Genomic DNA, 69819 nt, shown 5'->3' with positions numbered 1-69819 from the left:
GAGGACTAAATGGTCTGCTTCATTTCACACGTGTCAAAAACACATCTATAGACGCAAGTCCCATGATAATAAAGATAGCGGTGGCGATGGTGGTGGTGGTGGTGGTAGTGATGATGGCGGTGGTTGAGGTGGCGGTGGTGATGGTGGCAGTTATGATGGTGGCAGTGGTGGTGATGGTGGTGATGGTGATGGTGGTGGTGAAAGTCTACTGACAACTAAGCCTCAGAAATGAATAAAACAGACCTGCCCTCAAGGAGCTCACAGTCTAGAAGGAGAGGCTGTAACACAACAACCATAAATAAAGCAATGAATTATTATGCATTTGCGGGAACAATGAGCCATCTGGGTGTTCAGAGAAGGGTGAGATTATCTCTATCTGAATCAGGGGTTCTGGACAAGGGAGAGGACATTTGAACTGGGACTCGAGAGATTTGTAGAAGTTCACCAAGCACAGAAAAGGCAGACCAGCATCACATGCTCCAAAGTCTGGCTCGTTCTGAACCAAGTGCCCCCTATAAGAAACACAACTTGAGGGTTCCTGTCGTGGCTCAGCGGTAACAAACCCAACTAGGATCTATGAGGATGCAGATTCAATCCCTGGCCTTACTCAGTGGGTTAAGGATCTGGTGTTTCTGTGGCTGAGGTGTAGGCTGGTGGTTATAGCTCCAATTCAACCCTTAGCCTGGGATCTTCCATATGCAGCGGATTCAGCCCTAAAAAGCAAAAAAAAAGAAAGAAAGAAAAAAGAAAAGAAAAAGAAAGGAAGGAAGGAAAGGGAAAAAAGAAACACAACTGGTAGGAAATCTGATCAGAGCCTAGAGAGCCCTCTTGCCCCTCAGAGCAGCTGGGAGGTAGGTGGGCAGGTGGGTCAAAGGCACACTCAGCCAAATCTAAGCTGCCCCAAGTGCTGAAGCAGCAGCAACCCTCACAGGGTGGCTGTCTTGGGCAGAAGGCTCTGCAATTGGCCCTAGCCACTGGGCTGGATTTCCAGGCTTCTTCTCTCTCCTTCTGCTATCTTCTCAAACCTAAGTTCTGTGAGATTGTGTCTCCTCACTCACGGCCGTGACCTCCTCCCTCCCTGGGCCCCAAGCTCAGCATTAGGCAGAGAGTGTGTCTGCCTGAGCCTTGGGAAAACCACAACCCTGCTCCCCTATAGTTACCCTGCTCCCCTATAGTTACCCTGCTCCCCTCTACCTCCATCCAGGGGCCTTCCTTGGACGAGGGAGCCTGGGTACACAGGGGAGGGAAGAAGGAACCAGCAGCTGGATGCCTGCACACAGAAGTCTCCAGGACCTAGAAAATTGGAGATGCTAGGAAGAGAGTTTGCTGCCCCTCCACAAACAGCTCTCCTCTCCCCAAGGTGATGCCTGCACTTCCTTTGTGATGGAACCAAAAGGAAGGAAAGAAGCTGCAGATGGTACCTGCAGTGGGTAGAGTGTGGGCTCTGGACTCAGCCCTGAGCTGTTCCCTGCTCTGTCTCTGCCTGGCTGTGTGGCCTTGGGCACAATTTCATCTTTCTGGGTCTCAGCTTGTCATTGGTAAATTTCAATCACTGGACCAATATACATCAACCACCTATTCTATTCCAGGCCGTTCAGGACACAAGAATATTTTGGCAAATAAGACAGAACAAGTCTGTCCGACCAAGTCAGACCAAAGCTTTATGATGCTTACATTCAAATTGCGGAAACAAACAATCCAAAAATAAACAATTAAATAGGTAATGTAACATTGCATGAGAAAACATGCTCTGCCCAAGACATTAGAGGGGAACTGGGAGGCATCTGTGTTAGCCAGGGTCGTCAGAAAGGCCACCCTGAGGAGCAGAAGCTAGAGAAAAAATCTGGCTCAAATGAGGGAGTGAGCTTGTGAAGAAGAGGGGAAATCACTCCTGGCAGAGGGAATGGCAAGTGCAAAGGCCCTGAGGTAGATGAGCTTAAAAAGTTTTTGTTTGTTTGTTTGTTTGGACCAAGGCATGTGGAAGGTCCTGGGCCAGGGATGGAATCTGTGCCACAGCACTGATCTTTAACCACTAGGCCACAAGGGAACTCCACGAGTTTAACAAGTTTAAGGGGTTACAGGGTTCTCCTGTAACTGGTGTGTCTAGTATGGCTGGAACAAGAGAAAAAGGGAGAGGATGGAAGGAGGGAAGATCTACAAGGAAGTAAGAGATCATGCAGGGCCTTGAAAGTCCTGCTAAGGCTTTTAACCTATATGAGATGGGGGAAAAAAATTTTTTTCTGTCTTTTTAGGGCCACACCCACAGCATATGAAGGTTCCCAGGCTAGGGGTCCAATTGGAGCTGTAGCCACCGGCCTACACCACAGCCACAGCAACACAGGATCCGAGCTGCATCTGTGACCTACACCACAGCTTACTGCAATGCTAGATCCTTAATCCACTGAGCAAAGCCAGGGAGCGAACCTGTGTCTTCATGGATGCTAGCTGGGTTTGTAACTGCTGAGCCATGATGGCAACTCCAAGAGATGGGAACATTTAAAGGGTTATGAGCAGAGGAGAGACATGATCCAGTGAAGATTTTAAAGAATCCCTCTGGCTGCCGTGGAATAATGCACTGGGCAGCCACATTGTCCAATGAACATATGATGGAAGCCACATATATAATTAAGAAATTTCTAATAGCCACATCAAAAAGTAAAGAAACAGGTGAAAGTAATTTTAATAATACATTTTATCTCATCCAATATATTATCACCTCAATATGACATCTACATAGAAAAATTGAGATGTTTTATATACTTTTCTCATACCAAGTCTTCAAAATCCAGTGTGCATTTTATACTTGTCTCTCATCTCAGTTTGGATGAGTCACAATTTAGTATTTTTCTTCTTTTCTTTTTTTAGGACCACACCCTCGGCATATGGAAGTTCCCAGGCTGGGGGTTGAATTGGAGCTGCAGCCACAGGCCTACGCCACAACCACAGCAACACCAGATCTGAGTCGCATCTGCAACCTACACCACAGCTCACGGCAATGCCAGATCCCCAACCCACTGAGCAAGGTCAGAGATTGAACCCAAATCCTCATGGATACTAGTTAGATTCGTTTCCACTAAGCCACAAAGGGAACTCCCACTAGCTGGGTTCTTAACCCATTGAGCTACAAGGGGAACTCCAGATGAGCTGAATTTTAATCACCCACTAGCTGTATGTGGTTAAGGTACTGGACAGCCCAGCTCTAGAGGCTCAGGAGTGGAAAGAGGACCAACCAGGTAAGAGGCAATTGCCAGGTAAGGGAACAACAAGGAATTAGAGGTCGGTGGGGGTGAGGATGAGGAAGAAAATAAGGATGTGGGGGAGGGGAGCTGAGCTGAGCCCAGGAGGTGCCCAACAGCTGGACTTAGTGTCATAGGTGAGATTCCCTGGAAATGCTCTGAGACTGTGAGACTGGCAACCCTTGGGACACCAGCAAAAGAAGGAAGCAGCCTCAGACAGAGGGAGAAACTGAAGTCCAGGGCGGTACCAGCCAGTCTCACAGGAGCTCGAGGCTGGGACCGCCCTTTGGAAGCATCCCAAGTTGCAGCAAAGGAACTTGGCCTTAGCACACCTCCACCAACCCACCAACCATTGGATTCAGGCTGCTCCTCCCCATCCAGGGAAAAGGCCTAATTTGGGGGAAGGGGCCCCCCTTCCACCAAGGGCAAGTCTCAGAGATGGATTCAGCTGGAAGCCATCAGCAGCCACACGCCTGCAGTCAGGCAGCTGGGGGACAGGAGAAACAGGACCACGAGGGAGGCCTCCTGAGTCGGACTACTCCTGCCTCCCCAAAGAACAGCAGAAGCATCCAGCACAGGCGAGCCATAGGCGAGCCACATCCGGCCGTAGGTCCAGAGCGCTGAGCACCGCTGGGGTGACGGCAGTCACCGGAGGGACTCAGGCCCAGCCGGGGGCTGTCTCCAAAGCCCTCACCGGCCCCCACCCTCTGGGACCCATCTCGGCCAGTCCTTGGACTCCAGTTCCAGCTTCGCGGCTCCCCCTCCCCCCACTGCTCCCCACCACGGGGCCCATCCCCACCCCCATCCTTCCTTGGGAGGGCTCCAATCCCATCGGAGCCAGGCTATTGTGAGGCTTGAATGAGCTTAAGCAAGTGGAAAAGTTTTGTTCGCGGTGGGGTGCTATCCACCTCGGAGGGGGCTGTTAAGACGCTCCACACTCCCTGCCTCTGGACGAGTCCGTCCCCTGCGCCCAGGGCTCTCTCCTCCCGCCCTGGACTTCCTCCCCCAAACCTCCTCTTCTCAGCCCTCTGCGTCTTCCTTCTCTGGCTCGCTCGATTCTGAGTCTCAGTCTCTCTCTCTCTCTAGCTGAACCCCCATCTCTAACCCCCTCTGCCTTCCCGTGGTGCCTCTTTGTCTTGATTTGGGTCTTTGTCTCTGGCCCCTCCCCCTGCAGTTTCACCTCCAACCAGGGCAGCTCAGAGCCCCCCGCAGGTCTGGCCTGGGCAGGAGGGAGGGCAGCGGGGAGGGCCGGGGGTCGGGGGGGGGGGGGCCGCCTGACCTCTCTGGGGCCCCCCACCAGCTCGGCTCAACGCTCGCCTACCCACCCCTCTGCACCCCCAGGAGGTTCCTCCTCTTGCCAGAACAGCAGCCGCCCCTGACCCGGTTACTGCCTGGAGTCCCAGCCCGCTTGTTTACGACGGCGGCAGCGTGGAAAGGTTCCGCAGCCACACAACCGTACCCGCTCCAAAAGCTCGCTGGCGAGGGGCCAGTAGCCCCTGCAGCAGTGCAGGCAGGCTGCCAGGCAGGCGGCGAGTCCCTGCCCCTGGAGCGGCACGGCATCCTCCAGCATGGGTCAGAGGGAGGGTCACAGGCCCGAGCCCAGCAGGGGTGGGAGCAGCACGCAAGATTCCCCAGGACCCTGGCCCCCCAAGGTGCCCAAGCCAGGCAGCTGCTGACAACCCCACAGCCCTTCTTTGGTGCTATAGGAATGTTCTCAAGGAACTTCTCTAAGAACCAGGTGGAAATACATAAACAGAAGGGTCACAAAAGTGTAAACATCGCCCTGCTCTCCAACATACGCACTCAGCAAACATAATTGAACTCGTAGCTCTGTATTAGGCAGCAGTTGGATGATGGATGGATGGATGGATGGATGGATGGATGGATGGACTGGGGGATGGATAGATGGAGGAATGGATGGATAGGTAGACAGATGGACAGGTGGATGAGAAGACAGACAGAATATGATTTCCAGGTTAGCACAGCCCATCAGTACAAGATCTTCCTCTTCCTTTAACCCACCAAGAAAACTTCCTTTTTATTTTTTTGTTTGTTCGTTTGTTTTGTTTGGCCATGTCCATGGAATGTGGAAGTTCCCAGGCTAGGAATCGAACTTGTGCCAGAGCAGCAACCCAAGCCCCATCAATGACAATGCCAGGTACTTAACGCGCTGAGCCACAAGGGAACTCCCAGAAAAACTTCTTTACCTGGTTTCTTTATTCACCAAAGCCAGTTCCTGAATTGAGCAACTTTTCTATTTTCTCTTCTCTGTACCTTTTCCTGCAGGAGAGGGTGAGAAGCCCAGGTCACAGGCACAGCTGGGTGGTCAGGAATTGAGAAGGAAGGTCACCATCTTAAGGAAAGCACAGAGGGAGCCAGGCCAGCTGAACACCACCCCTGCTTCCTCCATCAACGTTAGTGAAGCACAGAGAGTGCTGCAGGACAGTCCCATCAGAAACCAAGTATGACTTCTTTCCTCCCTGCCATGAGCCTCAGCTCCGAGCTGCAACTTGGCTCCCTGAGCAGAGCCCAGAAGACCTGGCTTAGCTATGCAGGGAGCTGCTGGGGGGCCAGGGGCGAAGCAATGGAGGGGACACAAAGAAGATGTGACTGGGAGCCCCAGAAAGAGGACGTTCTGAGGCAGGCCTGGTTGAACGGGATTAACGTGGGCACCCCACCCTTTACTGGGTGGCTCCCAGGAGGCTCAGGGCTTGATCCTGGGCAGGGCCCAGTCAGCACATGAAAGACTCTGGAGCCGTGATGTTCTCAGGACCATCCTGCCTCACCCATTGTGGGGACCCTGCTCTTTCTGAGTGGCAGACACTGGGTGCCCAAGGGGACTGGGAGATGGGAAGATGCTGAAGGAATCAAAGGAAACCCAACCACCTCTTCCTAGGATTCCTCGTGCTATTGTAAAAATGAAATGAAGGAGTTCCCGTCATGGCGCAGTGGTTAACGAATCCGACTAGGAACCATGAGGTTGCGGGTTCGATCCCTGCCCTTGCTCAGTGGGTTAACGATCCGGCGTTGCCGTGAGCTGTGGTGTAGGTTGCAGACGCGGCTCGGATCCCGCGTTGCTGTGGCTCTGGCGTAGGCCGGTGGCTACAGCTCCGATTTGACCCCTAGCCTGGGAACCTCCATATGCCACGGGAGCGGCCCAAGAAATAGCAACAACAACAACAACAACAAAAGACAAAAAAAAATGAAATGAAATAATATATTAAACTTCTCGGCAATACGGTAAGCACCCAATAAGTGTGACCCATCAGCACCTAGGACAGTGCCTGGCACAAAGTGGGCACTAAATATTTCTTGAATTCATGTACGAATAAATGAATGAATCCTGCTCCCGGTTAGCTCCTCTACCTCAATCACTGGAAGATATAAGTCCATATTGTCTTCGTAGCTACTGAGGAAGATGTACACATTAAGCCCACTCCAACCCCAGGGACTTTGCACTGCCCAGGACTAATTTCCCTTATATCCTCACATCACAGTTCCCTCTCTCACTTGGCTCATCTCTGCCACTGGAATGAGAAAGGGCCCTGACCACTGCCTGCTGATAGAACTCCCAAAGTTGTCTCTTCTTCCCTAGTCCAGGACCCTCACCAAGTATGTACACACACACACACACACACACACACACACATGTCCAGGCAATTCTAACTAGACATTTTAAAGTCCCCACCCTACTCAAGGTTGGGACTCCAGCTGATGGGGGCTCTGGGCTGGCAGATGGCCCCTCCCATGTGCTGACTGCCATCAGTGTCCATGCATGATAAGGGCTCACCCCACCCACAGAGGAGGTCATGATCTGTCCCCAACCACCCACCTCCCAACCAGCCTCGGAAAGAACCATGGAACCACAGTACAATGTAAAGAGCAAAGTCCACTGGCCCATAATTTAAGAAGCCTAGGACTTAACTTAAGAAAAAAAAGTTTTGTTACACTGGGGGGGGGGGCTGCACTTTCAGCATATGGAGGTTCCCAAGCCAGGGGTCACATCAGAGCTATAGCCACTGGCCTGCATCACAGCCACAGGAACACAGGATCCAAGCCATGTCTGCGACTTACACCACAGCTTGTGACAAGGCCAGATCCTTAACCCACTGAGCCAGGCCAGGGATCGAACCCACATCCTCATGGATACTAGTCAGGTTTGTTACCATTGAGCCACAACATGAACTCCAAGAAAGAAAGAAAAAAAAAAAAACTTTTATTGAGCACTTACTGTGTGCAGCTCTTGTGCTATGTTCCCTACACACTTGAGCCCATCTAACCCTCATAAAAATTAAGCAAGGGAAGTGTGATCCTCATTTTATACCTGGCTGAGGCAGAATAAACTAAGTGCTCAGGTTATAGAATTAGACAGAACTGGGTTCGAATCTGAGCTCCTCCACTCAGTGTGTGACCTTGGGCAAGTCACTGCAGCTCTCCGAGTCTCTGCTTCCTCCTCTGTAATGAGGAGATAAGACAGCCACTGCCTTTGATCCTGCTGCTGATCAAAGGAGATGATGGATAAAAGTGCCGCGTAGAGCCAGGCATGCAGCCTTCAATCAAGGTCGGGGCCCTGCCCTTCCTGCTTTATCTCACCGGCTCCCCTGCCAAGGTTTGCAGGCTGGGACTGGTCTTCCATTTGGTGCCAGGCACAGGGCTGGGCACAGCCAGCACACACGGAATATTCCTGCTAACTGGCAGATTTTCCCCAGGTCCTGACTGTAGAGGGCACTTCCTCTCCCAGAGCATCCAAGCAGGGGATCCCTGCTCTGGGCAGCACCAGGGGCAACGCCTCTGGAGGGCAGCCCCTTCCTGCCTCTGAGCTTCTGCCTTGTTTCAATTTTCCTTTTTTTGTCTTTTTAGGGCCACGCCGGAGGCATATAGAAGTTTCTCAGCTAGAAGTGAATAGGAGCTACAGCTGCCAGCCTATACCACTGCCACAGCAATGCCAGATCCAAGCCACATCTGTGACCCTAACCCACCGAGCAAGGCCAGGGATCATATCCACATCCTTGTGGATACTAGTCGGGTTCTTAACTCATTGAGCTACAATGGGAACTCTGAGCTTCTGCCTTCTTTTAGAATCCCTCACTAGGTTAGACCATGTGTCATAATTTTTTTTTTTTTTTGTCTTTTTAGGGCCATGTTTGTAGCGTATGGAGATTCCCAGGCTAGGGGTTGAGTCAGCGCTGCAGCCACTGGTCTACATCACAGCCACAACAACGCAGGATCCAAGCCTTGTCTTCAACCTACACCACAGCTTACGGCAACACTGGATCCTTAACCCACTGAGCAAGGCCAGGGATTGAACCCACACATCCTCGTGGATATTAGCTGGTTTCATTAACCACTGAACCACGACAGCAGTATCCTAATCTGAACTCCAGGCCCTGTCCTTGGACTCCTTGGGTCTGAGTTCCTACCTAGAAAGCCTAACTGCCATCCTGGCTTGTCTAGGATCATGGCCACCTAGAGGCCCACCAGTCACCCACCCCAGTGCCTAGAGCTCTGACCCTGCCCCAGGCCCTTATCTGCACCCTGCCTTATACTGACAAATAGCCCCTACTCACACCAGCTGCCCAAATCACCCATTCCAGAATCCCAAGCTCCGGTCTGCCCACTCAGCCCTCCAGCCACCATCCACCTCTCCATAGCTGTCACTTTCACCCCACCCAAAAGCCAGCCCCCATGCAGCACATTCAGAGTCCGCAGCCAGTTCACACCAACCATGCCCTCTGCCGGGCCTGAAGCCTGGCAGAAAAATCACCGAGGCACTTTGACATTAATCAAGACACTCCTAAATAAATATGTGTAAATCATATGCAAACCAAGGTAGAAATTTACATCTTTCACTGCTGAGTCAGCATCTCCAGGCACGGGGTTGGGAGAAGGGAGGCCTCCTGCCAATCAGGAGGTTTGGGACAAGAGCCCTCCCATCTAGGCATCCACTGAAGGATCCTAGATGTACCACCTGGATTCTCCAACTTCCAAGTTGGAAGCATCAACCACCATTTATTAATTGCCTACTACACGCCAGGCATTCTGCATTCTATAGGCATTGAACAAGATAGCATGCCAAGTGCTTAGAACGGTACCTGGCACCTGGCAAGCACCCAATACATGTGGGCTATGGTTATCTTTTTTTTTTTTTTTTCTTTTTAGGGCCACACCTACAGCGTATCAAAGTTACCAGGCAAGGGGTGGAATCGGAGCTACAGCTGCGGGCCACAGCCACTGCAACTCAGCATTCCAGCCACGTCTGTGAGCTACATCACAGCTTATGGCAACGCCAGATACTTAACCCACTGAGCAAGGCCAGGGATCAAACCTGCATCCTCTTGGATACTAGTCAGGTTCGTAACCCGCTGAGCCACAACGGGACCTCCGGGCTATTGTTAATATTTCTCGGTTCCTTCGTTTTCAAAGTGAGAATAAGAGCTGCACCTAATTCATCATGTTTTGGTGAGGATGCCCTGTGTAAACCCAGGTAGAAGCTCTGAGCACAATTCCAGCACAAAGTAAGCCCTCGGTAAATCTTAGCAATTTTATTAAAAAGTATGTGCCCATGCAAACAAGTTCTGGAAAGATATTGCTGATAGGATTAGTTAAGAGAGGGGAGGGAGGCAGAGAGATGAACAGAGGATCTCCACTTTCTGTTTCATATATTTGAGGCAAAGTGTTCTGACAAAGGAGCTTACCTGGCTTTTATCATCAGCAAAAACAATAAAGCTATTTCTATTGGCTGGGAGAAAAGCCACCAAGGCAGAGGCCCTGGCCTGGGAGCATCCACTTCTCAGCCACCTCCTCACCATACTGCCAGCCCCCTACTCAGCCTCTCTCCCCAGACACTCTCCTCCGAACCTGGCCAGGGAAAGCAGTTTGCTCTGGACACGGTGTTTTAGGGGGTTTTTTGGATTCTTTTTTTCTTTTCTTTTCTTTTTTGGCTACCCTGCCGCATAGGCATAGGGAGTTCCCAGGCCAGGGATCAGATCATAGCCACAGGTGCGACCTAAGCTGCAGCTGCAGCAACACTGAATCCTAACCCATCATGCTGGGCCGGGGATCAAACCTGCGACCCAGCTCACCCAAGATGCTGCTGACCCCATTGTGCCACAGCAGGAACTCCACGGACACGGCGTTTACATTAACAAACCTTACCTGACTTTCCCTCTCTGGCAGGACCAGGAAGCCCAGGAACTCTGCAAATTCTCCAACAAGCTAAGCCAGGTGTCCACTCTCCCACCTGCCCTTGGGGTGGGGCCTGGACCCAAGTAAAGGTCCTCTTTCTTAGATGTGGTCCCATCCCTGGAGCCCACAGAGAGGACACGCGGTCTGGATTCGCAGCTGCTCCCTGACCTTCGGTGCTCTTCCCTGCTCCTGTCAGCAGCATATGTCTCCAATCTTTGGAATCTATATGTTTTCACCCTGGTCGCCCATGGAGAACATTGGGCAAGACCAGGCTCCAAAAGGCCCTTGTCCAGGCTGCTCTGGGCCCATCACCCGGCACTCGTTCGCTTCAACCACCCAGGTACCAACACGAAGCTACGCCACCTTCTCTGAAGCCCACTCCTTCTGAGTCTGAAAGCCAGTGTCTATTTTCTCCTGAGATGGAAAGCCAGTATCCCATCCCACCCCACTCTATTTAAAGAAGAAGGAAGTGAGATGACAGTGGCACAAACATGTGATCATCTGATAGGCCCTTCTTAGTGATACCACCGTAAACCGGAAATTGGGTCGGGTGCTGGGGGAGACAGAGATGAATCAGAGCCAGCTGCCCCCAAGAGCTCACAGTCCCGTGGGAGAGACAGCCTGGCAAAGGGTAAGGACAATGCAGCCCACAAATGTTAACACAGAGGTGGCCTTCACAATACGGTGTGGAAGCAGAGCAGAGGACATGGCTTAGTCTAGAGAGGGAGTGAAATGACTTCCGGGAGCATGTGGCCCTTGAACTAGGACTTGAAGGGTGTGATGGGAGGATGCTGATGGTGGGGGAGGGCGGAAGGGGAGAGAAAGGCATTCCAAGGAGAGGGAGCTGACTGCACAAGGTGAGGCATCATTAGCACCCAGTGTGTTTGTGGAAAGAAGCTAAGAAGCTCTGTGCTGCTGGTTCAAAGGGTTGGCAGGGGCGGGACCAGAGGGGACTTTGGGCCTGATAATGTACATACCTGGGAGCAATGGAAGGCTCCTCAGGAGGCAAGTGACATGTCCAAGTTGTGTCTTGGGGGAGAGCTCTGATTTGATTCGACAACAGTACTGGAAGAAGGAAGAACTGACCTAGACCAGTCACTAGATTTTATAACCTACCCACCCCTCTTATTTTTTTTATAATTTTATGGCCATGCCCACAGCATATGGAAGTTCCCAGGCCAGGGACCGAGTCTGAGCCACAGCTGGGACCCACACCACAGCTGCAGCAATACTGGATCCTTTATCCACCGGGCCGGACTGGGGATTGAACCCACACCTCCGCAGCAACCCGAGCTGCTGCAGTCAGATTCTTAACCCACTGCGCCACGGCAGGAACTCCTTCCCCTTACTGTTTTAACTTCAGTTTCCTGGAGCCACTGGGGTCTGGCTTTGGCTGTCCCCGGAGGTGCCCAGAGCAAGCAGGCCAATGCCTACAAATGGAGGTAAACCGAGGCACTCTACCCAAGAGCCCTTCCCCGGGTAGAAATGAGAGCAAGGACATGAATCTGGCAAATGCTCTGTTCTCAGCCACAAACCAAAGTTGAAACTCGAGGGTGATTTTATCTGCAATGACAAGTCCACCCCCAGGCTCAGACAGGTATTGTTCCGGGCTCAGCAGACATCCCCAAGTCAGACAGATGTCCAGGGCTCAAACAGACATTGCCCCCAGGCCAGGAAGATGTTGCACCAGACCCAGACAGATGCTGTGCCAGGTTCAGACACATGTCCTGGGCCCAGACAAAAGCTGTCCCGGGGCCAGATAATGTTCTGGGCTCAGCCAGGTGTCCCAGCTTCAAACAGATGTTGTCTCCAGCCCAGGCAGATGCTACCCTAAGCTCAGACAGATGTCTGCCACCAGAGATACATAAAGATGCTAAGAGGTCCCTGGGAAAAATGTAATTCCTAAATCCTCCTTTGCCACTTCTGCCCTTCGCCTGCTACTCTCAAGAAAGCTGAGGAAGGCCAGCACTGAACCCAGCTAACTCTCTCCAGACCCTCCTAACTTAGAACAGCCAAAAAGCTCTATCGTTCTGAATTTCCCCCTCTCTGCAGGCTAGACGATTACGTGGAGGGGGGGATGGCATATACTGTGGGGCAAGGGATGAGGCAAATGAACAGGGATACGGAGCATCTGTGCCATCTGTGGCCTGGTAGATAGTGGTACCCCAGGCTACCTGGGCCGACTCTGTGTAAAGAAAGGGGACTGGGGGCAGGGGTCAGAGGAGGGAGTGGGCTGATGTTAAGACCAGGCCCTCTTAGTCTTACCTCCAACCCCACACTCTGGGACGAGAGGAGAGAAGTCCTAGGACCGCATCCTCATCCTCAGCTACCCTGGCCAACACCCTAGGAATGTCACTACTGGATCATTTGAAAATAATTACTGCTCCAAAGCTGGGCTGTATTAAGCTAGGGGAAAAGACAGGAATTAGGAGGCTGGCCCAGTGTGGACATGAAGTGGGAGACAGTCCCATTCATCAGCTTGGTCCCCGCTGGAAGAATGACCTTCCTTCCTCAAGAGCCCTCTTAGGGGCACCCCAGACCAGGAGGGAAAAAGAGCTTCCCCATCGTGGCCACACAGCTCCCATCAGTTGCTAGAGTTGTGTGTATTGCAGTTTTGCAGACGTTGGGGTTCAGAACCACGGGTGCCGGATTTTCCCAGTCCAGGGGTGGAAGACGCAGCCACTAGACCTGGGGTGGAAGAGTGAGAGGCATTACGGGGACATTTGCCAGGAGGGCCTAGCTCTAGACTCAGTCTCTTCCAGAGGGGAGTTCCCAGAGGCAGCAGCTCATGAATATGTAGATTCACCATGAGCCACGCCCCCCTACCTCCCAACAGTGAGGTTGGAACCTCCCTTCAGCTCTACCTACTCCCCATCAAGAGCTTCCCAGAGGCTGAGGAAGGTGCGGTGGGGTCTTTAAAACCACTCTCAAAGGGAAGCACTGTCTAAGACAATGACAAACACTAATGCACATATATCAATACGAACCAAGCACAAACACCAACACAAGCACAGATATACTTATGGATATCTAGAAAATACAAACGCAAATCTATGCAAGCATGTTAACGGTCACTCACATAGACAAGCACACCAAGCCCCCAACCCACTACTGTAAACCCTATAATGCATGCAAACACAAGGGAACGCCCGGTCTTCCTTCCACTCCACCCAAGCTATTCACCTCTACCCCTCAGTAGGGCCACAAAGTCAACACCAGGCCCAGGAAGGCACCTCCATCTAACAATGGTGACAAGAACTTAAATCAGAACTCGCTGCTCCCACCCAACCCTGTGGTGGTGAATTTCACAGTCATCCAAGTAAAAAGGGTGTTTCAAAAAAGAGAGAGAGAGCAACTCAAACCCCTCAAACCCAGCCCCAGCCTTTCAGAGTGATTAATCCCCACTAATGATTTACCGATTTGCAGAGAGCGTGTTCTGCATAACCGGATTGTGGGCATTAACATCAGCTCAGAGGCTGCCATTCTGCTAAAAATGAAAGTAAATTTCAAGAGCAATTGACCAGCCCTAATTTAAATATTCTACTGATGCACTGGGAGGATCCCCCCCACCCCACCCCACCCCCAAAGGCTTAGGGCACCGAGGCAGGGGAGGAAAAAATGCTAGGAAAGTTTCCTTCCTAAGAGATATTTCACCATTCATCCTTCCTTCCCTTTGCTAAGAAGGAGAGCTAGGGAACCTTCAATTAAATAAGTGACACTGCTTCCTTCTCCTCTGCCAAAGGCAGCCACGCCTCTCCTACCCCTGGCTCCTCAGTGCTAGGCTCGTAGGAACACAGGAAGGACAAAAGAGCTAGGACACCTGGAGGAGCTGAGTGTGGAGGGAGAGAGGTGGGGGTTGCCAGCTCAGCACAGTGATCACACCCCACGTGGGAGCACTCCCCAGCCCTATGAGTCTGTCTAGCTGGCACCAACCTGCTGGAGGCAGTGGACTCGCCTACCCAGGCTGGAATCTGCGGCAGCCAGGACCCTGCCAGACTCTTTAGTCAAAAACCTGGTTCCAGCATTCCCATCATGGCTCAGTGGTAACGAACCCGACTAGTATCCATGAGGATGCGGGTCCGATCTCTGGCCTTGCTCAGTGGTTCAAGGATCCGGCATTGTCATGAGCTGCGTGCAGTATAGCTCGCACACCCGGCTCAGATCTGGCGTTGCTGTGGCTGTGGTGTAGGCTGGCAGCTGCAACTCCGATTTGACCCCTAGGCTGGGAACTTCCATATGCCGTGGGTGGAGCCCTAAAAGAAAAAAAAAAAAAAAAAACCGGTTCCAGTCCAGAACCAGCAGGGTCTGGGCGTGGTCACTCCTGATATCGCTTAGCAAGAACTGACTGGGGGAGCAGGCAGGTTCTGCTCCTGCTCACACAGCCTCTTACTCACCCTTGGCAGCCAGGGAGGAAAACCAAGCCACGCTTTCCCTTTCCAAGTTTCCATGGGGGCAGTGATCTCATCCTGCCTTCACAAGAACCCAACAGGGACCATCCCGCCCCGTTTCCAGATGCAGACACTAAGGTTCACAGAGATTAGGAGGGTGAGACTGGTCCAGTGTCATCCGGCAGGGCTTAGTCCGAGCCAAGATGGAACCCAGGATTCTTGACCCTCTGAAAACACAGGATCTAGAGCATGAGGAAAAGACTGACAAAAGCTCAGCCTGCCTTGGACCAAGAAAGACTTAGAGCCCATTTATGCACACAGCAGCCCTCTCTGCAGGCCTGGCCTCTCCTCTTGCTCTGCTCAGGACACCTCACTTGCAAGGAACTGTCCTACAGCCGGTCTTCCCCCAACACTGAAAAGGCCTTGGGTCTGTGGCTGCATCTGCTCTCAGAGCATCCATGGACTCCCAGGACCCTGGGACCCACGGACAAGACATGGCAGCAAGGCCCAGAGTCCAAAACAGGAAAGCAGCCAGACCCAGCTGTTCACTCTGCCTCCTTCCTAAATCCCGTTCAGCGCACCCTTGTGCAGGCTGGCCCATCTGGGATGTGCGTCTGGAATATTACAGTGCATATGTGGCTGCAATGGTGCTGAGGACGAGCGTGGTTGTATTCTAGAGGCCACATCTGAATCTCTCAGGTGGAAGTGTGAATGCATGTTGCAGGGGTTTGTGTCTGTGACTTGAGACTTTGCAGAGAGAGTTTCTGGGGTTTGTGTCGCTGCAGTTCATCCCCGCAGAGCCTCCCCCTGCAGCCCCTGCAGCTCAGAGACCCCCCACAGCGAGGGCCCCATCTGCTGGAGGCTCAGTGACCTGTGTCAAATGAGCAGGCGCTCGGTCACACTCCAGAGCCTGGAGGAGGGCCTCGCCACTCTGGGAAAGCCCGAACAGCTCCTGGCCTGGGGGCAGGCTGGGCAGGGGCCCCCGCTGGGGACAGAGGCCCAGGAGCCTCTGAGACTGGCGGCGGCCTGGCTGGGAGCTGCCCTCCACAGACAAGGAGAATGACGAGAATATGAAAAGAAAGGGCTTTCCTGCTTCCTTAGGAGTACTGGGGCTGCCAAACCGCATGGTCTAAGCTCTGGGCTGGGCACAGCCCTATCCTCTGCTTTCTGATCCATTGTGCAGATGGCTTCGTTCCTACAGGGTGTAGATGTCCATGTGATCTGTATCTGCGCACGGGGTAGCAGAGTGCGTGGCCGGCTCTGTGTGCTCATGTTTGTGAACACATGAGAGTGTGCCCATTTGTGTGAATTGGCATGCCAGCCGAGAGCTTCCATCCTTGTCACCCTGAGAGCCTTAGGTCTCATGTACGTCTGTGTCGCTGAAGGAATGCCTCCTGAAGCCGATTTCAGCCCCTGTGTGGGCTCTGTGAATGTTCCTGGTGAGATGCGTGCCTGTATTTAGCATTGTGTGTTGGTTTGGGTGACTCTGAATATCTGACCTAATGATGCAAGTCCATGTGTTCCTATTGTGAATCTGTAGGTTTGTCCCCAGGCTAAATTGCATGTGTGTATCTGTGTGTTACGTGTATTTGTGTATATGTATGTGAAGGTACATCTGTTCACATGCTTAAACCGTTCTGTGTCTGCACGGGTCAGGTGGGTGTCTGACTTCTTTGTTCCAAGTTTTCTCCGTGGTCTACGAGGGCATGGCTCCTGGAGAGAGGGCATATTCTGCAGCAGGTGTTTCTGCCATGGCCATGTTATAGAGTCCAGTGTCCCACCCAGAATCTCTGGGGGCAAAGACAAAGGGCATGTCAAGGCTTCCTAGGGAAAACTTAACTCTCAAGAAAATTGTGACTCAAGACCAAACCCATGTCATTGTAGAGGATCTAAAACTTCCAAAGCAGAGAAAGGAATGTTATCTTTTCCTAGTTCATACTGCTGCTCAACCCAGGGCAGCATCTTCTATTAACAGGACACCTAGGAGTTCCCGTCGTGGCGCAGTGGTTAACGAATCCGACTAGGAACCATGAGGTTGCGGGTTCGATCCCTGCCCTTGCTCAGTGGGTTAACGATCCGGCGTTGCCGTGAGCTGTGATGTAGGTTGCAGACGTGGCTCGGATCCCGCGTTGCTGTGGCTCTGGTGTAGGCCGGTGGCTACAGCTCCGATTCAACCCCTAGCCTGGGAACCTCCATATGCCGCGAGAGCGGCCCAAGAAATAGCAACAACAACAACAACAACAACAAAAAGACAAAAGACAAAAAAAAACAGGACACCTAAATTACAGGCTTTGTTTCACCCTTGTAGCTTCAGAGCAAACCCGAAAAGCAGGCATTACTGTCCCCATTTTAAGACAAAGAACCTGAGGCTCTGGAGTTCCCGCTGTCACACAGTGGGATCTGTGGGGTTTGGGGAGTGTTGGGATGCTGGTTCAATCCCCAGCATGCACAGTGGGTTAAGGATCCGATGTTGCCACAGCTGCAGCTTAGGTTGCAACTGTGGCTCGGATCTGATCCCTGGCCTGGGAACTCCATATGCCAAGGGGCAGCCAAAAAAAAGAAAAAGAAAGAAAGAAGAGTTCCCGTTGTGGCGCAGTGGTTAACAAATCCAACTAGGAACCATAAGGTTGCGGGTTCGGTCCCTGGCCTTGCTCAGTGGGTTAAGGATCTGGCATTGCCGTGAGCTGTGGTGTAGATTGCAGACACGGCTAGGATCCCAAGTTGCTGTGACTCTGGCGTAGGCCGGAGGCTACAGCTCCGATTCGACCCCTAGCCTGGGAATCTCCATATGCCGCAGGAGTGGCCCTAGAAATGGCAAAAAGACAAAAAAAAAACAACAACAACAAAAAAAAGAAAGAAAGAAAGAGATGGAGAGAGAAAGAAACTGAGGCTCCGACAGGCAAAGCACTAAGCACTGAGCACAAAATCACAGGACGGCTAAAGTGGATAACGGGATAAGGACTGAGATTTGCTAGCTGACAAGCTGGTAACCTAGGAGCCTGACTTGGCCACAGTCACCCCTTGATTCAGCAGACCTGGGAACTTAGCTTCAGGAATGCCAACCGGCCCTGGCCAAACCCCCCACCCCAGAGAGCTCCCCAAGACAAGGCGATGAGCTCTCTCTACTGTGACAGCCAAAGCTGCTGTCTCCACAGGCACCCTTCCCCATCCCACAGCCACAGAGGGAATGATGAGGAGTGGGACTTCCACATGTTCTGTGCCCTCAGACAAACCTCAGTCCCTTCATCTGTGCAGTGGGAGAACAATCACAGAGTTTCTCTCACAAGGCTGAGAGTGGCGGGGAATGGATGAAAAGCACTTGGTAAAGCACCCATTGTGCATGGTGACCATTCCAAATGACACCTGTCCACTGTCCAGAGACTGCCCTTCCTCCAACAGAAACTGAGACAGATTCATAGACTCCTAGACCATCAGAGCTGGAAGGGAGGTTACCAGAGAGGTCACCTAGTCCAAACTTTCACGAACCCACTCTACAGGTGAGGAAATTGAGATTTAGTTAGGGAAGGGCAGTAACCTATTTATTCACTAGGCACCAACTACTCACTAGGCACCAACAATAGAAACAACCAGAGTAAAAGCCAATTCCGAACCCTTTTCATTCCCAATTGTCTTATACCACCCTCTGACTTACCTTAGTGAGACAGGTGGGCTGCCTGTACTACTGTTATTCTCAATTCACAGGTCAAAGAACCAAGCCCTAGAAGACTGGACCAGAGTTATTCTTACCCAAGGAAGATAGTGGCAGGTCCAGTTTGGAAGCCCAAGCTTCAATGTCACGCAGGCCCAGTTAGGGCTGGTGTAACAGGAGACTTCACTGTAAGATTTCCAACCCCAGTCCTACCTTCTGGGCCTGGGAGAGAGGCCAGGAAGGCGAGTGGACCAGGAAGTCCTGAGCTGCCTCAGGGTGACCACCTCCTGGGCCAGAGTCCAGAAAAGCCCAGAAATCCTAGCTAGGTTCAGACATGGGGTTCCATCACCGCTCTTGCAGTGAGAGAGGTACCTAAGAAGCCTGCTCAGGACAGTGCCCAGTGGCTAGACAATGATCCTGCCTTGTCCCACTCTGTCCCTCAAGGGACTAGCTGGAGGCTAGTCACAGGGCATTCAGGGCCTAGATGAGCACAGCCTGTGCCCAAGGATGACCCTTGTGACAGCTGACCCTGTCCCAGTCACCCTTGGGATCACCCTACTGCACCTGCCACCTGAGCCCCCATCACTCTTCTTCACACACCGAGACTTTATTCTACAGTCCTGTCCTGCCAGTAAGGCCCTAACTGGCCCCTAGCTCAGTCCTGCAATCTGGGACCCCAGGGTCTTTGGATCTATGTATCAAGGACAGAAAAGAGGTGAATTTAGCTAGAAGACTCCCTGAGAGCCAGGTCTCAACATAGAGAGGACGTGGAGCTAACTCCACTCAGCCTCCAGGCAACATTGCACAGAAGAGTTGCTGCTGAGACCCCAGTCCACTCAGAATCCTTCCAGAAGCCCTCAAGGACTCAGTGAATGAGTAGATACCCCCAACGACACGCAGCACCTTTCCAACAAGGCCTCTTCAATTCAATCCCAGTTCTCTTCAGCAGCCCCAGACCAATGGGTTAAATTCCCGGCCAGGGCACCCAGCAAGGCTGGACAGCTCCCCGCCTGCACGCTGGATTTCAGAAGTGCCGCGTCCTTCCCCAAGTCCACACCACTCCTCACCTAGAGCAAGTTTCCCCACGGGCATGACCCACCATGACCCAGGCCAATGAGCCGTGCAGGCAAGGGAGGAGAAGGAGCGAGAAGGTGGCGGCGCCAGGGGTCAGATACCCATGGGCCCTATGTCCACCACCCTCGTCGGCGGCATTTTTCCCAGAGTCACAGTCTCCATCTCCAGGTCCTATCACTCAGGAACGTCGGAATCGGCCTGGTCATAGGAGCTCCCCTCTCCTCGCAACATCGCTGCCGCGGGCCGTTCTGGCCCCGAGCCACCCGCGCGGTCCTTACCTGGGCCGCAATGCCCTGGAAGAGAGCCCGAGAGAGGCGTGAGGTGGGGCCAGTCCGACTCTGCTCGCGCCGGACACTGTCTCAAGGCCATGGAGGTCGACGGGGTTGCGCTCTTTCTAGAGGGTAAAGAAGGAAAACGAGACGGGCCGAGGAGGCGCGCAGAGATGAGCTCCGTGCCAGATGGAAGCTGCGGGAGGCGAGGCGGACGAGGTGAGCAGCCGCGCCGCAACCGAGCCGGGGACCCACGCTGCTTCCCGCTCGCAGCCGCCGAGACCCGCGGGAATGCCGGCTCCTCACTGCGGAGGGAGGAGCGCAGGACTGAGCTGCTTCTCAGAGCCCGAGCGCCTCCCGGAGCCCGCCATCCTCGCCACCGCCTTTGGCCACCCCGGCGGGAGACCGGCGGGAATTCTGCTCGCGTGGAGCATGGGACCCGCCGGGCTCGGAGTCTCCAGCGCCAAGGGAAAGCTGGGCCCACGCAGCCAGGACGAGAGGGGGTGCGGTCCCAGTGCCGCCCCCGAGCCACTCCCCACGTGGCGGCCGCGCCCCCGGGGCGTGAGTGTGTACGCGGACTGTAGGGGGGCTGTGAATGAAGCCCGAGCGGCCAATCAGCACGGCCGGCGCGCGGGACCCCGGGAGCGAGGTCCAATGGCTAGCTCTGGGCGGCCGGGCCGGGCTGCAGGCGGGCGCGGGGGGCGGGGGCCGCGGCCGGGGGGCGGGAGGCGGCTCCGCGGGCAGCCAATGGGCGGCGGGTTGGGTGGGGCTCCGGAGCGCCGAGCGGGTCCCGGCTTTAAGCCGGCGGAGCGCGGCGGCGGGGCCCGCAGACGGAGCGGAGCGGCGGCGGCGGCGGCGCGGCGCAGGGCGCGGGGCGGCATGGCCACCACCGCGCAGTACTTGCCGCGGGGCCCCGGCGGCGGAGCCGGGGGCACGGGACCGCTTATGCACCCGGATGCCGCTGCGGCGGCGGCGGCGGCGGCGGCCGCCGAGCGGCTGCACGCTGGGGCCGCGTACCGCGAAGTGCAGAAGCTGATGCACCACGAGTGGCTGGGCGCGGGCGCGGGCCACCCCGTGGGCCTAGCGCACCCCCAGTGGTTACCCACGGGAGGAGGCGGCGGCGGCGACTGGGCCGGCGGCCCGCACCTGGAACACGGCAAGGCGGGCGGCGGCGGCACCGGCCGAGCCGACGACGGCGGCGGTGGCGGCGGTTTCCACGCGCGCCTGGTGCACCAGGGGGCGGCCCACGCGGGCGCGGCATGGGCACAGGGCGGCACGGCGCACCACTTGGGCCCGGCTATGTCACCGTCGCCGGGGGCCGGCGGGGGTCACCAGCCCCAACCGCTAGGGCTGTACGCACAGGCGGCCTACCCAGGGGGCGGCGGCGGCGGCCTGGCCGGGATGCTGGCGGCAGGCGGCGGCGGCGCGGGGCCGGGCCTGCACCACGCGCTGCACGAGGACGGCCACGAGGCACAGCTGGAGCCGTCGCCTCCGCCGCACCTGGGCGCCCACGGACACGCACACGGACATGCACACGCCGGCGGCCTGCACGCGGCGGCGGCGCACCTGCACCCGGGCGCGGGCGGCGGTGGCTCGTCGGTGGGCGACCACTCGGACGAGGACGCGCCCAGCTCGGACGACCTGGAGCAGTTCGCCAAGCAGTTCAAGCAGCGGCGCATCAAGCTGGGCTTCACGCAGGCCGACGTGGGGCTGGCGCTGGGCACGCTGTACGGTAACGTGTTCTCGCAGACCACCATCTGCCGCTTCGAGGCCCTGCAGCTGAGCTTCAAGAACATGTGCAAGCTCAAGCCGCTGCTCAACAAGTGGCTGGAGGAGACCGATTCGTCCAGCGGCAGCCCCACCAACCTGGACAAGATCGCGGCGCAGGGCCGCAAGCGCAAGAAGCGCACATCCATCGAGGTGGGGGTCAAAGGCGCGCTCGAGAGCCACTTTCTCAAGTGCCCCAAGCCCTCGGCGCACGAGATCACCGGCTTGGCCGACAGCCTGCAGCTGGAGAAGGAGGTGGTGCGCGTCTGGTTCTGCAACCGGCGGCAGAAGGAGAAGCGCATGACCCCGGCGGCCGGCGCGGGCCACCCGCCCATGGACGACGTTTACGCACCCGGAGAGCTGGGACCGGGTGGGGGCGGCGCGTCGCCGCCCTCGGCGCCCCCGCCGCCCCCACCGGCCGCGCTGCACCACCACCACCACCACACACTGCCCGGCTCCGTGCAGTGACCCCGCGGGCCAGGCCCCCCGCCGGTGCGCGGCGAGGCGCCGCGCGGCCTGAACTCTTTTTGTTCGGTTGCTTTGGATTTTACAAAAAGCCCAGAAACTTTCGAACAAAACCAAACACCCGGACGACCCTCTCCGGCGAGCGGCGAAGACGGCCAGTAAGCTGCGTCGCCCGAGCCCCGAGAAAGAGGAGCGAAGATCCGGTACGCGCCAACTCACCACGGGCATCTTGCCCGTCGCCTGCTCCCTGTCCCCAACCCCTCGACGACCCCCGCCCCTGCCCCCCGGGCTGTTCGGGGCCGGATCCCGGCAGCGGCCTCCCCACAGCGACAGGTAACGCGGTTCGGGGTTAGGGATTCCCCGGGAGAGAGGACGAAGAGAGGAGGGTTCCCCATCCCTCTCCCCGGCGCGGATTCCCGAGCCTGCGGGTCGAGAGTGGGGGACTGTCACTTTATTCGCTCCATGCCTCTTCTCTCCCATAAGGATGCGCCCCATTCCCCCTTACCCTTCCTCCGGGCTTGGTTTTTTACAGTTTTTATTTATTCATGGAGCCTCTCCGCTCCGGGGGTCCTTCTAACTCCGCCCGCGCCCTTAATTTAAATCGCTGTATACTGTATTTATCCGGGCCCCGGAGGGGAGGCCGCGAGAGCCGCGTCTGTGTATAAAAGCAGGAAATAGCCAAAGCTTTAATCTAGCCTAATTTATTTTTCCCCCTTACCTTCCCCTACCCTACCCCGAAAAAAAGCAAAACAAAAAAAAACAAAAACAAAAACTAACAAAAAAAAAATTCGAGTGTTCATTTTTCGTTTCGTTTAATCCGAGCTCCGGCTCGGTTCCCGGCCAAGCTCGAGGGGTCTGCGCTCCCACGCGCACGCGGATGGGAAGGGCTTTTGCCCGGCCGCAGACCGACCACCGCACATCAGGGCCCCCGCTCCCCGCGGGGCCCTGCCCTCCTGGCTACAAACAAACGAAACTTGGAAAAGTTGGAGATATTTTTTAACCAGCTGTAGAAATAAGCCGTTCCCTGAGAACCTTCTGCCTGAGTCCCTGCAGCTTCAGCCCGCTCCCTTTCCAGCCCCCTGGGATGCGGGATGCTGGGGGAGGCCTGGAGAGAAATTCCCCAAGTTTGGGGTGAGGTGGGAACCATGTAAATATGTGAGATATGTACACACTGGCGGGGAGAAAGAAACATTTTGTGCTTGGTTTTTATTTTTGGTTTTCCGGGTTGCCCTCCCTCCCCACCCTAAAGGATTTTGTACACCCACTAATCCGAAAAAGATATTTTAATATGATTTCCAGATTTCTGATCCATCTCTATTTATTTTCTGGATGTGTTTGGAGCTTCCCCCCCTTCTCCATTTCTCGTTCTGTTACCTTTGAATTTAAATTTTGTTATTTTATTTTTATTATTTTTGGAACAATGTTTTTGGTGCATTCTCTTTGTATCTTTATTGCAAAAAAATAATAATAATGTAGACTGGGAAGTTCCCTTTATATTTATGTTATAGTAAATATTTTATTACTCACATAAACATGTACCCCAGGGCCGTGTCCTGTCCTCTTTACTACCAGGGCTGGGTTGGTTTGTGGGTGATGGGATGGGATACCCTGGCTCGCCTCCCCCAAAGTTCTGGCCCCACTGTCTTGGAGGAAGGTGACCACTCAGACCTTCCAGGCCAGTATCAGGGCTATCTGTTACTTGGGCAAAAGTTGGACCATGGCCTCAGGTGAGTGAGGTTAGGGAAGATGAGGTTACCTTGTATCCCCTCCCATCAACAGACTATCCTGGGACCAGAGCAGGACTTGAGACACTGCAGACACCATAACGAATTTACGAATTTACGTCGCCCGTTCTTCAGGCGCAACTCAGCTGCCCTTCTGGGCCAGGGAAGAAGCCTCTGTCTCTCTGCCTGGACCACCAACCAGGCACCTTTGTATCCTCTCCCCGACACCCTCACCCCTGACTTTGGTTTCACTTTGCACTCCGTGGGTGGGGCCCAGACCAGCTTCATCATTCCCATTCCTGGAGCAGGTGGAAGCTGAGTCAGGCCCCCCCACCAACCTCACCCCAGCTGGCTTTCCACTCGCACACAAATGGTCCCTAAACCTGCCTGGATCTGCTGGCAGCTCTAACAGCTTAGACGAGGGTCCTGCGGGAGTTGAGTGGCCAGAACCTCCACCTGTGTCCTTGGGCAAAACTAGTCCTTGTTCTTTACAAACAAACGACCTGCCCCAACTTCTCTTGGGGAGGAGTCAGGCCTGAAGAGCTGTGCCACCAGAAAGCCCTGGCACCTCTTCTCAAAGGATGGGTCCCCAAGCAAACCCCGGGGAGTGAAGCTTATGCCTGTGTAAGGACTCCAGGGCCACGCAGTCATGACCTGGGAGGGAATATAGACATGCTCAGACCTCCGCCTCCCAAGCCATCAGCGCAGTGTGTCCCCTTCCCCAGAATCAGAATGGTCGAGGCAGCTCTGAGTCCGGGGCCAAAGCCTCAAATATGTGTGTTCCAGTTAAGATCCTCTTTCTCCTTTAAAACACCTCCTCTGAAAAATGCTAATAAAACAGCTCTTCCTGTTTCCTCCGTAGATGCAGTTCTTTTCCCTTCTTAGGAGAAACCGCATGAGGTTTCTCTTACTCTTCGTGGAGACAAAGCTCAAGGACGCAATGGCTTGACCGGGGAGAAAGTTGTGTCCCTAATGAGGGGATGTGCAGGGCCCACTTCTGCCAGGAAGCTGTCCAAACCCAGGCCTGTAAGAGGCCTTGACTCCAGCTGACAGCATCTCAGGCACCCAGAGGTGTTCCCAGGCCCCCAAGTTGGCTGTCTCTGGGGAGCTGAGGCCTCAGGATGACTTACGCATGCTGCGGGTTCCTGGTAACATCCTGGGCTCTGCCCCTCCATCTCGGGGGGGGGGGGGGGGGGCGGGGGGAGAGGTCTCTGCAAGTACAAAAAGGCTGCCCGCCTCTCAATATTGCTTTTTTTTTTTTTTTCTCTTCCTCCTTCCGTCCAGCTTAGTGAGCGATTAGCCCTGCAATTAGCACAGTGTCCCAGGCAGTCCGTTCCCCACACTGGCAGGCCAGGGAGCCTCCCCATGCTTCTTAAAAAGGAGGCTAGAAACTTTACCTGCCGATTGGGTGACAGTGCGACCGGGAGCCGCTGGCCACCAGACCTAGGCCCCTCGTTTGCTGCTCCGCTAAGAATGCAACTTCAAAGTGGTCCCTTACGCCCTCCTCGTTTCTTCCTTCTTGGATTTGTCCAGCCTCAGGGCCTTGAAATGGAAGCCAGTGTAGCTCAGAGCTCCCTGGCGCCTGTACCACCCTGAGCTGCAGCAGGTTTGAAGGTTGGGAAGGGTGGCCGGAAAGACAGAGCCTTGTGCTGGCCTCTGCTTGCAGCTGACACCAGTTGATTGATTGATTTCCTAATTGTCTGCTTAATCTCATCCAAGAGGGTGGATTTAGTATTAAGCAGGTCAACGCAAAAACAGCAAAACAATGTGGCCCCCAAGACCCAGCAGCAGCTGAGGAGTAGAACAAAAAAAATGGAAAAAAGTGGGAAAGTGAGCGGAAGAAAACCTCCCATTTGGCAAGGATTTTGCTTAATGGGACACCAGCCTGGGACAGCTACCCAGTAACCCACCCATTGGTCACAGAAGGTCCCAAGGGGCTCCTTCCCCCAGCCTCCAGCCTCAGGAGATGGTAGGAATCACAGTACATCTGATTGTGTAAGAAGAAAACCATAGGCGACAGAGAGAAATGGTTTTCCCTGGAGCCTTACTCCCTGGGTAGATTAGAGTTTAGGAACAGCAGCCAGCTGTGACCTTGACCCAGGTTTCTCCATCCCATGTATATTCAGATCTACCTGTTCATTCCCAAAGGACGCTTCAGACTTCCTTTCATTCAAGGGAGCCAAATGTCCCTGGCATTGACCTCCTGGGAAGCCCAAGCTTTCCCCAGCAGGTTTGGGATTTTTCTCATCCAGTCCCCCTCCCATTCTCATTTTAACAAAATTATTTTCTAAGATCATGCAGCCGCAGATTCTGATAGCTAAAACTTTCCTTTCCCCATGTGCGCCTCTGTGTGTTGATGTACAAATGTGTGCATGTGCCACTGTACCTGCAAATCCATAGCTGCTCCCAGAGGTAGAAGGGGGAAAGACCGGTCTGAGCTACACTGCTGCTGCTTTGAGCTGGGAGAACACTTGCAGCATGGGAGGTTGGCTAAAATGGGTAGAAGGAAGGTGGCCATGGTGGTCGCCTGTGGTCATCCAGGCAGACCCAGAAGGTGCCTGGCCCTGCACCTCCAGAATGACTGTATTCGCTCCCCTCCACCTGCCCCAGGAAGTGGTGCTGGCTTCTACACTGCAGAGCTGAGGACCTGTGCCATCAGCCCTTGACCCTAGGGCTTGACTGGGTGTCCACAGGAGTAGCTGACTCCCAAACACAGCTGCCCACTTAGGGCTCTTTAGAGTCAAGTCCCCTCTGGAGGGGGCTCTGGGTCGGCATGTAGGAGGGTCAAGCCACTAGTGACTCCCCCGGACCCAGGCTTTCCGCAGTAGGGCTTGAGCCCCAGAAAGGAGGCCCACCTGAGCAGGGGGAAGAGTGAGAGCTGGTTGGTTACCTGGCCTGGCCTCTCCCCTTAACCTTAGTGAAAGCGATTCACCAGGGCCTCTGGCTTAGTGCCTGAAGCCGGAGAAGCCTTCAGTCTTCCCCCTGCCCAGCATATCTGAAGGCCCTGGAGTTAGTGTTTGGCCCTCCATTCATGGCTCCAATTGCCGCTTGGGAGGCCTCTGTGTGGGAGGACTGCCCTCTATAGGTCCCTGAGCTGGGACATGGCAACAGTCACCAGGGCCACCTCACCGCTGAGCCTACCTCCAAATCAGCATCAAGTTGGTTGCTCTTGAGGGTGCCAGGTAGAGCAGAGGCGACGACTGTCTCCAAAGGAAGCGATCCTGCCTCACACCCACCCAGGCTTGCCCGTGACCCTTCTCCATCTGCCGCCCTGCCTGCTCCCACAGCCCCTCCCAGAAATTCACCATCACAACTGCCTCCTCTGTCTGGCCCACTCGCACCCATGGCCACCACTCCTCCTCCTAAAACCCCGACACACGCTCGGCCAGCTTGCTTGCTCACACACACGCTGACATTTGCGGGCACACCCAAACCACCATCTGGCTGTCCAATGCCAGCCTCTGGGTCCTTGGCACTGAGCACTCACGTGTCACAGGGTACCTGGCACCTGTGCTGTTTGATTTAACACCTGCAGCCGTCCTTTCCACACTTTGACGGGGTCCCCTCCTCTCGTGATTTCAAGCACACAAACCGCTTTCCAAACACGCCCCTGCCCATCATTGTTCCCAGCTCCTCCCAGATCTCTCCTGCTCCCTTCAGATAATTAAAGTTGGGCTGTGTGTTTGTATGTATGTGTGATCTTATTTTTTAAACACACACCCCCACACATACATATGCGTGTATATATACAAACACACACAGCAATCAGATCTATCTGTTCCTGCCATCGTCCCGCTCGTGCGATACAACCTCAGCGAACACATGTCCCCACATGGCCACGCCATGAACCCAGCATCTCCTAGTCACAGGCTTCTGATCACACACACACACACACACACTCACACACACTCACTGGCACTTTCACACAGTCATGTCCACCCCCAGCTCCCTGGTGTTTCTCTAGGGGCATGACCTACCTCCCGCCCACCTCCAGGGCATCTGAATGGGCTCCCCTCAGACGAGCCAAGTACCAGGAGGGCACTGCTTCAGTGCCCCCCACGCGCACACCCCCAGTGGACGTGTCTCTGGCTGAGCCTGACCAGGGTGGGTCTGGGTATTATTAGGCTGCAGAGACAGCACGGAGGCATATGGTCTCGTACACAAGAAATAATGTTCATGTTAAATCAGACCTCATGCATAATGCATGGTGCCTGATCTCACATTATTTTGGGTGTTCGTCAAAATCAGTGTTCTTTCTTGTGAGGGCTCCTGAAAAGAAGGGGGAAAGGCGTTTGCTAATTGCACCCGCAGCCTGGACCAGGGAGCCGAGCCTGCCCAGAGAACCTTCCTCTGGCCCCACCTCACACCCCTGCCCCGGGTCTCATCCCTCTGTCCCTTCGGTCTTGCCACATGGAAGGAGGGGCTGACTCGGATTTGTGGCAGGCAGGCGAAAGGCCCCGTGTTATTTTTATTTCTTTTCTCTCGGCTCTCTTGTCCCCGGAGGGTTCCGGGGAATAGCAGTGCCTCCGTTGTTCGCACACCCGATTCATTTGCCGTTTTATGAACTCCCCTTTGATTCATCGCCTCCCTAAGTCAATGATTCACTCCTGATGGCTTTTCAGAAATCCTTCTTCAAAGGCTCCAGATTATTCAGCTCTGAACAGGAGCCGACCTGGACCTGCGCTGCTACTACCCTCCTTGCTTAGGGTGGGAAATTGTCTTCATCCTTGGCCTTTCCCGGGGCCCGGCCAGCTCCAGAAAGGGGGAGGCCTCCTTTCTCGAAGAAGCTGCTAGAGTGGACCCTGGCGGCTCATCCAGAGACCTGGCCCTCCAGCAAGGACCCCTCCTGCCACTGAGGGTCACTTGCCTTTTCTCATTATCACCAAATCCCCTGGGGACGCCCTTCAAGTCTCGAGGGAGGCAAAGAGCAAAATAGCGAAGCACAGGGACCAGACAGATCTGAGTACAAATCCCGGCTCCTCCTCTTATCAGCTGTGTGACTTTAGGTCAGCTCCTTAGCCTTTCTGTGCCTCAGTTTCCTGATACAGTGACAGTGGTGATCCCTACATCATACGGGTATTTCTTTTCTTTTCTTTTCTTTTTTCTTTTTTTTCCTTTTTTTGGCTGTCCCATCCAGGGATCAGATCTTAGCCGCAGTTACAACCTACACTGCAGCAGCAGCAACACCAGATCTTTAATCCACTGGGCCAGGCCGGGGATTGAACCTGTGACCTGGCACTGTAGAGATGCCACCAATTCTGTTGCACCACATGGGAACTCCCATAGAGCTACTTTGAGGATTAAGGGGCATGATGTGTACATACACTGCTTAGCAAAAGCAGGTGATAGATGAATGAAAGCTGCTTTATTGTAAGGCCTGGGCAGGGCGTCATACAAAAACAAGTGAATAGAGAAGAAAACCAAAACGTGATGCACTTTTACCTCAGACCCCATTGTCCAAGGCACTCTGACATAAAGCTCATCCAAGCACTGACTTGGTGCTTTATTTTCATTATCTCGTGATCTCTATTCCTATTTTGCAGAAGAGGATACTGCTGCCCAGAGAGTTTGAGTGACTATCCAAGACAGCATCCAAGACAGCAAGACTAGTTAATGAGAAAGCCTAGAATAAAGCCCATCTCCTTTTTTTTTTTTTTTTTTTGTCTTTTTAGGGCTGCACCCACGGCATATGGAAGTTCCCAGGCTAGGGGTCAAATCAGAGCTCCAGCTGGAGGCCATTGCCACAGCCACAACAACGCAGGATCCGAGCCTCGTCTGTGACCTGTGCCATAGCTCATAGCAATGCCAGATTCTTAACCTACTGAGCGAGGCCAGGGATCAAACCCGAGTCCTCGTGGATACTAGTCAGGTTCGTGGCTGCTGAGCCACGATGGGAACTCCAGAACAAAGCCCATCTTATCTGACGCCCAGGTCCGTGTTATTTTTATCCTCCCTGCTGGGGTGAACAGCAGAGTCCAGGATTTGGGGTACATGTCCAAAGCAGAGAGGGTTCCAGAGCTCAGCACTGGGCCAGGGAGAGAAATGGGGACCAAGGGTGTTGGAGCTAATTGGCTAGGATCTGTTCCCTTCTCCACCACCCCCCAAATCAGGTAAATTCCACGAGGCTCAGGGAGGTTGGGTGCCTCACCTGAATCACCAAGAGAATCAGGAAGTGTCCATTCAGAGCACTGGGTCCTAAGAAGCTACATGTAGTGGCTCAGGAGACGGGCCCTGGCATCTGCCCAGGCTTCCATTCTGGCTGCACCACCTACTCCTGGCAGGACCTCGGCTAAGCCATGCTCTCCAGACCTCAGTTTCCTCGTCTGTCAAAAGAAGCCAGACCAGTACTGCCTGGTGGGATTGCTGTGAGGATTAGATGAGACATGATAAACATAAACCCTTAGAAGAGAGCCTGGCATAGTGGAAGTGCACATTAAATGTTAGCTATAAAATCAATTTTATATGTACAGTATATATTATTGTATTATTGCTGGGGCTGAAGCAGTGCAGAAAAATAATGCCTAGTGCTTTTTCTCCCCCCAGAATTATTTCTCTTCATTCTCAAAACCATTCTGGAAGGAAAAGTTCAGGCTCTCCATTCCCAGTCCACAGATGAAGTAACGGAGGCTCAAGGATCTTGAGGGGCTTGCCCAAAAGGACCCAGACAGTTAGTGGCAGGTGCAGTCTCCAGGCTATTCCCCACTTCTGACTCTTTGTGGCAACCCTGTGCTCCCAGTAATGGGCTCTGAGCCCATTCTAAGTACTAAGGCTCTGGGGAGACAACACCCAGAGGGTCAGGCAAGGCCTCAGACATGGTGGTACCATTAAGCTGGGTCTTTGAAGAATGAGCAGAGGGTGAGTTCCCATCGTGGCGCAGCAGAAATGAATCAGACTAGGAACCATGGGGTTGCGGGTTTGATCCCTGGCCTCGCTCAGTGGGTTAAGGATCCGGCATGGCCGCGAGCTCTGGTGTAGGTTGAAGACACGGCTCGGATCCTGCATTGCTGTGGCTGTGGCTCAGGACAGCAGCTGTAGCTCCGATTGAACCCCTAGCCTGGGAACCTCCATATGCCGCAGGAGCAGCCCTTAAAAGAGAAAAAAAAAAGAGTAGAGGGGTTGCCTCTGGGGCTCATAGCTCAGCACCTGATCCCGCAGAGGTAAAACCATCCAGCGTCAATGCCTCAGACCCCACTAATCCCCCTTCCCTGAACCTCATGCCTCTTCCTGCCCTGCTCAGGACCCCTCCACCTATCCCCTTTGACCCCAACATGGAAGATTCAACTTGAGTTCAAGGCCCCTAGACCCTGCGAAGCCACCTACCATGACCCTAATCTGACTATAGATTCCTTCAGGTCCCAACTCCTGGTTCTACTGCATCCCTGCCCAGAGGTTGACTACCAAACCATGCCACAGGGCATCCCAGCCCCAAAGGTGGGGCCCAGGTACCTGGCTCTAGGTCTCACTCACCCCTTAGTAGGACCCAAGTTAGGTCATTTCTCATCTCTGGACCTCAGTATATGAAATGGGCATGTCCTCAGTTATCCATCAATCCATCCTACTTCCATCCACTCACCCATTCACCAACCCACCCGAGCACTCATGTAACCATCCATCCATTCATCTACCCACCCATCCACTCATCCATTCATTCATGCAACCCTCAATCACCTCTTCAACCACACACCCATCCATTTACCCAACCTCCCACCACGCATCCAATCATCCAATGTAACAGGCCCTATGTTGAGAAGGATGAACACAGAAATGAGTAAAACCAATCCCCCTGCCCTTAAAAAAACCCTGGATTAGCCTCTTTCCTCCCCTACCTCTCAGTCATGGAGTGCAGACGTGTGAAAGCCCAAGAGGGACCATGAAATCTATACATCTACGAATCTTGTGTGTCAGAACACTGGGAACCTCCATGCCCCACTCATTTCCCAAGGGCCCTGCAGAAGATGGGTAGCCTTGCATGGTCCTAGGATCCCCCTTAGCTCTATAAATTCTCATTCCAGGACTGCCAGGTGCTGACCTAAACTAGAGGAATTTCAAAGGAATTCAGGGAGAGGAAGGAACTTATGAACACAACTCCTGCCAAGACTGAAGATTACCATAGGAAATCAGTTTTTCTACTGAAAATGGCAGCAGTGGCATTTTACCACCAGGGAGATATGGGGAAATGTCCTGGACCCAGGCCTGCCCCTGTGTGACCTTGAGCAAGTCCCTTCCATTCTCTGGACATCTCTGGATCACCCTCTGGACCCGTACAGTGTGAGTAGTGGTCTATAGGTCCTGCCAGCTCTAGGATGGCCTCTCTCCATCCTCGCTTCCCTTCCAGCCTGGGTGGGCCTGCCCCTCTGACAATGGGGCCTCTCTGACCAGCCCACACACGAGGAGGAGTACAAGATGACGTGGGTGATGTCCACGGCCCCGAGGCCTCTGGCTATTCAACACCCCCCCTCCCCTGACACAAACAACCCTCAGTCACCTCCTCCTTCCACCCCCCAGAATCTGGGCACAGCTGGGGCTGGCTATGCCCTGGTCACCCCATGAATCACCCCTCTATGGTCCCCGGGGGAGTGGTCCAGGGAGCATCCTACGCCCCACGCGGGGTGAGGGCCAGAATCGCGGCCCTCAAGCAGGCAGTGTCCACAGGAACAATGGGGGCCTGTGGCTGGCAGCCGGAATGCAGCCATTGTCCTGCCCTGGCCCCCAACCCCAAGGCCTCAGGTCCCCAGGCTGGCAGGCTGGCGTGGGTCGGTGCGTCAGGCGCTCGTGTGCCGGGGCCAGGACCCACACGGCCTGCCACTTCCCCTCTTTTGGCAGGCGGGTGGGTGGGCCGACGGGCCCACCTCCATGCTCCAGCTCACAAAGGATCCCATGCACAGGGTGAGAAGCAAGGCAGGACCCAAGGAAGCCAAGCCAGCCTCGGACCCACCCATCCCTGGGGAACCTGGAGCAGCCTTGGAGAGGGGGCCTCGCAGTCCAAGACCCAAGCTATACATCACAGTGGGGAGGGGGACCACATTAGAATAATGCAGGATTAGAGTGGGGTTGCTATAGCGACGTATTAGGGCAATACATCTAGGGAGTCCAGCCCCTTGGTGATGTATGACTCTGCTCAGCTGAGGGGAGCAGGGGGAGGGGACCCGTCCCGCCCCTCCGAGGGGAGAGCAGATACCAAACACTCTCTTCACCGGGGGAAAACATCTCCCTTGGACTCCAAAATTAGGGCTTCTCAGAATTCTGTCAAGACTGAAAGAGACACGCTGCCAACCCAACTTCCAACACCCCCACTGGGGTCCCTGCTCAACTCAGCTTTGACTTGGAATCCCAGCTCCAGGCTCAGCCCCAGCCTCCACTGCAGCCTCTCCCATCTCTGTCCCTCCTGGTTCAGTGCTGGAAGCAATCCCATACTATTTTCCCAGGAGCCAGTATATATGGGGTGGGGACGAAGAAGGGAACAGAGGAGAGGGAGGCAGGAGCACCCAGAAACAGCCCTCAACAAACACCTCAAAGCTGCTAATGAGAGAGAAGCCTGGAGAATAAGGCCGAGGGCACAGTTGCTGTCCCCTTCTCACCCACAGGCCTCCCCATGCCAGCCTCTGAGCACCCCACCCCCACCTGATCCCATATCTGGGAATTTAACTGCCTTCTACACACTCCTAGGGCCACCAAGAGGATGCTGGGGTGGACTAGGCCTAGAGAAAAACGTGGGTGGGGCTCCCAACAAAGGAGGACTCGGAGTTCCCGCTGTGACTCGGTGAGTTAAGAACCTGACATAGTGTCCGTGAGGATGCGGGTTCAATCCTTGGCCTCACTCAGTTGCTACCAGCTTCGGTGTAGGTCTCAGATGCAGCTCAAATCCAGCATTGCTGTCTATGGCTGTGGTGTAGGCCGGCAGCTGCAGCTCCGATTTGACCCCTGGCCTGGGAACCTCCATATGCCACGGGCATGGCCCTAAAAATACTTATTTTTAATTAAAAAGTGTTTAAAAAGAGAGAATCCGACCATAGCAGCTCAGGTCACTCCAGAGGTTCAGGTTCTCTCCCTGGCCCAGGAACTTCCATATGCCATGGGTGCAGCCATTTTAAAAAAAAAAAAAAAGGAAGAATCGTTAAAAAAATCCTCACCCAATACTTTAATATTTTGTGACAAAGTCAAACCATGTGATCCCTTTCAAACCGCTATAACAAATCATTTGTGCCAGCTTGCCCCATCTCACAAGTCCTGACCCTCAACACCCTGGGGACTCGGGGGACAGATTCTCTTGAGATAACCTGCTTGGCTATATCCACCTTGGTGAGGAAGAAGACACAGGATGGATAACTCCCTTCAAGAATAACAGGTGCAGAGTTCCCGTCGTGGCACAGTGGAAACAAATCCAACTAGGAACCATGAGGTTGCAGGTTCAATCCCTGGCCTCAGTCAGTAGGTTAAGGATCCAGCATTGCTGTGAGCTCCGGTGTGGGTTGCAGACACGGCTCCGACCCTGGGTTGCTATGGCTGTGGCATAGGCCAGTGGCTACAGTTCCAATTACACCCCTAGCCTGGGAAACTCCATATGCCGGGGGGTGCGGTCCTAAAAAGACCAAAAAAAAAGAATAACACGGGCAAGTATATCACTATCTTCCTATGTCTCTGAATCTTGACTTTCCTTCTGTGTACACGTGTCTGTGTGTATGTCTCGTGTGTGTGCGTGCGCGCGCACACGTGCGCGCAACCTGCCTCCCCACCAAATGTTTTTTTGGTTTTGGTTTTGGTTTTTTTTGTCTTTTGTTGTTGTTGTTGTTGTTGCTATTTCTTGGGCCACTCCCGCGGCATATGGAGGTTCCCAGGCTAGGGGTTGAATTGGAGCTCTAGCCACCGGCCTACGCCAGAGCCACAGCAACGCTGGATCCGAGCCGCGTCTGCAACCTACACCACAGCTCACAGCAATGCCGGATCGTTAACCCACTGAGCAAGGGCAGAGACCGAACCCGCAACCTCATGGTTCCTAGTCGGATTCGTTAACCACTGCGCCACGATGGGAACTCCAAATGTTAATTTTTATAGTTAATTCAATTGATTACAGTAATTACACTCCCCCCCCCCCCAAAAAGTCTTCCTCTTTCCTTTTGAATGTGACACTCTGGCCCTGGCCAGAGTTGGCAGAGGTGGGGGACTCCAGCCAGAGGAGAGGATGCTGACCTAGATGTCCCCTCCTTCCACCAGAGGAGGTGATAGTTCATTGGACAAGGCAGGGTAGGAGGCGAACATGCTCACTGTCCCCACGAACACACGGCATACACACAGACACACATACATACTTTAGCCCTAACCTGGTGGTGTCTCCCCAGTGGAAAAAACTCCACTCTTGATTGGAAAAAACCCAGCAAAGGGGTTCCTTCTCTCACTGTCCAACCTCTGGGAGCCTCCTTGCTCACACTCACACAGACATACATGCTCACACGGAATATACGCTCACATGGAATATACACTCACACAGAGCAGAGAGAAGAGAAAGGGAAAAGAAAGGCTAGGAGTTCCTGCTGTGGTGCAATGGAAACAAATCCGACTAGTATCCATGAGGATGTAGGTTCTATCCCCGGCCTCACTCAGTGGGTTGGCGATCCAGCGGCTTTGCCATGAGCTGTGATGCAGGTCCCAGACGCGGCTTGGATCCCGCGTTGCTGTGGCTGTGGCCGGCAGCTGTAGCTCCAACCAACCCCTAGCCTGGGAACCTCCATATGGTGTGGGTGCAGCCCTAAAAAAAAGAAAAGAAAAAAGAAAGGAAAGGCCAAAGGAAGGTAGGTGAATACAGTGTGTGTGCCCAGAGGACAGTTCCTGGGGTGGGGGTGGCAGGGTGCCCGGGCGGCACTGAGTGGGAGGGGAGCTTGGTGGCTTCCTCTCTTCCCCAGCCAGCGACCAAAGGTCAGCCCAGGCGGCTCAGCCACGTGCGGTCCAGCCACCCCCACTGGGTCATGTGAGACCAGGACCAAAGCTTCATCAACGTGCCATTGTCCTCCAGAGCCCAGTGCAGTGCTGGAGGGAGCAAGACCCTTCCAGCCACCACACCCGTCAGTGCCCCTCCAGAACCTGCCGTCCCCTCCTGAGGGGAACCTCTCAGCCCCCACTTTGAGGATAAGCTCCCTGACGTATTCCTCTTTGGGACCTTCAGTCCCTCCTTCTGAGAAATGGGAAGGAATCCACTTTCCACTTGCACTGAGAGTGCTTAGGGTGGGAGGACAGGCCCTCTCTCCCAAGTGCCCTCCAAGGGGGGCCTATACCACCCCCCTGCCGCCCCCCTCCCCACCCACTCCCCAAATACTCTGGAGGGGAGAGAGAGTGAAGCGGAGAGGGCCCAAGAGTTGCCCTGAAGGTCATCGTGCACGTCAGCACAGAGACAGGCCCCAGGGCCCCCTGCGCCCTGGCTCCCGGCCTGGACCACAACACAGGATCCATTGACTCCTGGGCACCCTCTTTCCCAAGATGCACGCAAAGCTGTGGGCTCGTGGTTCCGTCCCATGGGCCCCTGAGTTCCACAAAGCACCATGGGGCCTGGCCCTGTAGGACCCACCCAGGAAAGAGGCCAGTGGGGCTGGCTGGATGGCGTAGGTGGAGGCAGCTCCCAAGGGCTGGTGGAACGGAGGAGGAAGGAGAGGATGGGCACTGCACCTACGCAGAATCTCCTGGATCCAGGCTAATGGTGCTCAAGGCCAACCTCTAGGCCCTGCCCTACCCAGCCTGAAGTGGAGTCAAAGATTTTGGGTCCCCAGCTAGGCTAGATTCGCTACCAGGGCCACCTCTACCCACTCCTAATCCCTGCTGACTCCTTGCAAAAATAGGGAACTCCACCTCTGCCAAGGAGACTAAACCAGGGGCAAAGCCACCCCAGGGCCACCCTCTGTCTCCCACAAGGGAAGTCAGGTGGGGAAAGATGGTCGCGTCTGGGGGAGGGGGGCTGGAGGAAAGCTGGGCTCCAGTAATGGGAGGGCTGCCCCAGCAGGATGACAGAGAGATGATTAAACCCACAGAGAAGATTGATAAGAGAGCTAAACAGCTGCAGCTCTGCAAGGTGGGCTGGGGACAAATCTCATCTTGTCCTGGCGGCACTCAGAGCACGGGGGGGGGCTGGGCCAGCCTGGCTGAGCTCACAACCTACACCAGCAGAGAAGTAGAGGAGGGCTGCTCCCACTTTCTTCCCCCACCCCCAGGCCTCTGACTTGGCTTCCAGAGCCCAGCCCCCATGCCTGCCACCCAGAGCCCCCTCCCGGCCCGACCTCCCCCTGCACCTGGGCAGCACCCCCCTTCTCACCGGTGCCCCCTTCACCCACAGCATCTTTGCCACAGCTCTCACTCTCGTTATTATTAGATGTGATTTACAGCGGAAACGCTGAGTCAGACAAACCAAGATTCCCCAGGCAGAAGCAGCAGGGGAGTTGAGTCCAGGGGAGGTGGCCCTCTCTGGGCAGTGTTCACGGAAGAGAGTCAAGAGATGGGGGTCTGGGGTGAGCCCGAGGTTCATCTCTGCTGTTCTCTTATCCCCTCCAGGCCCAGCATGCTCATCTGGGTCTCTTGGATGTTCAGACCCCTTTTCTGATCCCCGCCCAGCTTTTCAGCCTCTGATCTTCCTGGACAAGTTTGAAGAGAAGAGCCCAGGGATCCAGAAGTCTTGACATGGAGCTGATTCTGCAGGGTCGTTTCCTCAAACCAGGGCTCCTGGTTTAGAAGGGCAGCCCCTGACTCCCAGAGATGGAAAGAGGCAGGAAAAGTGCATTGCTGGGGTCCCAGCCCCCCACTCTGCAGCAGAAAACACGGCCGCTCTGCACTCACGTGGGCATCCAAAGGCATCAGGACACGTGGGGCACACGTTCCTGCTCCCACCTTGCACCGACCAGCTCGGCAGGCAGATCTGTCTCTGCTTCCTAGGTCTCTGACTCCCTGGCAGGGAGGAACTGGGCATTGTTGCCAAAAATAAACGTTCGCTCTCCCGCTCCCTGGCTCCCGGCTCCCGCTCATTAGGATGCGTGGCGTTTGGCTGAGGTCCCACACCTTGCAGCTCATTATAAATATGCAGTCGCTGCTGGCGCTACCCCAATCATCTCTGCAATCAGAGCTTTTAATTAGGTTAATTAAATTGTATCAAATCTCGCAGGGACGCAGTTCACTGATGCTGATGAGGCAGCCAAAACAGACCCCAGCTCCTCCGCTAATGAAGGCCGCTGCCTGCCTGCGCGGTGAGGGAGCCCGAGCGCATAACAAACGGGCCTCCTCTGGGAGGAGCTGCTGCCCAGGCCCTGAGCTCCGGGGACCTGGCAGGGGGTCTGCCTCTGGCCGACCAGAATCCAGCTGCAGCAGAGACTCCCACCCCCGGGGAACCCTCCTCTTCACTCCAGAACGAACTAGGGCCATTTCCAGAGCCCAGGCAGGTGGGCAGTGTCAGGGCTCTCAGCGCTTGTCACCTCGTGCTGCAAACTTAGGTGTGCCCCCCAAGATCTACTGACCCCATCTGGGGTTCCCTCTTTCCTTCTCCCCCAGAATGGCCAAGCAAGGCCAGGACCCCACTCCCTACACACACACACACAGACCCTTGCCACTATCTCCCTGGAGTGTCTTTTATTAGCCAGGGAGGCCGGGCTGAGACCAGAAAGCTCATCCAGCCACTGCTGGCCTAGTCTCCATCTGCCATGGAGGCCATCTGCCCCTGTCGAGGGTGGGGTGTTTTATGTTACCAGCCAGTAGCAGGAGGGAGTGGCGCCCCCCACCCTAGACTCCGTGTGCCAGATGGACCTACATCTTCCCACCTACCATTCCACCTCAAGAGCCCTCTCTGGGGGAGGGACACTTGCCCCCCAACCTCCTGGGATCAAATTAGCTGGAGATTCGAGATGATGGCTTCCTTCCCTGGCCCCTGCCTGTCCAGAGCCTGCTGTCCCAGTCTCCTGGCAATCCATGGCTGGCCACAGGAGACCTCAAGCTCCAGAGCTAGAAGGCCCTGCAAAGGTCCTCCCCTGTCTTTATGCAGGAAGGCAAGTGCTGCCACCTCCAAAGGGACTGTCCCCAATGCTCTACGCAGCCTGGCTCCAACCCTCCTCCTCTTAACTTCTCTGTCACTGGCCTCAGTGTGGCTGAGCAGCTGAGGAGAGAAGATGGGGAAATTTTCAGTGCTCTCAGGACATGCTGTTTCTGCTGCAGAAGCTGGTTTTTTTGGTTTGGAAAGGTTTTTGTTTTTTTTTTTTCCACCCAGTACTGTGAAAACATGAAACCTGAAACCAACCCCCCCACATTTGTCACCTCAGAGAGAAGCATTTGGGGGAACCAGGAGAGAGCTGTAAATGAGTCAGGCTGATTCAGGGCAGGGGGGCTGCCCAGCTGCCTCTGGGGCACCACAATTTCATTAACACTTATGACCTGGGCTTGGCTGTCAGGTGACAGACGATAGGAGGAAAGGCAAGGGCTCCCTTCCCACCCTCAACCCCAACCAAGCACAGCAGTCCCCAGATCAACTCCTCTAGCCTGAGAAACAGTGAGGCCCTTAGCTCTGTTTCGGACCAGCCTCTACCACCACCCTGGAAAAACTGCTGCCCCAGCACCAGCCAGTCTGCTCCCTTCATATGAGAGAGGAAAAGGCCATGGTCATTACCACGGCCATCAAGTGAAGCAGACAAGCCTGGGCAGGGAAAACTAGGTTCCACCTCTCCAGTTAGAAGAGATAGAGATGAGACAGCAGGTCCCACGAGCAATGACGATGGGTCCGCAAATAAGGGACAGGGAGACTCCTTACAGAGAGGCTGAAGAAGTGGGAGATTTTTTTCCCTCTGACTGGAGAAGTTAGGAAAGAAGACAAGCAGGAGCATGAACTAGGCAGCCTCGTGAACCTCCTAACTCCACACTGGACTTGAGAAGGGACGCTCTGCCCCTGGAGCTGCACTGCTGCTCTCTGCTCCTTTCCTGCATTTTCTGCTGAGACAGACCCAGGGAGCTGAGTGGGAGCCTTGCCAGCAGGGAGGCCCCATGACCTGGATGGCACAAGAGAGCGCACCCTCTGACCCCAAGGAGGCAGCTGCACAAGCCCCAAGAAACCTGCCGGCTCAGCCCCAAGACGGGATTTCAGGTTCGCCCGACTCCTCCACTTACCTGGGGCTTTGGGCCAGGACTCCCACCCCAGCTCCCGGCCCGCCCTTCCTCAACACCTCGTGCAGGAAGCTCTGTGAACAGACACGCTGGAAAAGCTTGAGGAGGAAGGGAGGCCAGCACCGCACACCCACTCGCCTCACTGTCTCAAGTCCCAACAGGCCCCAGCCTCACCGGCCTCCGCAGGTAGGCAGAGCGTATCTGCATCTGCTGGCAGCCTTCCCTGCCAGAGGCCGTGCAGCTCTGACTGTTCGCTGCCCACAACCAGCAGCAGGGAGACAGCAAGCCATAAGCAGACACTCAGAACTGCACGTGGGGAGACCCCTTCCATGTCCAGGTGGAAGCACCCTCGGGACAACCTGGGACTCCAAGACAAGCTTCCTCCATGGTCCTCATTAGCAATGTGAGGGGAGAGCCCTTTCCCACCCAGCCCTTGTTTGGGGGCCATGCTCATCTCAAGCTGGGGGAGCTGGGGTGGAGAAAACCTTTCTTCACAAGAGCTCTTCCACGTGCATTAAATCTAATAAACAAATGCATACTAAACACCTATGGAGTGCAGGGTGCTTTCGAGCGAAGCAAAATGTGTTAGATGTACACCAGCGCCCTGAATACTCACCCCAGCGAAGGGGCAGCAGCTCCACCTACTGGGCCCTTTCCCACCCTGTCGTTTGGTAAAAGGACCAAAAAGTGCTCTCCACCTCCTTTTCTCCACCTCCACAGGCTGCCACATTGCCGCTGGCACAGCTAGAGCAGGATGCTCTCTAGAGCTCAGAGCACCCCCGCATCTGGAGGGGTGGATCCCGAGCTAGGAGCCAGGAGACTGAGGTACCAGGGAGCACCAAAACATCAAAGCCCTTGGCCTACTTTCAGACCCATGAGGCTGGAGCCTTCTAGGTCAATTGCAAGGGGCAGCCAATCTCTTCCTTTAGAATCCTTGGGCCTCAGACACAACCCTCAGTTTAAGAGCAATTCAGGACCCCTAGCTTTAGCCCCTCACAGAGAGCTCTGGTGACTTCTACCCTGGATCTTACCGGACTCAGAGAGGATGGACCTGCCTGTTCCACCTGGCCTGTGCACACGCCTCTTAAAGCATCACTGTGTCCCTCCCTGCGTGTCACGGGAGGACTTGTGGGTGTGTAAGCTGCATACATGAAACCCTGGTGTGTTCGTGAACCAGAGGGTATGCAGATGTGCAAGCACCTGTGTTTACAAGGCCCGTGCGTCTATTAATGTGAGAGCCTACAAAGTGTGTGCACCATTGCGTGGGTGCGAGCTTCCCGAGAAGGCATCTAGGCATTCTTCCCACCTCCCCCCACCTTCCTCCTCAGCAGGGGCAAGGGAGTCCGAGGAGGAGGAGGAGGAGGAGGAGGAGGAGCAGCAGCAGCAGCAGCAGGCTGTTTTGTTCCAGGAAAAAACTGATGCTTCCCCTGTTTGCTCCTGTCCGACACCTTTATGATGAGTCCCTTCCCTGGCTCGGGTCTTAAGTCTCCAGACACCTACGTCATAAGACTATGAACGCTGACTTAGCTCAGCACCTCCCTCGAAGCGAATTCACATACAGACTAGAAGTGCTTCCTTCCTGAAGACAAGAGCTGCTGGCTTCTAGTCCTCTGGCCCTTCTTCCTACTTTCCGGGACCCCCAGATCTGAGTCCCCCTAGGCACACCCTGAGGAATCAGGCTTTCATTTTAGGTTTGCACAAGAACCCAGCAATCACAGGAATTAAGTTCTAACAAATTTTTTTTTTCAACCTTTAAAATCTAGGCAGAACTGTTCTCCCTCCAGGGGTGAGGTATGAGTGAGCCTTCCAGAATCCTGCTCCTCCCACATCTGCTCTAGGCGTGCTCAGGCCTGTCCTGACTGGCCTCAGCCTACCACCCCTATATGGGCAGGGAAGGGAAGGGTGAGACTCTGGCAAGGGTGTGTGTCTGCCACAAACACCCTGGGGTCTGTATTTCCAGGGTGAAGGCCTGTACCAAGCCATTTATAGCCTTGGAATCATGAGCTGGCCAGGAGGGCAGGAACAGAGAGCCAGGTCTGTTCTGATCTGAGTTTCATCAGTCAAGAAGAGGCTCCCTCTGCGTTTCTAATTCCAAGGGTTTCTACATGCAGTTGTAAACTGTAAAAGGAAAAAAAAATTCCTTCTTGGCTAACTTATGCAGCCACCTGACTACCCAATAAATTAAGAATGAATGAAGGTGAAATCCGTCTATCCACTGGATAAAACAGGATGCAAATATTAAAAATATTTATTTTAATGTTTACTATGAGCATATATTACTTTTTAAAAATTTAATGATGTAACAAAATGGAAAAGAGCTAAGGACTTAATAGTAAGTGAAAAAAGCAGGCCATAAAAGTGTTTAACTACAACTACAAAACACAAAAACCAGTGCAGACCTTTACAACACGGAGGAAATAAACCAGAACCCCCTTTGTGGTTATTCACCTCCATTTCCCTACCTCCTGGCGCTGTAAGGATGCAACAATTATTTGTTGCTCTTGAATAGGTATTGGGATTAGGGATGAATTCATTTATTTCCCGAATCTGCCATAATGAGATTATATAACTTTCATAATGAAAAAGAAAGTACATCAAAATAAGAGTGATTTCAACAACCCACAAACAGTTTAGACAAGGGAAAGGGCTTGAACATGGCTCATACCAAATGTCAGACCTACAATAAATTAGCTACAAGCAGGAAAACCAAGTAATTTAAGCCAATGGACTTTGAAGTTACTGGAAAAGAAACAAACTCTTTTCCATGTGGAATGACAAGGCTTATCCATAACCCTTCAACGTTTGCGACGACTCTCAAATTTATAAATGGCTGGGGAGTTCACTGTTTCTTTCTTCACCTTCACCTTCCGAGTTTTATCCTACGAAAGAGTAGAAAGGTCACCAGTAAGTAGGAGGAGAGTGCTGTGGAAAGCAGAAAGGTTAATCAGCTCCCTATGAGAAAGCCCCCAGTCCAGCCGGTCTCAAGGCTCAGGAGCCAAAGCCCTTTGCCCCTAGGGCACCCCTGACGCAATGAGTCAAGCTCTCCCCTGGGCATCTACAATGGTGCAGAAATGCCTGGGAAAACTGAGATGAAAGGTACTCAAGTCATTTTCTGTAGGGCTTATTCTTTCACAGAACCCCAGACCTAAATAATCGGCAAAGCTGAGAATCTGACATTTAGAGGAATGATGATAATATGAAAGGGGCATCTTATATTCCTTCGCTCTGCTATTTAACTACACGATGTTGTCTATTTTTAAACACCAGTGGGTTGCACGCACTGTTTTGTTAACCTGTTTAAATGTTACAGATAGCTGCTCATAAGCTATAAAGTTCATATGCCACCCGATCCTACCCTTTGGTGTTCCAAAGCACTGACTAATAAGCCCCTTATTACCTTCTTAATCAAGGAACATTTCAACACTGTCAGAGTAACAGACACTGGCTCGAACCACTGCCCCTGAGGAGCAGACATTTTCACCGGGGTTGATTTACACACAGCTGAAATCCAGTCTCAGTTAAGACCTTTACAAGGGAAAAATAAAATAAAATGAAGGCCTAAGGCTCTCTGCTCACCAGAAGATCTTTGCGAGTCTGAATTTTCTGTGCAATAACGAATAATTTCTTCTCGCGCTCAATCCGCTGCGTCAGGCAGTTATACTGCTTTTGTCTCTCTTTGGCTATCTGCTGCAGAAGAAACACACAAGTTTTCAGTAAAACAATTAACAGGATAAAAACAAGTAAGAAACAGCTTCTTAATCCACTTAGGCCCAAGTACATAAATGGTTTCATCAATTCCTTCCTTACTGGGGAATCAATGTAAGATACTTTAAGGCTGTCCATTTTAGGAATATCACATTCCGGAGCTCCATGGAACCTTGGAGATTCGCCCAGGGACACAGGGTTCACCTGGAGCAGGGTCAGGTTTGTGCCTCGAGTCTCACAGATCCCAGGAATCTTTCCACTACCACTGAACTGCCTCAGCCTTGTGTGAGCATCCCAGTTATCTACGGTGAGGCGGGAACAAACCAGTACTGGAAGCCCCCCCCACCACACACACACACAAAGTGAGCAGAGAACAGAAGGGCCCCAGGGCAGCGTGCTGGGGTCAGAACCTCAGAACTCAGAGAGCTGAAGGACTTCTTCGGTGGAAGCTGACCTGAGAATTCTCACTGCTGATGACCCGTCAAAGACTAAAGGTCCTTAAATGTGGGGGAATCAGAGACCCCTAAGAAACTGATGAAATCTTTGGGTTCTTTCTTGAAATAAATATACATACATGTTTGTACAAATTCGTACAAACATAAATACCTCGTGGCAGAAAATTTTGACGTGGGAAGAGACTTCCTAAAGCCAATTCACGGACTGCCCACCCCCTCCAAGTTGGACTGAAAATTCCCTTGCAATCCACCCACCATCAGTCTCTCTCTTTTTTTGCGAGGAGGCCTGCACCCAAGGCATATGGAAGTTCCCAGGCCAGGGATCAAATCCAAGCCACAGCTGCAACCTACACCACAGCTTGGTAACACTGGATCCTTACCCAACTGCACTGGGCCAAGGATCGAACCTGTGCTGCCACAGAGACAACACCCAATCTTAACCCGATGTGCCGTAGCAGAAACTCCCACCAGCAGTCTCTTAATAAAAATAATTTTGCTTTAAGTATGACAGTTAAAAGAAACAATACCGGAGTTCCCATCGTGGCACATGCGAATCTGAAACTAATCTAACTAAGGAGCCATGAGGTTGCGGGTTCAATCCTTGGCCTCACTCAGTGGGTTAAGGATCTGGCGTTGCCATGAGCTGTAATGTAGGTCGCAGACTCGGCTCGGATCTGGTGTTGCTGTTCCTCTGGCATAGGCCGGCAGCTACAGCTCCGATTGGACCCCTAGCCTGGGAACCTCCATATGCCGCAGGTGAGGCTCTAAAAAGACAAAAAAAAAAAAATACCACTAGACAAAAAAAATGGTAAAATCCAAAAGTTCCCAACTTCTCAAAAGTTATGTTGGTTGTTTTTTTTCCAGGGTTCTTTTGGAGGGGCCATGCTCACAGCATGTGGAAGTTCCAGGGCCAGGGACTGAACCCAAGACACAGCAGTGACCCAAGCCACAGCAGTGCCAACACCAGATCCTTAACTGTTAGGCCACCAGGGAACTCCATTTCTGTGGTTTTTAAATTGAAACATAGTTGATTTACAATGTTGTGTTAGTTTCTGTGCAGTAAAGTGATTCAGAATGTATATAAATATATATAAATATTTATATATTTATATATTTAAATATTTATATATATACTGAATATATATCCCTTATATATGTAAATATACATATAGTCAGTAATACACATATATTCTTTTTCAGACTCTTTTCCCCTATAGCTATGACAAAATACAGTGTAGTGCTATATAACTGGTCTTCGTTGATCAAAATGAATGTTGGTAAACTCCTTACTTTCGAAACACAGGAGTTTGGAACGCCAATCTCTTTAGGGACTACTTAATACTTGAGAAGTGTCAGTGACATGGCTAACTGAAAATACAACTAAATGACAAACAGGGTTATCACTAGAACACTAGTCAGCCAGCTCCTCAGCTGGAGGTACAGACATAGAGGGGAACGTCACTGGGCCTCAGACTTAAACAATTCACCGATTCTAGCATAGTCTCACAGCAGTGGTTTCAGACAGCTTTTGTTTTCACTTTATTGCACAGACTGTCAAATTTATGGGATTACCCAATATAGTCAAACTAATTAGGGGTATTTATATTACTAAAGCAAGTTTAGCTGCCTCTGAGCTAGAGAAGCTGCTGTGAAATTAAACATTGGAAGCAAAGCTGATGCAGTGTAAATGATTCAAATCAAAACAGAACAGCTGTCTGCCTGAAACACATTGACAGCATTTTTTTACATGAATCAGTCAGAAGTGAGAGTTCAACTCCAGAAGACTTGGAGAAAAAGCTTGCCTTCTGCACCAAACCAGTTACAGTGATGGAAAGCACCATAAGTACAAGTCAAATCAAGATTTGGGGGACAAATGCAGAATATGCAAGACTTTTTGATATGCATATTCACTAAAGTATACCAAATCCCTTTGTCTTCAGTGTCCCTCCTTTCCCTGCATTTTAACACTGTTTGTATGGTTACCAGCACTGAAAGCACAAAGCCCAGGGTCAGAGGTGGGATTCAAATGCAAACCTAAAGACCAGAACCTAAGCTCCTGACGCTATGTTATACTTCCTCCAAGCTCAGAAACTGGAAAAACTAAGGAACCCTCCTCCACTTCCATTCTTAGCACCAAATCTTCTTTCTGCTTCTCTGTGAAAATGTAGTAAGTTTCCCACAAATATTATTAAATGCAGTGGGGGGAGGTGAGGACACGGATTCCTCTAAACTCAGACCTGGAAAAAAAAAAAAATGGAGAAAATTACCTTAAGTCGATTCTTATGGTTAACTCCTTTCACTTTCTGCTTCTGCAAAGTCTCTATTGTGGGTCTGTTGAAGACTCTGTCGACTAGTTCTGGGGCTGTTCGAAGGTGAGTTGCAATATCAAACTGTTCAACTAAAAGTCAAGACAATCCTTAAGGCGCTGTCTTTAACACCAAACAACACAGACTGATGTGCTTGCTAGACTGTCCCAGAAACCTTCAAACATCTCATACCTTCCTTTTTGGTGTCAAAAAAGAACACATGCTTATTCTGTTGCTTCCCCTGGAAATCCAGCAGATGGAGCTCTGATTTTAGTCTTTCGATTTTCTAGAATACAGAATATGGTCTTATTTTATATATGGGGTTCTCTAGGGTATCAGAAATGAATTTACAAAAGTTTAAACCATTTCACATCATTATCACCAGCCAGCAAAGAATTTGCTTCATTCTTTTAAAAGAAAGGACCACTAAAATTTATCAAGCACCAAGTCAGGTACTGGGCTAGGCACTGCACAGAACTCATTTAACTCCTACAACAATCCTATGAGATAGAAATGAGGAAACAGGAGTTTCCGACTAGGAATCCGAATCCGACTAGGAACCATGAGGTTGCAGGTTCGGTCCCTGCCCTTGCTCAGTGGGTTAGGGATCCGGCGTTGCCGTGAGCTGTGGTGTAGGTTGCAGATGCGGCTCGGATCCAGCGTTGCTGTGGCTCTGGCGTAGGCCGGTGGCTACAGCTCTGATTGGACCCCTAGTCTGGGAACCTCCATATGCCGCGGGAGCGGCCCAAGAAAAATGGCAAAAAGACAAAAAAAAAAAAAAAGAAATGAGGAAACAGGAGTTCCCGTCGTGGCTCTGTGGTTAACGAATCCGACTAGGAACCATGAGGTTGCAGGTTCAGTCCCTGGCCTCATTCAGCGGGTTAAGGATCTGGAGTTGCCGTGAGCTGTGGTGTAGATTGCAGATGTGGCTCAGATCTGATGTTGCTGTGGCTCTGGCATAGGCTGGTGGAAACAGCTCCGATTAGACCCCTAGCCTGGCAACCTCCATATGGTGTGGGTGCACCCCTCAAAAGACAAATAAATAAATAAATAAAGCCTATTTAAAAAAAGAAGAAGAAATGAGTAAACAGCCTAAGGGAGCTTAATCTGTCCATAACTATGGGGCCAACAAATGAGAGCCAGAATTTCAACCTACATCTGTCTCATTCTCAAACTTGACCTCTTTCCACTCCGCCATGCTGACCATATATACATATACATACATATACATATATACATATACATACACATACACATATATATACACACACACACTTTTTTTTTTTTTGTCTTTTTACGGCTGCACCCACAGCATATGGAGGTTCCCAGGCTAGGGGTCAAATTGTAGCTACAGCTACCAGCCTACACCACAGCCATAGCAACTCCAGACCCAAGCCGCATCTGCAGCCTACACCACAGATCACGGCCACACCAGATCCTTAACCCACTGAGTGAGGCCAGGGATCAAACCTCCGTCCTTGTGGATGCTAGTCAGATTCGACTCCACTGAGCCACGACAGGAACGCCATGCCCACCATCTTTTTAAGTCATTATCATAACTAAGCATACTTTAAGATTAGAAATGCCAGAAGAAAGCAACTGACAACTTAAAGACAACGGATTTCTATTTCTCTTCTCAACCAACAAAAATACATCAAAATAAAGAGTTTCAGGTGTTACCTTGGCTTCTGCAACCCTTTTCATTTCTATGTATTTGACATCCTGAGTTCTCATTAGTTTCAGTTGTTCTGGAGTTACTTCTTCCTTAGTCTCCTTAATAACATGAACTCCATCCTAAAATCCAAATTTAAAAGGTATGTTTCCTATTAGATTAAAATCATTAATACTTTGTTGGCATAGCTCTCGGTGGAACACAGACAAGCAAATGCTACATGCAACACCAAGCCCTCAAGGCGCACACTCAGTTCAACACCTCCAAACATCCACTCAGCACCAGGCCCTCCAGGCGCACACTCAGTTCAACACCTCCAAACATCCACTCAGTAACAGCTCCAGGTATAAGACATCTCAGAGAGGGCAGAAACCCATACTGCTCAGGGGTAGTTTTGCCTTGGAGGTGGACCAGGAGCCCCTGACCAACTGGAGAAGGACTAAAAAAAAGCCAAGGATCCTATCTCTCTATCTCCTCCCTCATCCTTATTTTCCTTAATAAGTTGGAGCTCAAAACACCAAGTGATCCATTAGGCACTCACCTGAAGTTTAACCCGAGTCATTTTATAGTAGAATTCATCTGGATTTTTTTCAAGAGCCTTTTTCCGGAGGGCTCTGAGGTATTCTTGCTTATGCCGGTAGTCACTAAAAAGCAGGTTAAACAAGGTTCACAAAAAACAAAAAAACCAACCCACAACAACAAACTTCACAAGCATCTAATATATATACAAAATGAAACTCAAAAAAGCCAAAGCAACGACTAAACTGGATGCACACTCCACCGTCAGTGATATTGAGCCCACCTCTCTGCGAGTCCTCTCCCGCCCCAGTTCCACCCGAAATTAACAATCCCTATTTCACATAGGTTTTAGTGCCATTTACATCATTACAGGGAAGAGACTAAACAAAGCACAAATCAGAACTGCTCAGACAGGGTTCTGATGCAAGCCTGGGCACCAAGTAATCAAATAAGACTCAGAAACTATACGGTGTAGTACAGCCCAGTGACTAGAATCATGGACTCTGGAGCCAGATGACCTGGGTTCAAACCTTGACTGCACCACTTCTCGCTGAGGAATCTTGGGTGAGTTAGTTAACCACTCGGCATCCCAATTTAATCTGTCAAATGGGTGTGATAATAGCATGCCCAAAGGCTGTTGGAAGGAATGAATAAGTATAAAAATGGTAACTCTCTTAGAAGACTGCCTGGCCCAGTAACAGCACTCCGTTATTATTTGCCTGAAAACCTCTGGGACTCGGAACAAGCCACCTAATCCATCACCATCTGCACCAGGAGCTTAAGAAGGCCCTAAGCTGACATGCATGGCTAACAATTATAAAATATTTTGCAAATAAAGTGCTAAAGAAGAAGAAGAATGGGGATAATTGTTTTCAAAAATGTTTTCGGAGTTCATTATCACCCACGCTCAGTCTCATGAATCCATCTTTCACATCTCTTCATTCCACACCACACAGGGTGATGTAAGCGACTCTACAACTGGAATTTTTGATTCTATCTTGAACTTCAAGAAAAGGGAGAGAAAAAAAGATTCAGCTTTTGGCTCAAACACCAAGGCAGAGGCAAATCAAAGCCACTGTGAGAAAACGATCTGGAACAACATAATAAAAAAAAATTCACAAAGCAACTACAGTTAAATAAATAACGCCTGGCCTAAACAAAGAGAGAAGTTTAGGGTCCCAGAAAAGTATGTGACAGGCTGCCAGAGCTTTGGCCATTTCATCAATGGCAGGAAATTATCCCCTGTTGGACACTTAAGCAATTCAGCTGTGGTGCAGAGAAGCTGTAAGCTTTTTTGGCAGCACCTCTACTCCAAAGACTGCACTCACTCTGCACGAAGTTTGTAATCTTTCTTTTTTTCCAGCAGGCCCAGATGTTTTCGAAAGCTGGGCTAGAAGACAAAAGGGGAAAAAAAGTGCTTAGTTTCCTCAGCAAACACATACCAGAATCAACATGATACCTGATGGGAACAAGAGTCTCTGAAGCGCTCAGTAAACCCATGTCCCGGGAGCCAGTGTGCTACCCTGTTCCCTCCCTCCCCCACCTGGGCTCTGCAGGCGCCAGAGAGGTCACAAGTCCTGCCATCATAGGTTTCTTGGCCTATTAAGGACAGAGAAAGGCAACAATGACTCGGCACTAAGGAAGCAGTTGCCAGTTGTACTAAAATTACTACAGACTTAATCCAAGGGTTTATAAAATACTATGAAGGGAAAACATAGTAACAGGGAGGCAACTGTGCTAAGGGAGCTAAATTTAGAGTCTGAAGATTGGGTTCAAATCCAAACTCTGCCTCTTAACAATCTGTGACCTTGGGCAAGTCACTCAACTTCTCTGAGCTGCTGTCTCCTAACTACACAATGAGAATAACAGGACCTTCTTCTCATGGTTACCCTGAGGATTAAACAAACTTCTCTCTCTGCAAGTAGGTAGTAGTGCCTGCACATGGCTTGGCACATAGCAGGTGCCCAGCATATGTGTACTGCTATTACTGTACCTTTCGTACAAAACATGAAAGAAAACTAAGTATGACAGAAAATACTTTCTCTAACACAGAACATGGATAGCACAGAAGACACAAGGATTAAATCTTGGTGTTATCTTTCTACAGGCTATCATTAGTTGAGCACTTAATCAGGCAAGGTCACTGGCAAATGCTTTTGCTTACATCATCATAACAGGCTACATGTATTAAGAATTACTCTTGGGGAGTTCCCTTCATGGCACAGCAGAAACAAATCTGACTAAGAACCGTGAGGTTGCAGGTTCGATCCCTGGTCTTGCTCAGTGGGTTAAGGATCTGGTGTTGCTATGAGCTGTGGTGTAGGTTGCAGACGCAGCTTGGATCTGGCATTGCTGTGGCTGTGGCGTAGGCTGGAGGCTATAGCTCCAATTAGACCCCTAGCCTGGGAACTTCCATATGCCATGGGTGAGGCCCTAAAAAAAAAAAAAAGAATTACTCTAGGAGTTCCTGTTGTGGCTCAGCAGTAATGAATCCGACTAGTAACCACAAGAATACAGGTTCAACCCCTGGCCTTGCTCAGTGGGCTAAGGATCTGGCATTGCCATGAACTTCGGTGTAGGTCACAGACACTGCTCAGACCGGGCGTTGCTGTGGTGCAGGCTGATGGCTGCAGCTCTGATTCAACTCCTAGCCTGGGGACTTCCATATTACAGCAGGTGCAGCCCTTAAAAAAAAAAAAAAAAAATTATCTCTTTCAGGAGTTCCCTGGTAGCCTAACAGGTAAGGGATGTGGAGTTGTCGCTGCTGTGGTGCAGGCCTGGGAACTTTTGCATGCTGTGGGCGAGATGAAAAAAAAAAAAACCATTACTCTGTTACAGATTTAATAAGCTATTATACATGGAGCAGATAAACAATGAGGTCTACTGTACAGCACACAGAACTATATTCAATGTCCTAGCATAAACCATAATAAAAAAGAATTTTTTTTAAGAAAAAGTGTATATTAAGTGTGTGACTGAATCACTTTGCAGCATAGCAGAAGTTAACATGTTATAAATCAACTGTACTTCAATTAAAAAAATTTATTTTTTTTTTTTAGGGCCGCCCCTGCAGCATATGGAAGCTTCCAGGCTAGGGGTCGAATCAGAGCTACAGCTGCCAGCCTACGCCACAGCCACAGTCACGCCAGATCCAAGCTTCATCTGTTACCTACACTGCAGCACAGCAATGCCAGATCTTAACCCACTGAGGAGGCCAGGGATTGAACCCACATCCTCATGGATACTAGTCGGGTTTGTTACCGCTGAGCCACAACAGAACTCCAAAAAAATTTTTGCAATTAAAAAAAAAGATATAATTGCTCTGTTACAAAGCAATCTGCTATGTTCATTACACACAATCTTTTATCCCCAATCATGAAAAGTAGATAAAGCAGGTACTACTGTTACCACAATTTTCCAAAAAGGGAATGAGGTATATTTATGTTTTGGCCACACCCACAGCATATGGAAGTTCGGATAGAACCCAGCCCACAGCGGCGTCCCATGACAACACCGAATCCTTAACTCACTGAGCCACAGAGGAACTCCAGGAATGAGGTTTAGAGAAAGACCTGCCCAAGAATGGAGGTAGAACCAGTACATGGCAAAGCTAGAACTAGATCTATCATTCTATCTGGGACAGTCTCTGCTCTTCCCTGCCCTGAGCATTCCATTCTGCACTGAATAATCTCGATCTTTGAGGAGATACATAAACTCCTCTACTGTTTAAACTTAGGGTTGGGGAGTTCCCATTGTGGCGCAGGGGTAATGAATCCAACTAGTATCCATGAGAATGCAGGTTCAATCTCTGGCCTCACTCAGTGGGTTAAGAATCTGGCATTGCCACAAGCTGCAGTATAGGTGGTAGGTGTGCCTCAGATCTCACATTGCTGTGGCTGTGGTGTAGGCTGGCAGCTGCAGCTCTGAGCAGACCTCTAGCCTGGGAACTTCCATTTGCCACGGGTACAGCCATAAAAAAATAACTTGGGTGGGATTTTTAAGTCTCCTTCCTCATCCTCTATCTGTGAAGTAATGCAAGAAATAACTCTGTCTCCCTCTTCCCCCCCCCATATATGTATTTTCTTTTTTTGGTCTTTTTGGGGCTGCACCTTCAGCATAGGGAAGTTCCCAGGCTAGGGGTTGAATCGGAGCTGCAGCTCCAGAGCAATGCCAGATCCAAGCCAGGTCTGCGACCTGGTATACCAAGCTCGAAGGAACAACAGATCCATTAACCCACTGAGCGGGGCCAGGGATCAAACCCATATCCTCATGGATACTAGTCGGATTCATTACCACTGAGCAACACTAGGAACTCCACTTAATACTTAAAATAAAACCCAGACCCTCTCCTGATAATTTTTATTTTTAATTATTAGACAAAGGGAAGTGACAGAGCAGATGAAGAAAACTCAAGGGTCAAAAGAGCAAGAACATGAGGCAGAAATCTTTTTTTTTTTTTTTTTTTTTGCTTTTTAGGGCCACACTCACAGCATATGAAGGTTCCGGGCTAGGGGTCCAATCAGAGCTATAGCTGCCACCTACACCACAGCTCATGGCAACACCAGATCCTTAACCCACTGAGCAAGGCCAGGGATAGAACCCGCAACCTCATGGTTCTTAGTCAGATCCATCTCTGCTGCACCACAACGGGAACTCCCGAGGCAGAAATCTTGAAATTTGTCATGTCCACTCGAATGCACACCTACATTACAGAAGGCATCGAATCTGAAATAGTTCACATAATTACACATACTCCACCCAAACCAACTACCTTCCCCACTGCCTCAGTGAGGGATGTACAGGATAAAGTTCAAACTTTACCCAAATAGGAAGTGCTCTTATCAATGTGTTTATCAACTTTTCCAGCATGGCCTTCTCACCTCTCCCACAAAGACCCTCTATTCCTACTCAGACAGGGCCACATCACGCTCTCGGCCAGATTTAAAAGTCCTCCATCTTCGCTACGAATCCAAATCAACTATTTGCCACTGTGCCTTTGGACACACTATTCAACCTCTTCAAGCATCAGATTCCTCATTGGTAAAATGAGGATAACATCCACCTCGCAGGAATGCTGTAGGATTATAAGAGATAATCCTGGTACAGCATGTTGGGCTGCACCTAGCATACAGTCAGTGCTCAAAAAGTGACAGCTATTATCACTGCCTTTCAAGTTTCAGTGTAATGCTTTCTCTAATCATCTCTCCTCTTTCCACTCATGTTCCTCATTGGGCGTTTTTTGTTTTTTTCTCCTTTCTTAAAAATTATTTTTTTTTTTTTTCTCATCAGGCATTGTTTATATAAAGCTGCTGCTTTATTCAACTTTTAGTAGCCTCTGGATTCAAAACACTTGGTCTGATTCCTGGCTTTGCCAATTGCCAGCTACAGCTGTATGTCTTTGGGCAAATTTCTTAACCTGAGTCTTAGCTTCCCCATTGCAAATATAAACAAAAAATTAGTACCTACTTCCACACACACTTGAAAGCTAAATGTGATTAGAAAAGCAAAGCAGGAGTTCCCGTCGTGGCGCAGTGGTTAACGAATCCGACTAGGAACCATGAGGTTGCAGGTTCGGTCCCTGCCCTTGCTCAGTGGGTTAACGATCCCACCTTGCCGTGAGCTGTGGTGTAGGTTGCAGACGCGGCTCGGATCCAGCGTTGCTGTGGCTCTGGCGTAGGCCGGTGGCTACAGCTCCGATTCGGCCCCTAGCCTGGGAACCTCCTATGCCGCGGGAGCGGCCCAAAGAAATAGCAAAAAGACAAAAAAAAAAAGAAAAGAAAAGCATTTTGCACTTTGGCTGCCACACACAGTAAGCACTTCTAGCTGTTGTTACTTTTAGATAGGTCCACACATAGGTGCAAAGAAGTTGGCAAATTACACTACTCCCAGCACACCGCTGAGCACACAGCAAGTGCTCAACAAATGTCGGATAAATACCATAAAGCAGTAAGATGGAACTGTGGTTGGGAGGCCTTACTTCCATTCCACTCATCAGTGGTACAACTTTAGACATATCCTTCTCTCTCTCTTCCCCATCTTATAAAATGAAGTTGGACCAGATACCCCACAGACCTTTCTGAATTGGATATTGTGTGATTCCTGAGAGCACTAGAATAAACTGATTCTGCATATACTTAGCAAATTTCTGCTCAACCTTCCCACACAGGCACATCCACCAAAGACGTCCTACAACTCCTTACAAGGCCTGAATTTGGTGTTTCTGACCGGGCAAATCAGTTTCACTCTTTGGACCTCAGTTTATTCATCTGTGTAACGGGGATGAAAAACACCAACACTACATGGTGAGACAGAAACAAAAAGCGTATGTGATAAATCTTCATGGACCCCAAAGCCCAGGCATGATGATGATATCACATTAAGAACACCAATCTCAGAGTTCCCTGGTGGCTCAGCAAATTAAAGATGAGGTGTTGTCACTGCTACGGCACAGGTCCCATCCGTGGCCCGGGAACTTCCGGAAGCGGGGCGGAAGGCCGGAAAAAAAGGAAGAAGAAAAAAAAAACAATTCTGCACACGCAGTGGGCACAGCTGAGCAACTTTAGATGTGGGCACTTACTGTGTGAACTTTTGACCTCAGCTTCCCCGGAAAAAAGCACTTTACAAACAGCATCTCATTTAACTACTTCATTGAAAACTCGCAAGATAGCTTTGATTATCCCCAAAGTATGAGGACAGCCACGTTCTTCCTAGAGAGAACTACAACCTCCTCCTCCTCCTCTCTCCTCTCCGAACCGCGAGCCTCGGTCCCAGCTACGCCAGCGTCATTAGCATATATTTGCAGGTATTTACACGTAGCATCTCCGCATAGAAAAGGCCAAGACCCACAGGTGAAACGGAGTAGGTTTGCGACGAGGATAGCACATGGGCCCACAGGCCAGCGCTAGTGGGGACTATGCGGTCCTACCTGGCTTCGCTCTCGGTGTTCCCGCTGCCGGGATTTAGCCGCCTTCCGAAAAGCCGCCGCCATGTCGGCTCGCTTCTGGAACAGCGCAGTAGGCAACACAGGTTCCTCACCGGATCAGCCGCCGTTTCTACAGATCCTACCGGAAATAGGCCAAGCCGCCGGCGGCTTAGGACCGCCTACTTCTTCTCAACAGCGTATCCAGAGCCTGCCCTTCAGGAAGTACGTCATGGAGCAAAGGCGCCCTCCCCAGGCTGCTTCTGGGAAGTGTAGTTCCTTAGGTCTGGTCTCGTAACTCTACGACAGCCAGTTTGGTTCGCCAGACCTTGGTCCACGTGTACTGGACTTCACGCTCGGTTGTGGGTCGGTACCTGGAAACAAGCGGCAGGCGCTGCCCTAGGGCCGAGCTGGGCCTGTGTGCGCGTGCTCAGTCTTATACGCCTCTTCATTTGACGTATTTACGCGGTGCGTTTAAAGCTAGGACCCCCATGAATTTTCCCCGTGTACCAGAGAAAGCTTTCTACAAGGAGACAGCGACCTTAAAGTCATGTCTGGCTCTGCCAGTTACTGGCTATGTGACTTTGGACAGGTCGCTTGACTTTAATGAACATCGTTTTTCTCATCTATAAAGCAAGGATAATAATAGCATGCACTGCTAGCCTCATAGGGCGGTCAAAGAGCTCATAGTTGAACAAAGGAGTCATATCGTGGCATTAATTACAGAGTTCTAAGTCTCTCACACCCTCAAGGTGTGGCTGACAGAATGAGTGTCAGAGGCAGTACCATGTAATGATTAGGACCATAAACCACGGAGGTGTGTTCTGATCCTGTTAGCAGCCAAAACAAAGTTAGCTTCACTGAACCTTATCTCCCATCTGTAAAATGGAGGTAATAATACTATACTACAGGATTGTTGTGAGAATAAAATGTTTAAATCTTTAAAGTCCTTAATACTGTGTTCGCCCATTAGGAAGTTCACAATTTATTGGACCTATTATTGTTATTATTGTTATAATACTAAACATACTTGTAAGGATAGATAGAGAGTTGGGCACAGCGGAGCATTCCAGGGGCATTTGGCTTCTTTTCCACCATGTGAAGTCAACCTTTAGCAAGTTCTGTAATTGCATCTGTGTCTTTTTTATTTTATTTATTTATTTATTTATTTATTTATTTTTGCTTTTTAGGGCTGCATCCATGGCATATGGAATTTCTCAGGCTAGAGGTCCAATCCAAGCTACAGCTGCCAGCCTACACCACAGCCACAGCAATGCTGTAGGATCCAAGCAGCATCTGTGACCTACACCACAGCTCAGAGCAACACCGGATACTTAACCCACTGAGCAAGGTCAGGGATTGAACATGTGTCCTCATGGATACTAGTCCAGTTCGTTACCGCTAAGCTACAACGGGAACTCTGCACCTGTGTCTCTTGACAGGGCTCAACCCTGCAGCTGAAGAACTCTGGGGAAATCCTTTTCTCAGTCCCCAGAGGTGCAAATCCAGTAAACCAGTGGGCATGTAAAAGCTGAAAGTAGTTGAGATCTGCTGTGGAAGAAGTTTTTCCTGCTTCTCAATCTGAGCTTTGCCCAACTAGGACCAAACACAGTAACAAAATTGCATCTCATTTGTTACTTAACCATTAAAAGACAAGAACCTTCATGATCTGGCCCACGCCCACCTTTCCAGCCTCATCTCTTTTAAGAAGCCCAGGAGTTCTCCTATGCTGCAGCAGGTTAAGGATCCGGCATTCTCATTGCAGCAGCTCGGGTTGCTACGGTGGTGTGGGTTCAGTCCTGGCCTGGGAACTTCCATATGTCACAGGTGTGGCCCCCAAAAATAAATTAATTAATAAGAAGCCCAGCCATCAGACAGAGTGCCCAGATGGCAGCCCCAGTAGCTCCTGCCAGTTCCCCTGATGAAGGCATGCAGTGGTGGGCACACCCAGGAGAAGGCAGCTGTGCCCTGGAAGGGAAAGGAGGGGGTCCTCCAGTCAGCCACAGATTTGAATTGCACATCCACCGCCTATCAGCTTGTGATTTAGGGCCACACTGTCAAACCTTCTGAGTCCCATGTCCTACTCTGTAAAATAGCAATAATATAATAAGCATTTCTTACAGCTTTTGTGAGAACTGAGGGAAGGAATGACTGTTACTTAGCATTGTGCCATGCATGTAGCTGGCATTTAACCATAGGTGGAGTTCCTGTCGTGGCGCAGTGGTTAACGAATCCGACTAGGAACCATGAGGTTGCGGGTTCGGTCCCTGGGCTTGCTCAGTGGGTTGAGGATCCGGCATTGCCGTGAGCTGTAGTGTAGGTTGCAGACGCGGCTCGGATCCCACGTTGCTGTGGCTCTGGCGTAGGCCGGTGGGTACAGCTCCCATTGGACCTCTCGCCTGGGAACCTCGATATGCCACGGGAATGGCCCAAGAACATGGCAAAAAGACGAAAAAAACCCAAAACCATAGGTTATTTTCCCTCTACCATTCCTCCCCACACTCTGTAGAAGTCACTCACTTAACATCTGCACCCACAGACCCATTGCCAGGCTTGGGGTCACAAGGAAAGTGCTTCTGTGCAATCTGAAAGAGGGTGTCTGCTTAGCCAGGAGGACTGCAGGGGCTGTATTCAGCCCAGTGGATAAGAGTGAGCAATACACCCAGAGAAAGAAGGAAGTTTTCTCACTGGGGGGAGGGGGAGGGCTTGTGGTTACAAGCATCGGGAGTGATTCAGCACCCAGAGGAAACCACGAGAGGCCTGCCAGCCTTCAGCCACCCAGGGCCTCCTTTTGAAAACACTGCCAAAGTGAAAGAAGAGCTGGGAGACCCCAAGCAAGCCCCCTTCCACCACAAGATAAGGAACAGGAATGGTAGATAGAGACCTCCAGGGTGGGTGAAGGGACAACCAGATCCTACTCATCCAAAGCCAGTTGGCCAGCACTCAGGCTCTGCTTCCAGCCCCAGCTCAGACACACCTGTTCCCTGGAGCAGGGAGGAGGACTGATGGGGAACAGGAACAGGGAGTCCATGAGGCTGATCCCTAGATGTCCCTGGGGCACGTCCACCTGGGCCAACGGAAATAGAGCAAGCAGGGAAATGTGAGCCCATTAGGGAGCTGGAAATGGGGAGGGGAAAGGATCCAGCCCCTGCCATACGCCAGTCTCTCTCTCAGTCTGGGCCGACTCAGAAATCTCCTAACTTTCCCGGGCCCCCAGACTCCAAGTCCAAGAAGCGAAACCTCAACACTTGACCAGGAAAGAGAGTATTTAGTGGTGGTGATGGAGGGCATCCTACATACAGAATAGCCTCTCTGTGCTTTCATCTGATCCTCATAAAAATGCTGTGAGTCAGGGAGTCCACCCCCTTTTTTCACTTTTTCTTTTTTTTGCTTTTTTGCTTTTTAGGGCCGCACACGAGGCATATGGAGGTTCCCAGGCTAGGGGGAGCTGCAGCTGCTGGCCTATGCCACAGCCACAGCAACGCAGGATCCGAGCCCTGTCTGCAACGTACACCACAGCTCACGGCAATGCCGGATCCTTAACCTACTGAGCAAGGCCAGGCATTGAACCCGCATTCTAATGGATCCTAGTAGGGTTCCTTAACCACTGAGCCACGAAGGGAACTCCCGGGAGTCCACCACTCTTAACAGATGAGAGACTGAGGCTTTAAGAGGTTAACTGACTACAGAGGCTCTAGAGCCTAAAGATGAAGCACTTTTTTTAGCATAAGGAGCCTTGACATTTGATTGTCTGGATTTGAATCCAGGCTTTGCTATTATTAGCTGTATCACCCTTGGCAGCTACTTACTTTCTCTGTGTCTCCATGTTCTCATCCTCAAAATAAGGATAAAAATACATATTTCACAAAGTTGTTGGATAATCAAGTGCATTAATATGTGCAAAGTACTTAGGGTCTGGTGCAAAGTAAAAACTCAGGGAATATTGGCTCTTAGTCTGTGAGTAAAACCAGAGACCACCCCCTCCAACTCTGCCTTTGGTCCAGCACCTTCCTTATTCAGTCATAACCCCTTCCTTTCTGAAGGCTGTTGACCTTTGCCCTCCCCTCAGCCCAGAGCAAACCCCTTCTTTTTTATTTTTTTGCTTTTTAAGGCCGCATTCACAGCATATGGAAGTTCCCGGGCTAGGAGTCAAATCAAAGCTACAGCTGCCAGCCTACACAGCCACCACAGCCACTGCAACGAGGGATCCCCGACTCACTGAGGGAGGGCAGGAATCAAACCCACATCCTCATGGATACTAGTTGGATTTGTTTCCACTGTGCCACAACTGGGAACTCCCAGTAAACCCTTTCTTGCCCTCATCCAACCAGGCAGTCTTCCCTGCACTCCCCAGGGCTGGGAGTCTCCTACACCTGCAAGATAAATTCTAGAGCAAGGGTCAACACAGGCACTGGCTGCTTCCTCCCCGGACTCCAGAAGCATATGCCTGCAGTCCAATCCGGGCACCTGAGGGTCCAATGACATGGAAGCAGTGTTGGTCATTCATTCATTCATCAGATATTTATTACGTTGCAGAATCAGAAGGACCTCATCCCTGCCCTCATGGCCCTTAGAGTTTAGGCATGAGGAACAATGATAATTAACAAGCAGTTAGTTAATTTTGAAAGGAAACCTGGCCTCCAGGGTGTCTTGGGGCCCTCAGGCAGGCATGGCATTCAGAGGTTGGAGAGGAGGGTACTCAGGAGCCCCAGCCTGGGAAGGAATGAGTCTGTCCAGAGAGCTTGTCTGGACCCAGCCTGGGGGATGGGAGAGCCTCTCGGGGCACCTGAGCCTCTACTCTAGACCCTGAGGTTATTTCCAGAGTTGGTTTGTTGTCTCTTGTTTTGCAAACAGCCCAGCAGAGCCTCCTCCTCCCTCCCCAACCCTTCCAGACCATGGCTATTTATTCCTAGTGACAAGCCTGAGGATCCCAGGGGGGTTGGCCTCAAGGACCTGGAGGGGCCTTGTGTCCCTGGCAGGCGCCAGTCCTCCCTCCCTGCAGCGCAGGGCCCAGGGAGGAAGCCAGAAGGTTAGAAACTGCAGAGGTCGGGGAGAAGAACTTCTCTCCACCACCCCTGCAGCGCCATGTCCATGCACACTCCTCACACTCCTTCCTGAGAAGCTCAAAAACCACGGGGGCGGGGGGAGGGCAAGGATTAGGGTATCCCCTGGGCCTCAAAGGTCAAAACTATTCCTGGACACAGTGAAAACCAAGGGAGGATTTCTCTGTTCCACCATGCAGCAGGAGGTGAGGAGGTGGTTACCTCGTTTTCATGCTCAGGGTGGGAGAATAAAGCCCTATGAAGGTCAAGGCCCTCTGGAGGGGGTCCTTGCTTCACTCCTGGTTTCCACGGAACACCTAGGTTCCCACTTACAGAGCTGTGACAGCAGGGCCAAGCCCCCAGCCCCACCCCCAGGCTAGAATGAGTCCTTTAGTACACCTTCGGGCAGTGTGATCCCTGGGGGTAAACTGGGAGGGAGCGAGGACACGAAGAGGGCATGAGGTCCCCAAATGGACCTTGGTCGGCTGCCTCCTGTATCCTTTGCCAGAGATTGAACACAGCTAACCGCTGGGGGGTGGGGGGGGTGGGGGGGGCGAGCAAGGAGGGAGGACAGCAAAAGCTTCAGGGAGGGGACAGGGGCGGGGTCCTGGCCGCCCGGGAAGGTTGCGAGAGCCAGGTTAGGCCTGGAAGGCCGAGGGGGCTGGGGCTGGCTCCGATCTAAAAGGGAGGTGGGGGCGGGGTCTGCCCCCCCCCCAGCCCCTAGCCTCGGGGACCTGGGGCCGGGGGCGGGGTCCGCACCCCGCGGGCAGGGGCGGCCGGGGGCGGGGTCCGGGCGGGGCGGGCCCCAGCGCTCACTTCCTCAGGGAGGGGTTGGGGCCGCGCTCCCACTCGCCCACACAGTCCGTGTGCAGCCGGCAGCCTAGCCGGTAGCTCGCTCGGCCCCGCTCGGCCTGGCCCGCAGGTAGGAGCCGCCGAGGGACGCGGCCCCGGCTGCCCGGCCCTCCCTGCTCGAGCGCCGCGCCTCGCTCCCGCCGCCCGCTTCGAGGTGAGCTCCGCGCCGAGCCCCGCTCCCCATCCCGGCTCCCGGCCCCCGCCCTCGGGCGGGAAGGTAGAGGCGACCCACCGGGGGTTCAGAGCAGCCACGGCCCCCGCCCCTTGCCCTTTGCCTCCGCCGGGGTCCGGCCGCGGGCGCCAGGGACGCTCTGGGAGCCGGTGGCGCGGGGGCGCCGAGCCCTGAGGGGCGCCACGGGGACCGCACCGCCCCGGGCCTCCTGGCGGGGCGGGCGCTGCTACGCGAGTTGGGCGGGGGAAGGGGGCCAAGTTTGAAATGGAAAAGCCAGCGTCGAGAGCTACCGGGAGGGTTCGAGAAACCATCTTCCAAAAAGCCTGGTGGAGCCAGAAACCGAGACAGCATAAGGAGTGACAAGCTTGGAGAGGAGGCTGCAGAGATTCCCGAAACAGGGACAGAGACTTGGGCGTAGAGTCACCGGGAGGCAGACCCGAGGCGTAAGGACCCCTCCGAGGTTTTGTGGAGCGGAGCATTTTAAGGAAAAGCATGTAATGACCCCAGAGGTGTTGTCGGCCTTTCCCAGAGCCTTGGAAGGTTCTGGGCAAGTGAGGGGCTCCAAAGCTTAAGCTTCATTAGCCTCGTGGTAAAGCAGCCTTGGAGAGGCCTAGAAAGATCCAGAGTCTAGAGTCGGAGACACTCAGGCATAGAGATGCTAAGAGATAGAGAAGGACGGTGGGGGAGGACCAAGACATTCCACCTTTTAGAGACACTGAGATGCCAAGGCTTGGGTGGACGGAGGGAGAAATCCACCGAGGCTGTCGTTGGGAGATGGCCAGTAGAGATACAGAGACATGGAAACATAAAGACAGCTGCCAAAGTGTGCAGACACAGACGTGCTGAGTGGAGCAGAGCTAGACATCAAGAGACAGATGTCATGGAGGCACAGTGACAGCTTCCAAGACAGACCCGAGGGACTCAGGCCCAAAAGACTGGGAAGTGAGGATGTGGGGAGACAGAAACTCTAGACCAGTCAATCCCCCATGAGGATCTGAGACAGTAAGACACAGCAAGAAGGAGCCCCATGCAGTCCCCCAATCAACTCCAACTTATTTTTAAACTCAAATCTTGGGCGCACTGCTTCAGTCCAGGGGGACCCGGGGTGAATGAACTGTTCCTTTCTGTCCCCAGAGCAGCTGCTGGATCCTGCTTCCCACCCCGCCTTCCCCCAAACCGCTCTGACTCCCAGCCCTCATGGGGGGAGGGGAGAGAGCCCGGAGAGTTTGGGGTTGATGCCTAGTTGGGGGGGGAGGGAAGAGTTTGGTTTCTCCCCTCAAGTCTCTTGTGAGCTCCTGTAAGCTGGGGGAGGGTCTGTGCCAATTCTGAGTCACAGCTGTGGGACCTGGCCAGGGTCCTCCTAGACATTGTGGGGGGGGAGGGCAAAGGGGGTTGAGCGGTTGGCATGGGTACTTGGAAAGGCTTCTGGGTGTCTTCCAGTCACAGGGCTGGCAACTGGGGAGAAGAGCCAGGCTTCTGTCCCAGTGATATCACCTAGCATCTTCTGTCCCCCTGCTCTTAAATGCTGACCACCCCCTCAGCCACTGCAACATTTCTAGGGAAAGAGAAATGGACTTCAGGCTGAGAGGCAGGGGACCTAGGCTCTCTGATACCAGAGTGACTTTGGGCATGTCTCTGCCCTGTCCCTGGCCGCCGTGCTCAGCTGTAAAACGGGGATAATGTCCTATCCCGCCTGCCTTTTGGGAGATCTGATTGGTGGTGGGTGGGCAGCATTGCATTTTGTGAGAAGCCAAACAGCACACTAGTGTCTACTCTTCTGCACCTGTGTTGGAGATTTCAGAGTTACACTCACTGGTGTCAAACCTGCCCCCACGGTCTTAGTGAGCACCACGGCCTGGGTCTCTTTAACGGGGAACTAAGGCTTTCCCTCTTTGTTCTCTCCCTGAGCCCACCACTGAGAATGTCAAGGTCAAGTCCCAGGCTAGCCCCCTAACCCAGGCCTGGCTGAGAAGCTGTGGTCTGACCCCAGTACGAGGAAGGGGCTAATAATCAAAACACCAAGACGACTCAGTAGCTACCAGGAGCTTTCCAAGTATCATCACATTTAACCCTGACAGCAACACTAGGAGGTGGGAAGTGGTATTAGATGGGAAAACGGGCTCAGGGAGCTTAAGTGACTTGCTCAAGATCACCCAGCTTTCTGTTTCACAGTTCAAGCTTCTCCATGCCAACCACAGCCATTTATCCAGCCGTTCTGAGGTGCAGGAGGTTCATGGGGAGGTGTCAGATGTATGTGTTTGGGCCAGGTATGGGGATGTGTGTGTTGGGGGGGGGGGAGGTGGGCAGCACCTGAGAGCCATCTGGTAGACCGAACAGTCTTCCCACACCCCCCTACCAGCCAAGAAGGAATACAAGACTTTGGAACCCTAGCCCTGCCAGGAAAGGGGGGTGGGGGGAGGGGCAGAGACAGGTGGGCCTTGCTACTGCCCTTCACTCTGTCCTCACCAGAGCCCAGCTGGACGGACTAGGGGAGGAGGGATTCTGGGAAATAAACAGAAGCCACGCCCACACCCTGTTTGGGGGGCCCCTGACTCAGAATGGTGACTGCCTCCCAGGGGGCGGACCTAGGGCTAGCCTCGGCCTGGGAAGGTGACAGGGCTGCTGGGGACCAAGCCAGGAAGGAAGGAAAGGCCTGGGCACTCCCAGACATGGCCACACACTCCACCTGTATGGCCCCCTGCTGCCCAGTGGCTGACAGCCCAGGCCACCCTCAGATGTTGAGCCAGAGGAAACCCCAGCCTGAACTGCTGGAACCAACTGAGGAGGCGTACCCTCTACTCTACAGCTGGCCCCCAGCCTGCTCTGAAGACCCCAGTTCCTGGCAGCCTCATGCCCTGGCCTGGGGTATGAACTGAGTGTCATGGAAGAAGGGCAGCTGTGAGCTCACGACCCATACCTTCCGAAGAGCGAGGCCCTGCAGGCTCGGGGTGTCTGCTGGCGCCTGGAGTCTGAACTCCAAGCCAGAGCGATGCTTGTTGGCTAGAATTTTCTGCTGGGGATGGCTGAGAAAAGGAGGGCTTTTCCTTCAACCTGAGCCAGGCCAGGCTCTAGGGAGTGCCAGTTACTGGGGTCTAATCCGGGGAAGTGAGTTGGTGGGTTCCTTTGTACAGGCTGGGTTCATCACCCCGGGCTTGGGCTCATCGGCAGCTGTGAGAACATCCCCCCCGCTTTGGTCCTGGTGGTTCCTTTCCACACACCCCGGGATCCTAGACCTCAGAGAATGGCTTTCACATTGGAGGGGGTGGGGGTGGGGAGTTCGGAATGGAGGGCTAGGAACTGGGGCAGCAGAAGGGACTGGGAACCCCACTTCCCTAACCCTCTGTACTCCCCAAGCTCCTGCGGCAGAGGCAGCTGTGCGGATGACCTCATCCCACAAACATGCTTTGTTCCTGAGAAAATGGAAAGTGTCTGAGGTTTGGTGGGGGGCTGGGTGTCTGCAGCAACAGCTCTCAGGGCCCCCCTTGCCTGACTCCCTACCTCTGAGGGGGCCCGATTGAAGAGATGTCTTCAGTGGCTCCCACTCTCTCATGCTTTACTCCCCCAGCTGCAAACTCTTAGCGAAGCTGGGGAGAAGCTGTCTCTCCCAGAGGCAGGGGGAGGGAAATAATGACCCAGGGGATGGAAAGATTCTGGGGCTTTGCCAGTTGCTGCCAGGAGTGGCGCCCGGGCAGAAGATGGCAGGAGGCACACCGCATAATCTCCAGTTCCCCTCTCCCTCCCCGAGCATCTCATTTCCCTTTTTTCTTCCCTGTTGCTGGCAAAACCTGACATCTGGCCATCTGTGTTGCCACAGCTGCTGCAGATGTTGCAGGCCAAGGCTGCCCAGGCTGGTGTGATCAGAGACCCAGCAGGAGTTGGAGGGGGGTGAGGGCAGAGGGTCCAGCTGGGGAAGCTTGGCTGTGTCCAGCTTGCAGGATTTCCTTCCTGCATTACCTTGGCCGAGCCTCTGAAGCCCTTGTTGCTGGCTTCTCCTGGGAGGGGAGGCCCAATGCGACTTCTCCCATCAGCCTCCTCCACCTCCACCATTCATTGGCCCAGCATCCTTCTTACATTCCACTGTTTCCTGGATCAGGAGGCGGGTGCAAACAGCCCATTCTCATCCCTAAGCTCCGCACTGCAGAGCTCTGGGTATAACCCTAGAGTTCCCTCCTGGGAGTCAGGAGAGCGTGACCCATTGCTGTTCATATGGGATAGGGTGGGGTGGCTCCCTGCCCCCTACTCTTGCCCTCCTTGGGGACAGTAGGCACAGTGGAAGCTAAACTCAGACTGAATACAGGGACAGGAAATGAGTCACTGACCCAGGAAAAGCCCCCTCCCCCCAGATCTGCCAGGGCCCAGATAAGAAAAGAACTTCTGCTTCCTGATTTTTTTCCTGACCCCCTCTCACCCCTAATGCTAAATACAGAAATAAACTTGCAGGACCCCAGAACACCCATTACCCATCGCCACCTTCATTTCCTATGCCTCGTCTCTTGCTCCTTTTTTAATGCAATGGGCTTTGCCCCAGCCCCTCTGGGTGACTCGGTCCCACTTTGTGTCCCTCCTAGGGCTCCATCACAGCCACCATGAGTGAGACCTTTGACTGTGCAAAATGCAGCGAGTCCCTGTACGGGCGCAAATACATTCAGACGGACAACGGCCCCTACTGTGTGCCCTGCTACGACAACACCTTCGCCAACACGTGCGCTGAGTGCCAGCAGCTTATCGGGCATGACTCGAGGGTAAGGACTGGACCACGCAGGGCAGGGAGCAGGTGGAGGTGGGCCGGAGGGGACAAAGGTGCCAGTCTCCGTGCCGGGCTCCCCACAGGAGCTGTTTTACGAGGATCGCCACTTCCACGAGGGCTGTTTCCGCTGCTGCCGCTGCCAGCGCTCCCTCGCCGACGAGCCCTTCACCTGCCAGGATAGCGAGCTGCTCTGTAACGACTGCTACTGCAGCGCCTTCTCTTCTCAGTGCTCCGCCTGCGGAGAGACCGTCATGCCTGGTACATTCCCGGGGGCTCGTGGTGCATGGGACTGGCGGGCCCGTCCGATACATACTTGGAGGCTTGGTAAAGCCCTTCACATGCAGCACGTTACTGAAAATCTATTGTGTCCATAGGCTCTCGGGAGCTTGGCACTCACAGGAACTGACACGCTTGACACACATCCGGGGTCTTAGCATGTATGAAGACTTGCATGTTGGCACATGTAGGAGCTTCGAGTTTGCTGAGACTGTCTTACTTGGTGCCTTGGAGCTTGGCATGGGCAAAGACAGATAGATACAGAGACAGATAGATACAGGGCTTACTGTGTTTGGCCACCCACATGGCCAATAGAATATGAGGATTTAGAACGCATGGAGATTGGCATGATTCGAATATGCAGAGGCTTATTACCTACAGAATCTATCATGTCCAGGCCTTTAGAACTTTGTGTGGGCAGAGTCTTGCTTGCCTGGTATTCGGTGTCTTTGTGTGTGTGCTCACACCATCAGGTCTGGTGTGTAAGGCTTTAACATAAACTGAGTCATCGCACCTGAGACCTGGAGGCCTGGCGTGTGCTGAGATCATCATATCTGGTACATTTGGGGACTTCACATATGCCAAACCCTCAGGCCCCCTAGTTTGTGGGGGCCTAGCATGTGCAGTGTTGGAACCAGGTTACCAAGTGCGGTACAGGTAGTGGGGATCCTGCCGCAAATGCATGGACACCACCCTTTAGGCTGTGGGAGTGGCAGGGACTCTCCTTGGGGGGAGCAGAGGGTGGCACTCAGGAGCTTAGGACACAGCCTCTGAGTGGAACCCCTGTTCCCCACAGGGTCCCGGAAGCTGGAGTACGGAGGCCAGACGTGGCATGAGCACTGCTTCCTGTGCAGCGGCTGTGAGCAGCCGCTGGGCTCCTGTTCCTTTGTGCCCGACAAGGGTGCTCACTACTGCGTGCCCTGCTATGAAAACAAGTTCGCGCCTCGCTGCGCCCGCTGCAGCAAGGTGGGGGCTGGGCCAGTGGGGCGGGGGCGCTGATCTCCACTGCACTCAGGGGTGGGGGTGATCAAGGCTCTGTTGTCCTGGCGTGGGAATTCCCCACCCCCTCTGCTGACGGATGCTGCCCCCCACAGACGCTGACACAGGGTGGTGTGACGTACCGTGACCAACCCTGGCATCGAGAATGCCTGGTCTGCACAGGGTGCCAGACGCCCCTGGCAGGGCAGCAGTTCACCTCCCGGGACGATGATCCTTATTGTGTGGCCTGTTTTGGAGAACTCTTTGCACCCAAGTGCAGCAGCTGCAAGCGCCCCATCACAGGTGGGACAGAGGGTCAGAGAATGGAGGGGGTGGTGGGAGGCTAGGGAATAGGACCTGGTATTGGGTGAGGCCAAGGGACAGACCCACCCTCCAGATTGCAGAACTAAACTCCAGCCTCCCTCCAGGACTCGGCGGAGGCAAGTATGTGTCCTTTGAAGACCGCCACTGGCACCACAGCTGCTTCTCCTGTGCCCGCTGCTCCACCTCCCTGGTGGGTCAAGGCTTCGTGCCGGACGGAGACCAAGTGCTGTGCCAGGGTTGCAGCCAGGCAGGGCCCTGAGCCAGGGCTCCTGGGCCCAGGCCCTCCCATACCAGGGCTCCAGGACTAAGGCTCCTCTTCCAGACCACCTCTGGGTCCTAGCCCCGCCCCAACTGGGGTTCCCCTTAGGCTCCAGGATTCAGCCTCCCCACTCCAACATCCCCAATCTGGTACTCCAGGCTTAATGGAGCCTCCATCATTCAAATCCCCCCCAAACCAGGATCCCAGAACTCAGTCTATATGGGTGACTGAAAAGTCCTCAGAAGTGGACCCTCCCCACCCTCATCCCACCTCTCTCCCTAGGGATGGGGCTTTCTGGGCAACAGATGAGAGGTTCAGTGCTTGGGGGGGGGATCCTAGGGTACAGTTTTGCCCAGCCCGTGTTGTCGAGTGTTTTCTCATTTCAGTTCAGCTCTGTTTTGCCCAGAGATGGGCAGAGGGGTGGGATTGGCTCACCCCACCATTCAGATTCTGCAATAAAGCAGTACGAAGAAGCCAAGGCCTCTGTGTGTTTGTCTGGGGGTGGAGGGACTAGAAAGGTTTCTTTGCACAGCAGGGACTCCGAGGCCCTTCCAGACCTCGGTTCAGGGCACGGGCGCGGCGCGGGGGCGGAGCGGGGCGGGGGGGAGCTGCCAGGCGGGGTGGGAAGTCTCTCCCAAGAAAGGGGATCCCGGCTGCCTTGCCGCTCCTGTCCCTCTCAGACTTAGCCTGCTTCCCTCCTGCTGGTAAAGGGCTTTTTCCTCCGGGTGGGGACGGGAGGGGCTTAGGGGAGGTTCCTGACGGGAGCAGGAGGGAGGCGGGGGGCGTCGGGTTCCCCGTATAGTACTAATCGCCCCCTCCCTTAACAGCCTTTCTCAAATCCCGCAGAACACCCGGCGCGTATCCCCAGTCTGGGTACAGACCCAAAACCCCCTTCCCCCTCTTCCCAAGGATTAGCGGAGGCGGCCCGGGATCCGCTTGCGGCCGCACGTTTTTTGCCAAAAAAGGCAAGGATGCAGCTGCACGCGCCGCGGGAACATCTGGATCCGATTCCCGGCATGAATGGGTCATGGCCCCGCCCCCCCGTGATTCAAGGGCGGGGGCGGGAAGGAGCGAGGGGGGTTGTCCCCCAAAATGGGGAGATGGGGCGGAGCACTGCTCCCCTCACCCGGCGTCTAACACCCCTGCCCCAGCGCTTCGGCGGCCTGCGGTCTGTGCTCCGCGGTCCAGACTGTCGGAGCCCGACTCGTGCGCATTGGCGGCGGGCGCGGGCTGAGGCGCTCACGTCCCGCCCGCAGCCTCCCGGGTGGGGGCCCCCAGCGCCGGGCGGGCGGACCCTCGGCGCCCTGTGGGGGAGGGGCCCTCCTGTCCGACAGGACCGCGTGATTATATGTATCTCAAATGAAATCCTCCCAGAAATCCTACGCGGCGGGCGTTTTTCCATTTCACAGAGGAGTCTCCAGTTGTCAGTTCCCCAGTCACCTAGGTAGATCCGGGATTCTAATCCTTTCCACACTTCCTCCGGGCCCAGTTCGAATCCTAAACTTTCCGAAGCCGTGGTTGATGGACATTTTCAACAAGCCTTTACAAATGCCCGCCATGTCTGCTTATAATTAATAATCACACGTTGATATATTGGTCTCTTTCTTCCATCTGCCTCTAGGAGGACTGGGTTCACGCCTGCCTTGGTCACCTCTCTCACCTCTCTTCTCTCAGCGCCCAGCACTCACTACATGCTCAGTAAATACTTGCTGAGGAAGTGTAG

At 52.8% G+C, this 69819-nt stretch overlaps 3 protein-coding genes across 5 annotated transcripts; 2 read left to right on the top strand and 1 right to left on the bottom strand.

The window, feature by feature from the left end:
• Positions 1-20627: 20627 nt before the first annotated feature.
• Positions 20628-22769, top strand: POU3F1 (POU class 3 homeobox 1). The gene has a single exon (XM_047790732.1). It carries the CDS (start codon positions 20681-20683, stop codon positions 22034-22036), a length of 1356 nt encoding a protein of 451 aa, XP_047646688.1. The 5' UTR covers positions 20628-20680; the 3' UTR covers positions 22037-22769.
• A 19619-nt stretch (positions 22770-42388) lies between these two features.
• UTP11 (UTP11 small subunit processome component) lies at positions 42389-55607 on the bottom strand. 2 transcript variants are annotated; one of them, XM_047793417.1, is made up of 8 exons: positions 55453-55607; positions 49856-49917; positions 48550-48652; positions 48017-48130; positions 46529-46622; positions 46298-46428; positions 43447-43557; positions 42389-42749 (listed from the first exon to the last, which is right to left on the bottom strand). In XM_047793417.1, the coding sequence occupies exons 1-8, from the start codon at positions 55513-55515 to the stop codon at positions 42666-42668; spliced, it is 762 nt and encodes a 253-aa protein (XP_047649373.1). In that variant the 5' UTR covers positions 55516-55607; the 3' UTR covers positions 42389-42665. The 2 variants fall into 2 exon arrangements, with proteins under 2 accessions (XP_047649373.1, XP_047649374.1); XM_047793418.1 differs by having other exon boundaries at positions 43447-43554.
• Positions 55608-61308: 5701 nt separating this feature from the next.
• On the top strand, positions 61309-68569 carry FHL3 (four and a half LIM domains 3). Of its 2 annotated transcripts, none has more exons than XM_047793416.1 (6): positions 61309-61494; positions 66081-66254; positions 66343-66517; positions 67332-67501; positions 67630-67816; positions 67942-68569. In XM_047793416.1, the coding sequence occupies exons 2-6, from the start codon at positions 66099-66101 to the stop codon at positions 68094-68096; spliced, it is 843 nt and encodes a 280-aa protein (XP_047649372.1). In that variant the 5' UTR covers positions 61309-61494; positions 66081-66098; the 3' UTR covers positions 68097-68569. The 2 variants fall into 2 exon arrangements, with proteins under 2 accessions (XP_047649372.1, XP_047649371.1); XM_047793415.1 differs by lacking the exon at positions 61309-61494 and adding an exon at positions 63661-63779.
• The last annotated feature ends 1250 nt before the right edge of the window (positions 68570-69819 follow it).

Source organism: Phacochoerus africanus, chromosome 8, assembly GCF_016906955.1.
Source record: "Phacochoerus africanus isolate WHEZ1 chromosome 8, ROS_Pafr_v1, whole genome shotgun sequence".
NCBI lineage: Eukaryota > Metazoa > Chordata > Mammalia > Artiodactyla > Suidae > Phacochoerus > Phacochoerus africanus.
The sequence above is the reverse complement of the archived record's forward strand: the minus strand, read 5'-3'. Positions and strand labels throughout refer to the sequence as shown.

What these genes read in the sequence shown, in the direction of transcription:
- POU3F1 (XM_047790732.1), top strand. Translation starts at nt 20,681, where the DNA reads ATGGCCACCACCGCGCAGTACTTGCCGCGGGGCCCCGGCGGCGGAGCC.
- UTP11 (XM_047793417.1), bottom strand. Translation starts at nt 55,515, where the DNA reads ATGGCGGCGGCTTTTCGGAAGGCGGCTAAATCCCGGCAGCGGGAACAC. An exon ending in AACACCGAGAGCGAAGCCAG is followed by an intron (nt 49,918 to 55,452) that starts GTAGGACCGCAT and finishes TTTGTCTTCTAG; the next exon opens with CCCAGCTTTCGAAAACATCT. An exon ending in TTTTGACACCAAAAAGGAAG is followed by an intron (nt 46,429 to 46,528) that starts GTATGAGATGTT and finishes CTTGACTTTTAG; the next exon opens with TTGAACAGTTTGATATTGCA.
- FHL3 (XM_047793415.1), top strand. An exon ending in TTATCGGGCATGACTCGAGG is followed by an intron (nt 66,255 to 66,342) that starts GTAAGGACTGGA and finishes GGCTCCCCACAG; the next exon opens with GAGCTGTTTTACGAGGATCG. An exon ending in GCTGCGCCCGCTGCAGCAAG is followed by an intron (nt 67,502 to 67,629) that starts GTGGGGGCTGGG and finishes TGCCCCCCACAG; the next exon opens with ACGCTGACACAGGGTGGTGT.